At 39.3% G+C, this 72,089-nt stretch overlaps 3 protein-coding genes across 4 annotated transcripts in view; 1 reads left to right on the plus strand and 2 right to left on the minus strand.

The window, feature by feature from the left end:
• The first annotated feature begins 761 nt into the window (after positions 1-761).
• lig3 (ligase III, DNA, ATP-dependent) lies at positions 762-20,839 on the plus strand. The gene is made up of 21 exons (XM_031750278.2): positions 762-882; positions 2,544-3,124; positions 4,347-4,475; positions 5,182-5,400; positions 5,500-5,651; positions 5,778-5,944; positions 6,668-6,745; positions 7,575-7,743; positions 10,257-10,412; positions 11,396-11,527; positions 11,649-11,728; positions 14,195-14,282; positions 14,358-14,435; positions 14,567-14,690; positions 16,325-16,467; positions 16,578-16,652; positions 16,916-17,062; positions 17,536-17,686; positions 18,780-18,859; positions 18,985-19,068; positions 20,093-20,839. Exons 2-21 carry the CDS (start codon positions 2,572-2,574, stop codon positions 20,324-20,326), a joined length of 3,039 nt encoding a protein of 1,012 aa, XP_031606138.2. The 5' UTR covers positions 762-882; positions 2,544-2,571; the 3' UTR covers positions 20,327-20,839.
• rad51d (RAD51 paralog D) lies at positions 20,183-45,307 on the minus strand. Its single transcript, XM_031750279.2, has 11 exons — positions 44,885-45,307; positions 44,741-44,802; positions 38,833-38,951; positions 28,803-28,884; positions 28,486-28,620; positions 28,314-28,409; positions 28,099-28,189; positions 24,229-24,299; positions 23,570-23,737; positions 21,570-21,706; positions 20,183-20,319 (listed from the first exon to the last, which is right to left on the minus strand). The coding sequence occupies exons 1-10, from the start codon at positions 44,964-44,966 to the stop codon at positions 21,611-21,613; spliced, it is 1,002 nt and encodes a 333-aa protein (XP_031606139.1). The 5' UTR covers positions 44,967-45,307; the 3' UTR covers positions 20,183-20,319; positions 21,570-21,610.
• Positions 45,308-67,428: 22,121 nt separating this feature from the next.
• tmem132e (transmembrane protein 132E) overlaps positions 67,429-72,089 on the minus strand; it is a 431,641-nt gene continuing 426,980 nt past the window's right edge. For both annotated transcript variants that reach the window (XM_039618561.1, XM_039618560.1), the window contains exon 9: positions 67,429-72,089. This exon is cut by the window's right edge and continues 437 nt beyond it. In XM_039618561.1, coding sequence (XP_039474495.1) covers positions 71,456-72,089 — 634 coding nt within the window. In that variant the 3' untranslated portion in view covers positions 67,429-71,455.

Below are 72,089 nucleotides of genomic sequence, written 5' to 3' on the forward strand. Positions count from 1 at the left end.
GCCCATGCTTTATTATACAGCTGTTTTATTTTGTGAAAACACAGTGGATAAAAACATTTGTTTTCTGGGGAAGTTTCTGATAATTCTGGGAACGTTTCATGTACGTAAAATAAAATAAATTTTAAAAATGTTGGTATATTTTTAATTGATATCATTCTTTAATTTTCGCATAGATTTGAAAACTTAAACAGCGGCAACGACCCTAACAGTACTCGATATGTATAAAATTATTGACTAACGAAGGCAAATCGAATGCAGAAGAAACTCTGGTGCGAGCTCTATCACAATTTCCAAATATTATTATGTAATTTTTACATAATACATAATTTTTACCTCCCATTATTACGTTTCAACTGTTCCCTGGGACTGTATTTACCTCTTTTCGACTGTAAATCTGGTCATATACTGTCATTGTTATTGTTACGTTGCTGTTTATATTTGTTTAAATAAAGTTTCTGGAAAGAAAAAAAAGGCTGCAGCCCATGCTTCTTAGCCTACACACTAGCCCCTTTAGGATTGCTAGTTGTGTCAAGTTAATCGGGGTTAAGCAGAGAGTTTCCGGAAATGGCTGCTTGTCTTTTAAAATAAAGCGTCAAGTTTCCTTTTGGATACAAATTAGGGCACCTTTTACTATTTTTGTAAGGGGACAGTTTCATGCAATTAATACAAAGGAGTTACATACAAGTCGTAAATAGTCGGAACTGTTCTAAATCGAACTACTACAAATTTCATTACTTTTATTTTTGCGGAGCCAAACCGGAAGTGTTTTGCATATTTAAATTACAATGACGCTGACTTAACGTCGCTGGGCTGTTGGCTAACAACAATGAGGATTGCTAGCAGTTTAAAGCGTCCTATTACAGTTTACTTGGCTTCTCTAAGGTACAGTACATAAACATGTGTAGCACTGTTAGCAGCACGTTAAAGTATTTGTGATAACTGGTGTGCAGTCTATTAAGTAGACATGATAATTTCCTGTGAGCGTAGAACAAAGTGAGCATTGCTAATGCTAACGTTAGTGAGCATATCCACTTGCCTTCGTGTCATCAAACTTACACGTCGGATGTTTTGGAGGTGCGCTTAACGTTAACATTTAAAAATGCACGTTTGTGTAACTGAATAGGCATGCTGTTTGTTTTTTTTTTTATTTCAAATATGCGTAAATATTAAAATAAGTCAACGTGTACTTTGTGTGTCTTTTCCAAAATCGTTTATTAGCCTTGAACTGAAAACATTGTGTTGCATTAAAGTCACTACAGTAAAGAATAAACAAGATGGTAAAACTGTCCACTGACACTCTAGAGCACTTTGATCGATCTGTGTTCGTTAATCCTTTAAATTTTAGCTGTTTGCCATTATTCGAAAGCTCATATATGACATGTAATAGTCTTACTTTTTTTTTGTTCTGTCTAACAGGGTAATCCTTGTGCTCTTTTGTTTTCTGTAGATTTGTGTTAGAGAATTGTAAGGTCATGTTTTTTTTATGTATGGAGCATCCTGACCTTTTCCTTCTTTACTGCCTACTGCAGCAAGAGCAGTGAAATCTGTGTAATTTATCGTCGGAATGTAGGGCTTTTCCCCCCCTTTCTTTCTTTCTTTCTTTAAACTTAAAAACTCTGAATGGAGCAACAGAAGATATTGGAGACTTATAAGGAAAGCTACACAGCCCATTACTATAAGTCAGCCTATCAACGTTACTAATAGGTGGAGAAACAAAAATCTTTTCCCACATGCGACTACTCTGCTGTAGCCTATTTATGCTTATCTGGTACTGTTAGCATTTTCATTATGATAATGCTATTTGTATAGCATTTTTGTAAGTATTATTTTGTTTTTATCTATTTATTTTATTACCAACAAAAAATTTTTGAAATTCAAAAGTAGCCTGTTTTAACAATAAAACATATAGCAACACAGTATCTTTAGAAGTAGTAAAACAAACAAAAAACGACCAGTCTAAGTTTAATTTTGTGGGGCTGTTTGTTTGTTTGTTTGTTTGTTTGTTTGTTTTTTGGGTTCGTAGTCCATTTCTTCAGGGATTGCTAATTGTTTTGTCACAGCCACCTGGAGCCACGAGAGTGGGATCAAAGAGACTCATGTGGCTCCAGAGTTGCACTGATTTAGGTCAGCATTGCATGAAATAACTCAGTTGTGTCGTTAAAAACATTTTCACATGATTTTAAGTAAGTACTGAAATATTACAAATAATGTTTTGTCATACTGGTCATGCTAGCTTTACATTTATCGTCAATATTTTGGATTATACAACTATAAAATGTATTAAATTGCCTTAAAAAGGGATCCAAAGTAATGCATTTGCTGTTATGAACCCTGCAGAAGCCCTGTAAATGTGCAGTGGGAAGCAATGTTACTGCTTAACTGGAATCAGGAAATTTACACTTGCAATGAATGCATAAAATATTGCTGAGTCAGTAAACCTTTTATTAGAGCTGTTAGCATTAGTTTTTTTTTAGTATATTAAGGTACCTTGTATTTAAAACAAAGCTGTGTCATTAACCATTATGTCCTTTTGCTTTTTTTAGGTTCTGAACTGTTCATCATTGCAACTTAATGCAGAAAACTCTCATTTTATTGCTTCAGAAGACTATCCGCGTAGTCCTAAATCCCCCTGGAAAACTTGTTAGATGTCAGAAATACTTCAGGTTGTGTAGGGCCTTTTCTGTCTATTCATGTGCTGAGCGTCTACCTTTGTCTTTTCATGAGTTACATTTTACAAGGAAAATCTCTGCGTTTTCCTCAGTATCCCCAAAGCACAGTCTTCTCCCAAACTATCCTCCCTGGTTTTTCCTGCATCGAAGTTTCTCCAATCAGCCGGATATGGCAGATCAGAGGTTTCTCGTTGAATACGCCAAACGTGGCACAGCAGGATGTAAGAAATGCAAGGACAAAATCCAGAAGGGAATAGTGCGCATAGGCAAAATTGTGCCAAACCCTTTCAGTGAGTCTGCAGGGGAGATGAAAGAGTGGTACCATGTGAAGTGTATATTCGAAAAGCTGGAAAGAGCCAGAGCCACCACGAAGAAGATCGAGGACATCACCGACCTGGAGGGCTGGGAGGAATTACAGGACGACGACAAGGAGATTATAAATAAACACGTTTCAGGTACAAAAGACACTCAAAATGTAAATTTCGTATTTTTAAAATGCTTATTATACAGAAAAATTGTCTGTGAACATACATTTATTGTGTATTTAAACCCTTCTACTGCTCACAGGTAATATTTAAGCCTTGGCCAAAGGAAAATTTTATTTATTATTGGAATCAGATCAAGCTCCTGTGTTCATAAAGTCAGCAATCAGTGAATCTCGGCTGCAGTGCACTTTTGATGTGGCCTGATCTATTCTTGAAATTTCAATTCACAGTCCCGCAAATCAGTTGAAGTGCAGCAGCTGATTGATATACTAGTAGTATTGTGAATACATGTGGGATACTGATATGAACCCAGTGGCGCAAACACACGAGAACTCTTGCTGTTGTTGTTGCTAAAGTTGCCTGACTGCATGTTTGGTGTGGCTCACATCTTCCCGCCCAATGCCAACTTACCTGTTGGACCCGTACAAATAATTAGATGGCCTTTCAGTGAAGGCATGACAACATGTTTACTTAATGTTTGTCAAGTTAAAGCTGCAAAATGTGTCAAAAATATTTGTCAGTAATTGACTCGCCCATTTATTATATATTTATTTATAGTTAAACTATGTCATTAGGCAAAATGAGATTTAATTTGGATTTATGCATCTATGTTAAATCTATGCAGGAGCAAACCCGTTTGAAACTCTACGCTGTAACCTGATGTATGCCTCCCTGGAAATGTAACTGAACATTTTTGTAATTGTGAATTGTTTTGATTTTGTTTTTTTTTGTTTTTTTGTTTTTTTGTAATTGACTGGAAGACAGTGGATCAACTTGAAGCCAGAAACTCAGCAGCTAGCATTTTGGTTGCAGTGCAACAGAGACACAAGTATAAATGCTGTAAGCAGCGTTGGGTACTTGCATAGGTTGTGTATAGATTTAGGGCATACATGCAACTTGTGCTTTCTTTGCTTCTCTTGAGGAAAATGATTAATTTCCTGGTTTCCTTGTGTAAGCTGTTAAATGCAGGTTACAGAATAATGAACAAACAGCCATAAAGACTGTAGGCATGTCCTGGCTTATGTATTCATATAGCATTATACAGCAAACTCTTTGATATGTAGTCTTGTGACAGCTAGGTCCCATACACTTCACTTATGTGTGATCTCACTGGCATATTGTCAACATTAAATGAGTAAGTTAGGGCATTTCAGGTCTTCTTTCTTCTAAAGCCACTCGCCTTGTCTTGCAGACCTGATGGCCAAAGTTAATGCAAGTCCAAAAAAGAAGGTGCAGGCCAAGTTGAACACCACCGGTCAGCTGATGGCTCCTCCTGCTGACCCATCTGTCAATGCGCCAAGGAAGTTTTCAGGCTTCACTGGTGAGTTATGATGTCAAAATTCAAGTAACTCAGAAAAAAGAAAAAACAGTCTTTATTAATTATTAATTTACATGTGTTAACATACAAAGAATTCACAAGAAGGTCACCAGCAACTGTGTATCTAAACCCAATACATACATCACTTATATGCTTCTGGGTCTTTTGTATGCATAGAAGTAATGTCATCAACCTGCCAGGGACTGCAGGTGGAAATGAGCCTGTGTGGCTAAATCTGGCAGTTTTCCATAATGGACCTAAGTGCATACGTTAATTAAAATAAAATGAAAACACTTTAGAAAGGTAAACATAAACTTATGTGGGATCTTTAAAGCGGTTTTCTGTTAGTAGTTTCCCTTTGCAGCTCATAGCTCAATTACAGGTATCCACAAGTCAGCAAACTGAAGCAATAAACAGGTGGAAGCAAAACTGCTTTCATATTCCCAGCGGCGATGTAAGCCACCAGTAATAAACTGGATTGAATAGGCAGGGAAACTCTTGCACTACAGTCTGAGGGCCACGGCCAGAATAGGAATAAAAATAATATGAATATGGCGTGCTCTGAAAACAATGGTTTCAGCCAGTATCAGTGTTTGAGAGAATTTGGGCTTAAGTACAAAGGCTGACATTTTTCAGAATCCACTCTGGCCCCTTCATAGTGATCAATAAATCATGGTCTCTGCACTGTTCCCCTTCACTCTCCTCACAGCAACAAAGGCTGGCAGTTCCAGCAGCAGCCCTGGGCCATCCTCTTCCCCTGCCAAAGCCAGCCAAGGCAGCGCGCTGTCCACCCAGCTCTGTGACCCCCAGCACAAAGACTGCCTCTTCAGAGAGTTTCGCAAGCTCTGTGCCATGGTGGCCGAAAACAACAGCTACAATACAAAGACGCAGATTATTGAAAAGTTCCTCAGGAAGGGCACAAGTGGAGGTAGTTATTTTTTTCTACCTTTTTTTCTTTATACAGACAAAATCCAGCAGGTCATCTTCTTTGCATTTCTGTGAATTTTCTCCTTTGTCTTCCATCCAGATAAGTTCCACGGCGATCTTTACCTGACTGTGAAATTGCTCCTGCCGGGTGTTGTGAAAAGCGTCTACAACCTCAATGACAAGCAGATTGTAAAACTCTTCAGCCGCATATTCAGGAGCAACCAGGATGACATGGTGCGCGATCTGGAGCAGGTCTGTCGTCCATAAATCGTCACTCTTACAATATTCCGGTGCTCAAAGTGGACAGACCCTTAACACGAACGCAGAATTACAAGCTCTTGACATCGTGTCTGTTTTTGTTTTGTTTTTCATTTTAAGGGTGACGTGTCTGAGACGGTGAGGATGTTCTTTGAGGAGAGTAAATCATTTCCCCCGGCTGCCAAAAGTCTCCTTACCATCCAGGAAGTGGACGCATCCCTGACCCGACTTTCCCAGCTGACGAAGGAGGATGAGCAGCAGAACGAGCTGGAGGATATTGCCAAAAAGTAATAAAACACATAATCATTTTTTATATCAGTCAGGCTGAGTGTTAAAATGTTAAAAGATATGGTAATTCTTACAAATAACCCCAATAAGGCTGACCTTGGTGTTTGTAGCTGCACCTCTCCACGTGACGTCTTTGCTTTACTGCCTGTGAAAGTTCCGATAGCTCCGTAGAAGCAGGAAGACGTACTTAGAGATTTCATTTTCCAGTATTTATGGTACAATTATTTCCTTCCACTTATTATTTTTTTCTTATGGCTTTTTCTATTGCCTGCATTTGTGTACTTTTCCCTCCTTTCTAGATTGCCTGCCTCGGGCATGTCTAACACAAACGCGTACATTATCCCAACATCTTTATTTGACATTCTCCCCTCCGCTGCAGCAGACACCAGGCTATGTTTGTTTGTCATAAATTGCATCTTGCAAGCTGTAAACAGACATGGACATTATTTTTTTGCTGTACCAAATAAAGGGTTTGCTAGCGTAATATAACATTAATAGAACAAAGCAAGTAAAGTGAACTTGCAGTGCTCAAGTGTTCATCTTTCAGCTGCCTCTAATGAAGCAGGTTCTTTGTGCAGCTTCCATTAATCACTTTAAGGCATTTTAATCTGATCATTTTATATAATTTTCATTTTTATGCTTTTAGATTTCTTCTTCCTAAAATGTTGTAATGCTTCAGAATTTGCTTCACAGTAATAGTCTGAATTTTCCCTTCCCTACAGATGCACCAGTAATGACCTGAAATGCATCGTTCGCCTAATTAAGCACGATTTGAAGATGAACGCTGGTGCAAAACACGTGTAAGTATTTTTGGATTATTTAGTTGTTATCTTTGAACATGACAGAGGCAGGTTTATTGTACGCAAAGATGGGTAGTCTGAAAAGTGAGGCCATTGCTTTAAATCTGCATTCTCTCAAATGACCAGGAGAGGGCAGCTCCTCCGGTTTAAAAAAGTCAGACTGTGAAGAAGGTTATGGAAAAACTACCCTGTGACTCCCATCATCTGTGTTTATGTTCTTAATCTCTAATTTCAATTCTTTTTGATCACAATAACATCATTTTTGTAAATTATGGCCCTCATTAGAGAGAAAAAAAGGACAAAAAAAGTGCATACCAGGATTTTACTGGCCAATGGGCAACGTTATGGTGGCTATGACCATCTTGTGTGTGTAATTTATGATCTTTAACAACCTTTCATTCTTTGTGGTCATAAATTATACATTTCAGGTAAAGATATGTGGGCTTCTGTAGAAATAAACAGAATAAATCAAGGCTACAGATGCACTGAAAAAGCAAAATCCTTGATCCTACAATGAGGGCATCTGTTAGACGCTGTTATGCTGCGTGAAGGCATTTAGAGAGCAGGGGTGCGCAGTAATTTTCCCAAGGGGACCACATGACAAACTGGGACTGTTGTGAAGGACTTTACCAGTAATTTATAAAGAGACAAAATTAATATTGAGAAGAATTGAGTTCAGCTTATTGCTCGACCCTGCCCTAGAGAGAAAGGACACTACTGTGTTTTCTCAGTCAGATCCAGCCTGCCTGTGATAAGCAGGCTGACCATCATGTGATCTGTGATTTACATTTTTTAAATAGCAGCCTGTCATTATTGCCTCTTTATGCAGCTTGGATGCAGTGGATCCAAACGCTTACGATGCCTTCAAGGCCTCGCGTAATCTGGGGGACGTGATTGAAAGGGTGTTAAGGAATCAGCAGGAGGCGTCCAATGGTTCAGGACCAAAGAAACTCCTCACTATCGAGGCCTCACTTATGACCCCCGTCCAGCCCATGTTGGTAAGGATTCCTAATAAAAAGTGTCAAATTATACACATACACACAGTGTTTGTCTGCTTTTTATCTCTCTGAGTCTTCATGTGAATGCAAAGCTGAGGTGTTTGAACCACAGTGATGTAAAAAAAAAAAAAGTAGTCACATTTAAAAACTATGTGAGCTAATTCAACTTAATTAACTCAATTAGGGAATAGAGGGTGTCTGTCATCTGACCTTTCTGACCTCATAAATCACACGAGACACACATGCACAGTACAAAATTAAAATATTTACATAAGTATTGGGATGCTTTTCCCCAAGCAATGTCCTCATTTATTTTGGTGATTTATTACACATGTCAGGGGACGGGACGGATGTTACCTGTGAAAATAAACCAGGATATAAATTAGGGATACAGACACGGTAACAAATTAAAAGAAAAAGTTAACCTCTGACCCCGCTGTGTGTTAGAGGGAAGTGACGCTACAGATGAATATAAAGTTGTCTGGAGTGATCACCTTTAACCTGTGAGGAAGCAGCTCTAGCCTGATGGGAGTGGTCTATAAGAGCATTGGGTTAATCAGTGGTTTGATTAAAATGATGTGGATCCTATGCTGCAGCATTCACAGCCTTCAGATGTCAGCTTGCTGAACACCTGTGGGAGGAATTGTTGGTGCTCTTCGCCACCATCATCATCACAACAGATGTTTTTTGTTTTTTTTTAGCAATTTAAAATGAGCGAGTGGGGTCATTTATGGTTCTGTCAATGGAGGAGTCATATTTAAAGGTGTACCTATATTATTGTCTTTGTCTGTGACATATATTGTAAGATGCACGAATGTAATGGTGGTTTTCACATAAATTCTACAAACAAAATGATATTTATGAATACGATCAATGTCAATTGCTTCTGATAAAGCAGTAGAAAACATTTTGACACCAGAATATGGTCACTTTGTCGTACTTTGATCAAAGGCAGTGAAGTCGTCGTAGCACGGGTGTTTGTTCACCTTTCGGTACTTCCATGTTTCTTTTTAAAATAGTCTAGACAAACATCTTGTTTGTAGATTGAGCTTTGGGCATGCCTCAAGGCTTCTGCAGCAGTAAATCTTGCTACTCTTACTTTTGTTTGCCATGGTTCACTGCAAAAACATCACAATGTAGTGATTAGAGGTGTTAAATCTGATGTGTGCTCAAAGGCTTTTGCAATTCTGTATGCAAGGAAAAGATGTGGATTACAGAAAATCCTCAGTTTAGAAGGTCAGCTCTTCTGTCTGTCGTCATTCTTCCTGAGCAAAAGTACTTTTCTGTGCAGCGGTCGTTAAGATGGCCATACATCAAGTCCAAACAAAGCAGTCCCAGTTTTACACATTCACTGAGAGAATGACTGGCTATTCAGCTGAGTCACTCTGCCTGTTTGCAGCCTGCTTAAAGATTTAGCATGAGCCAAAGTTTACTTTATGTTAAGTTAAAATGTCTGAATATTTAGAGAATATAATGTTTTTTACCTGATGGTTTGTTACTCGACAGCCAGACACGCAGCAGCTGGATCCTACAGATAACTCTGCACTGCAGACACGTAACTGTCCCGAACCCGTCCTGAAATGCAAATATTAATTCAGCATGATTTAAAATGTGTTTTACAGACCATTAAATTGCACATTACACAGCGGCCCTTTAATTACACCAAATAAAAGAAAATGGGAATGCACTGCAGCTATCCCCGCATCGCATTTTAGGTTACAAATGATTAGCACAGGCCGTTCCCTAACGATCCACAGGCGAGCAACTTCGATGTTATTAGTTTTAACTTTGTTCTCCTAACATGAGCTCGCAGAAGATGAAGCGCTAGATCGTCTTTCAGTGGATACAAAAGAGTAATTTAGGTTGGTGTTGTGTAAATGAGTAGTCACTTTGAAGTCATGGCAATAATATCACAAATAAATAATCAATTGAATATTTTTAGGTTATAAACACACCCACCGGGGTGCTGATATTGATGTTGTCATGATTGTTGTTTCCTTTTGCTCAGTGAAACAGACGTGCAAAAAATTGTTCTTGATTTTATAGTTTTGGCCATCTTCTGTATGTCCACATCATGTAGTGGCCTGCAAAACTTCCTAATGATTAAAGAAATTCAAGGCTTTCTAATGAACCGGGTGTGCTTCTAAGGTTCTCAGCAACAGAAACCCTGAAAGATCCCTGGTTTGATCCCAGGAGGAGACATAAATGTCACCGTTTGCCCTCTTTTTGGCGTATACTGACATAAACTTAAACCCCCGAAGTTTTACAAAATTTCATCACCCTCGTGGTTTCAAACTTAGTGATTCTCACAAAAATAACTGCATGTTTTTATTAATGGTCTCATATTGTGAAGGAAATTGTTGAATCTACTGTTAATCCTACATGATTGATAACCTTTTTTTTCTTGTTTGTTTTCTTAAATTGGATCAACCTGAGGAAACCTTTCATGAAAAGTAAGTTCACATAAAGCAATTAGAACTTCAGAAATTATTGTTTCCTTGTTGTGATTTCAGGCGGAGGCGTGTAAATCCATCGAGTACGCCATGAAGAAATGCCCCAACGGGATGTACTCGGAGATCAAGTACGATGGCGAGCGCGTGCAGGTCCACAAGAACGGAGACAACTTCAGCTACTTCAGTCGCAGCCTCAAACCAGTGCTGCCTCACAAAGTCAGTCTTATCGCGCACATGCACAGACAGCACAGATGCAAATGTGCGGGCTCCCGGTCCGTGAAGCTATTTACTGATTAATATAACAATGCTCATCAGAATGCAGTGTGTTCAGGTTTGCCCCGGCAGGATTAGCAGCTTAAAGGTATTTTCCCAGCGTGAAATTCAGACATTTCCCACAGTGATTTTCCAGCATTTGCTTTCTCAGCATGATGCACAGAGACTTAAACGTGCAGGAATAAATAGCTCTGCGTCATGTTCATTAGCCCTTTGAAATGCTTCTGTGCACACAAAACACACTTCACAACAATCATAAAGTAGAGGATGGCACAAGTCGGAAAAAGCCATGTAGCTCTTGTGTGCGATGCATATACACCGTATTTTTCCAGGCTTCTCCTATGGAAGTGCAGCCTATGCTTTCTGAGGCATTTGAAAGCCTGGTACTTGTTTTTATGGTGTCTGCGGTCCACTTTTAGTCCTCTAGCCTGAAGGCTTCAGACATTTTGTCTTGAGTGACCGTCTTGTCATTGCAGCCCATCAGCCAAATGGCTAATTATGCAGCCTCAGCCGCTGTAATTAGGCAATTTATGTTAATGCTAGGTTAACATTCTGTGGGGGTGGGAATGGAGTCTAATTACAACAGTCCAAGGTACCTAATGTTCTTTATTCTGATGAATGATAACGGCGGAGAACTGTTTAGATCATCCCCCACAGTGTTATAAAAGAGGATGGTGGGTAGAAGCTTGAACCACGAGCATCAAATGTCTCATTTGATCTTTGCTTTTTAAAACATTTTTTTTTAATCAAGATCAGGTTGATAATAATGCACTTTATTAATGAAACCTAGTGTTTTTACAGGTTTGAGCTTGTTACAGCCAGGTGTGGTGCTGGTCTTCTAAATCTTGTTGTAATAGTTGTTTCACATGCTACTTGTTTCCACTCAGTAACTGAGCTCCCTGTGTGTGTCCGTGTTGATGTTTCAGGTGGCCCATTTCAAAGAATACATCCCTCAGGCTTTTCCTGGTGGCCACAGCATGATACTGGATGCTGAAGTCCTCCTAATTGACACAAAGACCAGTAAACCCCTGCCCTTCGGGACCTTGGGTGTACACAAGGTGAGAACACTGCAGCCACTTCATGCTCTTTGTTTTGTCACACAGCTTTTTGTTCTTTCTCCCTCTTGGACCAGGCTTTCTTTTACCCCACAAACCTTCCTCTCCTCTCCTCTCCCTTCAGAAAGCAGCCTTTCAAGACGCCAACGTGTGCCTTTTTGTTTTCGACTGTATCTACTTCAATGGTGTGAGTCTCATGGAGAGGTAATGCGCTTTCAATCCAGCCTTTGTCTCAGAAATGACTTTGCATTTCACTGTGCAGAGTAACCCCTTATGGGGATGATGCAAGCATGTCGTTTTTAACATTAATAGGCTGCTCTGTCCTTGTGGTTTGCTCACTCACTGTTATGTGGTTAATTCGTGGTTTTATGGAAAGATTTTTTTAAAGAAAATAATAATTTATTATCAGTACTGGAGCTTGTATGTCTGGAACAGGGGACTTTGAAATGATTAATGAAGGACACTGAGGACCAGTCTTCAGCATCTAGTGACCTTCAAATTCACATCCACTTGAGCAAGTGTAGTTCATGTAACAGGGTGTCTGAGGATCCTTAAAATCGAAATTAATTTATGCAAACCTCAGAACCAGAATCACATTTATTTCCAAGTTTTAACACAAACAAGTAATGTGACTTTGTGTAACAGTGGTGCAAAAGAAAAATTAGAATATATAATGGCTACTTTCAGCTGCTCCCTTATTATATCGAAGGTAGCTGTGTAGAGCAGGTCATCTACTAATCAGAAGGTTGGGGGATTGATCCCTGCTTCAGTCTGCATGCCTAAGTATCCTCGTACAAGATGCTGAGCCCCAGTTTGCTGTCCAGCATGTTCATCCAAGTATAAATGTGAGTGAATGTTTGATACAAAAGCACAAAATCATACTTGTGTGCTCAGGTAGAGTTTGATTTGGTACATACTTTTTTTTCATGCCACAAGCCCAAATGGATTTGTCTTCCTCGCAGGAACGAACCAGGGATCTGCAGTTTGTTGGCAAATACTTAAGCTGCTCTTCTATAGAGGGACTATGAGAATATATAAATATAAAATATAAATTTTCAAATGTATATGGAGGGCAGTGGAGTCCAATGTGCAAATGTTAATGGGCTGAATAAGCATAATGGTGTGTTAATGGAAAACACTTAATTATAAAGTGAGTTAGTGGAGGAGGCTTTGTTGATCCTGATGGGTTTGCAGCTTCCTGCCAGAGGGGAGTGACTCAAAAACTTTATGTCCAGGGTGAAGCCTAAACCATCCACTTCACTGGGCATGGAGCCATGGGCCCCTCTCTTCTGTGGAAACTTCAATTCTTTACTTTAATGATTAGGCTTCAAATGTTCCTTTTTGATAAAGCTTAGAGTTATGGCTTGATCAAGTGACCTTGAATCCTTCCTTAGTTATGCTCCTATGGGCACTGACTACTGGGGGACTTCCCAGAATGCACTGAGCACTTCTCCAATACTCCCTCCTGCCAGCGGGGATTGGCTCCAGAATCTATGATTGGCTGGTATAAAAGAGTCCATAAAAAAGGACCTTTTATAAGCCATAACTAGCTTTGACTAATCACCTCTCTCTCATGGTGATATGAGCCCCGTGAGTTTACCCACAATGCACTTTTTTAAAATGTCCTCCTGTGTACGATCAGACAACAGATTAAACATCCAGACTTCCAGTGCTTATTTCCTCTAACTGTATGTAATATAAGTTAAACGATGCAGTTTTCCTATTAAAACTGTGACATATCCAATGATATTTATGCTCAGAGTTGGTCATAGAAGTAGTGGTTCAGGACAAAACACCATTTTGCTTTTATTTTGTAATACATGGAGTATAAAGTTGATTTACACAGAGCTTAACTGTGTTTTCCAGTCCTGAAATAGTGCTGCACCCACCCTTAGATACTTCAAAGGCCTGTAACTGAGCGTTTTCGTAGTATAAAGGTAAAACTTTGAATGCCTTTATTAAATATACTAAAGTTAAAAGAAGAAGCTTCTTTCGGCCGCTCCCTTATTCACAATGGACCTCCACAGCATAGGTGGGCATATTTTGTTTTGGCCGATTTTACACCGGTATACTAAAAATTACTGTACCAAAACATTGGCTGATTCTGTGGGGCTCAGTTGGGAGGCACTAATTGATTCTTCGTGGAATAACCCAGCTCTTTGCACAGCAGATCAGGTGAGGACTATAAAGAGCAAAAATGTGGAGGTGAGGATGCAGCAGGTTGAGCAGAGGATTTTACCCGTGCGAGTGGAGTTTGAATCCCAGGCAAAGCCAGAAGTTTTCAAAACTTTTAGAGCACTGCGGAAAGAAACCTTCTGGATTTTTCTGTGGAAGAACTTTATCCTTTGGTGTTCTTTAGTTTGTTGTTTTAAACCTTGTAAAATGTAGTTAAACATTAACATTAGCGGCTAAGTAAAATAATCAAAATCTAGTGTGTGTGAGCAGCCAGGATGCAGTTCCTTACCCCGAAACATTTTGGAGTCACTGTTAGAGATGTTTCACTAGAAGATGTTTTAAATTAAACATCTTAAACCTTCACATTTCTGATATACAGACTAGCCTTTCTATTTTTAAATATGGAGTACCGTAAATATAGTTACATTCATGACTTTATATATAATAAAACACACGCTTGCTTTCACGTGTCCGCTGGCTTTCTGTCTTCTTCAGGCCTCTGTGTGAACGCAGGAAGTTCCTGCATGACAACATGGTTGAAGTCCCCAACAGGATCCTGTTCTCAGAGATGAAGCACGTCACTGTAAGTATAACTGTGAATGTGTCTTTGTGCCGTATGCGTACACGTGTTAAAAAAGTGTGCGTCTGTGTGTGTCAGAGAGCAGGGGATCTGGCTGATATGATAACTCGTGTCATCAGGGAGGGACTTGAAGGTCTGGTGCTAAAAGACGTAAAGGTGAGTTGGTTGGTTGATGACGACGTTTGTTAATCAGATTTATTTACTGTTCAATTTCTCAAGTTATGCTTAAACTGTAGGTGTAGCTGAAACATTGTGATGATGAGGCTTTATATCTGTGCCTGTCTCAGAGCACCTATGAGCCAGGGAAGCGCCACTGGCTGAAAGTAAAGAAGGACTATTTGAATGAAGGGGCGATGGCGGACACAGCTGACCTGGTGGTGCTGGGAGCCTTCTACGGGAAAGGCTCAAACGGTCTGTAAAGCCTTAACCATCTGCTTCATTAGGCATGGAGTCTTTTCCCATTCTTGATGCTTTATTTTATTCACCCTGACAATTCTGTTTCGCCATAAAATGAGGTGATTTAAGCCATTTTCACACATTTAATGGATCGCTGAACTATAGACATTACCCAACAAAAGCACATGTAGGAATGCAAAGACCTCATAGCACTATATTATCCAAACAGAGCACTTTTCTCTGGTTTATTTATGGTTTTTAGAGGTTTTAAAAGTAGAATGGAGGCAGAGCCTAAAGCTGTCAGGGCCTCTCTCTTCTGTGGAAGCTCCAGCTTGTGTTCAGGAGACAGATGCCATCTTTAATGATTAGGCTTCAAATGTTCCTTTTTGATAAAGCTTAGAGTTATGGCTGGATCAGGTGACCCTCAACTATTCCTTAGTTATAATCCTATGGACTCAGACTGCTTGGACATTTCCCATAATGCACCGAGCACTTCTCCAGTCACCTCTTTTCTCTCCTGGTGTGGTTAAATGCCACTACTGCATGCCGTTAACTTTTGAATACTTTCTCTTTATTTTGTGGTCTCTTTTTGTTTTACGCCCTCTTGTGGTAGATAGCTGTTCCTGCTTCCTGGTAAAAGGGATTTCTTTGTTCCTACTGTCACCAAGTACAAGTTTATACTGGGTTGTCTGATCGTTGGGCTATAGTCTTTATCTTCCAGTACAATAGCCCACTGAGACAACTGCTGTTGTGAATTGGAACTACAAAAATAGAATTGAACTGAATTGAAATGAAATGTCTGACACAGTCAGGACATTAAAGGCCTTTAACAAAGTGACATCTGATTGCGATGATCTGTGCAGTGCGAATGTCTGTAACAGTCCAGTTAATCCACACACGCTTCAGTCAGGCAGCAACTTTTCTTGAACAATTTTTTTTCCAGCAGTGAGAATTCGTCTGATGCGAAATCTCTCCTGCTGTGTGCTGCAGGGGAAAAAGGACAGCTTCAGATGATTTCCTGACTGTATTCTCCAGACATTTGTTGGAGTTCATGTATGAAAACAGCTTTGAACGGTTAAGACAGTTTTACTTTTGCCCCCAACTTTTAATGTTGCTGTGAAAGACGGGGTCAAGCCTTCTGCAGGTGTGACACTTCATGTTCAGCCACAAAGCGAAAATATAAATACAAGATTCTTGCATGTATTATATTGAGATAGGATGATGAAATTAACAAGACAGCTCCGTTACTCTGGGAAAACATAACCAAATTGGAGGATTTCATATGAAAAATGTGCAGATACAGGCTGTTACATAAGGAGAAGATGCCAATGGGTGAAATAGAGAAGCAGGTGAGATATGAAGCAGGGGGCATTGAGGAGGCTGGCTAATGAGTGTGCAACAACATAACAAACACAATGAGAAAGGTACAAGTTTTCAAAGCGTGCTTAATGAAACGACTCGTGTAGTTTGAAGACGAGCTAATAGAGCAGAAACAATAAATCAGATGAAACGCTTGTCGTAAGAGGCTGTAGGAAGCGAGTGGGAAGCAGAAAAAAGATAATTTGAAGAGGCAGGTTTTGAGAAGGTGGAGAGACTATACTGTGGGAAGCAGTTCTCCTAATGCTTGCGTGTCTTCTTCTACCCACCAGGGGGCATCATGTCCAGTTTTCTAATGGGCTGTTACGACCCAGACTCCAAGAAATGGTGCACAGTCACCAAGTGCTCCGGAGGCTACGATGACGCCATGTTGGCCAGGCTCCAGAAAGAGCTGGATGTGATCAAAATCAGCAAGGTCAGAGAGGATCCACTTAGAGGTTAACCAGGAATATTGAGCTGATATCATAAAAGTGAAAATGAATCTTTTGTGTGTGTGTGTGTGTGTGTTTGTGTGTCTTAATGTAGGACCCAAGCAAAATCCCTAGCTGGTTGAAAATCATCAAGAACTATTATCCAGATTTCATTATCCGCGATCCTGAGGTGAGATGTCACTACTCAGCACATTTGGATTTCCCAGCGGGCCTGTTCACGCAGAGCACAGTTGTATATCTGGATACTGCACACCCTTTGAATGAAATTAGAAGTTGAAAGCGTCTCTTGCGTGTATCCACGGGAATTCCTTTAAATGAATTACCCCCGAAACGCGCCGAGATAATGACGGGCTCTGAGATGGGAGGTGTTTTTAATGCATGCAGTGACCCTTTCTGGCTTTTATATATGATTATGTGTTTCCTGTGCTACAGAACGCACCTGTGTGGGAGATCACAGGCGCGGAGTTTTCCAAATCGGAAATGCACACCGCTGATGGCATCTCCATCCGCTTCCCCCGCATGACGCGAATCCGCGATGACAAGGACTGGAAGAGCGCCACCAACTTGCACCAGCTTAAAGTAGGATATCAGCGTTTTTGATTTGTAGTGCTTGAGAAACAATTAGCCGCTGCTCAGTGATGAAGTTTTATTGAGACGGCACAAAAGACATTTTAGAAATCAGCCATTCATTTAAAACTGAGGCATATCTTCTAGGGATGCTTGTTGCTAATTGCTTTCTATTGTAAAATGTGATGGGGGAAAAATGGGAGGATGTGTAGTAATACAGGTGACGGGAGGAATGAAATAATTAAGCCCACTGTTAAACAAAGCACCCAGGGGGACAGCATGAAGTATGATTGAAACAGCGGGGAGGAGGAGCAAATTTGCAGTCTTCCCGCGAGTATTGACGGATGAGTTGAAATATTGGCCGAGGCAGTAAAACATGCCTGGGCTTAATTATTTGAATCCGGCACGGGTCTTCAATCTCCACTGACACAGAACATTACATCTCTTGGCCGAAGTCCATGTTGTCATTTCATCACTCTGCACAGGAGCTGTACCGCATATCGAAGGAGAACAGCGACTTCAAAGTGACAGCGGGTCCGTCTACGTCCAACGATGACAAGGGCTCATCGGGGGGGGACAGCGGAGGAAGCTCGCCATCATCCTCCTCCAACAAAGGTGCTCCGCCCAAGAAGACGAGTAAGTTCACAAGTCACGTACATAAAGGGAAATTGCATTGTTGTTGTGTGTCCGGATTTACCTAAGATTAGATTTGAGTTAGACTTAATACTTTAAGAAGTGAAGAGTCAAATGACCACAATTTATTTGTGGTTAAAGACTCTTGTTTTTAATTTTTGGTAACTTCCCTTTAAAATGCCACCAATGATACTGATACAGCTTTGTTTACATAATCAGTAAATTCATGACCTTGTATTTGAGGCAGAATAGGTACTGTTAAAATATTTGAGGCCTCGTTGTTTCATTGTAACTGTGTTAAAGTTTAGCATCAATAAGTGAAACCCTCCAGTTATAATCGAGGTGATGCTTTTACTGTGTCTGCAACACAAATGTGCAGCATATGCACTGAGCTTGTTGACCGTCTGGCCTCAGACTGATGAGGGACCCTGAGATTTCAAATGAATCACTTTCAACTTGCAGGCGTCTCTGCCCTTCCTGGAAACACGCACATAAAGAAAAAGTCTCCATCATGCAGATGTTTATTTAAGAAAATTCCATAAATGCATATGTGAGATTTTAAGATTTATCTGCAGGTTAGTGGACATTTATTAGAGCATTACTTTTTTTTCCTGAAGATAAAATTTGTTTTCCACCAATGATAATAGAATTTTACACATAAACATGTATTGAACTCTTTACTTCATTAACACTTACATAAACCAAACACTCCTGCCTAGATTCTGCAGGTTTGCTTGCATCGTGCAAAACTTTGTTTATAAATATTTGCATGATGTTTTAACTAGTTTACGCAACTAAACACAAAATTTCAGAAACTTCTAACACAGGAAATAATATTTCTTATCATAACTAATCAACTGCAGTAATTTAATAGTGATATCTAATAGTAAAGCACCTCTGTTCACCTTTAATGTCTCTACTTAAAGAAGCAGGCTCACACAGATATGTTCATATACATGTCCTTTATTCTAGACATTGGTTCATAATTCAAGTTTGATAATAATACAGAAAGAAATTTGCGGACACTTTTTAAAGTGACCCCAGTGCTGCAAATGCTGCTTTGTTACATGTGTAATCAATAACATGCACTCTGCAGGCAGCAGCACTCCACCCAAAGCCAAGGCGGTGAAATCCCAGCCTCGCACTCCCAGCTCAGACGCACCCAGTGCTAAGAAGGTAATTTTCTTTTCTTTAATGTAGCACATGAGATGTAAAGTTTCATTGTTACAGAACACGAGAATTGCACAAGACACAAACCCAAAGCTGCAGTGATGACCTAACATGAGACTGTTTCTTATCAGGTAAAGAAGAGTGAGAGTGTTCACAGCAACGGACAAACTAAAGCAAAAGCTACCTCACAAAAACTGGAGCCAAGGAATGACAAGGTTAGTAACACAACGTGTGTTTAAATGTGTTCTGTGGACACAGTTAATGTGAAGAAACAAATGTTATTTCTTCAGGATTATTAAACAAAATCCATCTTTAAGTTTCTTTTAAGGTATGACAATCATAAAACAAAGTAACTGTTTGTTAAAAGCTGGAATCCTGTGTTAGTGTGTCAGTGCATTGCTTATGGCTTTGACAGGTTATAGATTACATTACTCAGAGGCCACCTGACTAATAAACATACAAATATTCCAAATTTGGCGGTTTAGTGGCTCTTTATATTTGGAACTCTGGTAACTGCTGTCAAAGGAAAGGAACAGGAACGGGCAGGGGAAAGTTTAACCGGCTTATGGACTGTTTTTGAAGCTAAAAAGATGCCAATAATTCCCAATTTCTGAAGAAAAGTTTACATGTACAATGTTGAGTATATGAGGTCATTAACTGAACCAGGTCAACAGGCCGGTTGGTGCTGAGTATTGGCCGAGCAGTCGCTGTGATTGTTAGGCCTAACCTGAATGTTTATTCACATCCAGGTCTGACCTTTACAGAGTTCGTCTTCACTCTGTGAAATGTGGCCACCTCACTAACACCATTCCACTATCTCAAGCAATCACAAGCTCTGCTGATCAGCTACTCAAAGCAGGTGAAAAGGAAACTGGCTGTTTATTGTTCCTTAATTACTGCTACAATAGTTTATATTTCAACAAGGCCTGGGTGTGCATCCTTTGCAAGTGCCCCCTACACCTGCATCTATGAGACTGCAGGTGTGACGACAACAAATTCAGTAAATGAATCTTCGGATGTGAAGAGATTCTGTTACGCAAAGGTTTACTGACTGTTAGAGTTGGACTGATATTAATCAAAGCCTAATCAAGTCTTTATATCAAATAGTCTTTTTCTTGGTGACTTGGTGATATTACACAGCCTGAACAGTGCTAAAAGCAGAGCACTTTGTTCCCAGGAATGTAGGGAAAGTATCGCTGCAGGGTGTCTGTTCTGCTGACCTCACTGTTTTCCCCGTAGACGCTGCTGGACATCTTCAGCGGCGTGAAGCTCTTCCTGCCCGACTCGGTGCAGGACTTTGACAAGCTGAGGCGATACTTCGTGGCGTACGACGGGGACCTCGTGCCAGATTACGACGCCGCCTCCGCCACGCACACTCTGGCCGAACCCGAAGAACAGAGCCAGGCTCAGAAAGTGACCCCCAGCTGGATCTGGGAATGTATCCGCAAGAGGCGTGTCGTAGCTCCCTGTTAATAAAAGAAGAGGAGGAAACTACATTTTTATACACTGCATTCACCCAGCCATGAACTGGGTCAGAGGGCAGCTCTAAGTTTGGGGATGTTACCGTGACACCAGGGACTGTCTATGTTTTCAAATGCCACTGCTCTCAGGTCATTTTAATTTATTCTTTTTGAACCTTTCTGCATTCTGCTCATGCGGACCAACAGATGCAACACACAGTACACATTTAGGTTGGAGGTAGAGTGCTAGATTAGTCTATGATTATATGAGGTGTAGAATATTTTGTAACAATGTAGAATATAGCCTCTAAATCATGAGTAACGTACAGTTTGACACGGATTTTACACACAAATCTAGAATATGAACCAGTTTTGTTTTTTTAGATAAGCATCAAGCAATACTTTCTACTGCCTGAAGAACACTCTGATATTAAAGCTCAGCTCCTGCACTGAACACAAACAAATCTGTCTGCCATTAGGAATAAACAAACCTGACAAAGACAATAAAAATGTCCCTGTAACATCATTCTAGCGTGTCTCATTTTCATCAGTTTGTGTTTGGAGCGTCGCACTGATTTGCATTGCAGCCACTTGCAATAAAAACTGTGGTGTCACAGAGATGTAGATGAATCTCAAATGGCATAAATGCTGGCCTCCAAAGCTACAAGTTATGAACATGCGGAAATCTCCGGAGAGCTCTGCATGTGCCAGATTTCCCCAAAAACATACGGAGAGAATTAGTTGCTTTAAAAAGGTGTTGCTCCAGCTAAACCAAATACATTTCCCTTTCTCAATTGTGAGACTCTTTGTATGATCCAGTGAAATGCTGAGAGGTTTTTTCCCTTCAGCCTGCTGCATCTGAATGGCTTTCAGGGATAATTCAGATTTGCCTTCTTCTTCCGTGGGATACTTCAGGCTATGAGGTGGCTTTAATTAAATGTTCGAACGTATTCACACTCTGAGAGAGTAGAATTCGCCCGAGCCTACCCTGCTATGCCTGAAAGAAACACGAGAAAAGCCTTTATATTTCTCCCGCTTTTCCAACAGGTAAGAATAAAATCTCAGGCCAGTATGCCAAAGCTGCAGCAGATGACTGACAGAGCATGACGCCGGCAGTATCTAAATGGGTCAATTTTGAAGCTAATAACTGTAGCGACCGTTTTTAATTGGAATAAAGTTTAGTTATCGCTTGAATGCTAGCAGAGTACTTCAAAAAGACATTTTCTCACAAATTCGACCCAGAAACATGCGTGTACCTTTGGTGTGACATTTATGCAGAGGATTACGGCTGCTCTCATCAGGAATCCGTCTCATCCAGTTTCCTCTTTCCCGAGGACCCTTTTTCTGAGCGACTCCACCACTGCAAGTCAAATTCCTCTTTGATGTGACAAGGCTAAGAAGCAGAGCACATGACAGCTGATTTAGACCTAGTTAAACACAACGCTGCCACAATATTAAATATTCACTGGCTCGGTTCATTCTGAAGCCGCTTTGTTTCTGCTGACGACCGTCTTTTATAACTCCAGAGCAGAAGATGCAGAGTGAATTTCCTCCCATTATTTTTAATAAAAATGTTGGTTTAAAAGATCTTTGGTGTCAAAGGAATATCAGTGATCGTTATTAAACCCGAGAGGATACATTCAAACTAAGATGCTATCAAAACAAATTCGGTTGTAAAATGAAAGTAATCCCCACTGAGACATGTTTTAGTGCAGTTTCAGAAATAATCTGCATTTACTAACAAACACAGGCCCGTGTCTGAAAATTACAGAGAAAATCCCACTGAAGAGGTGAACTAATATGGTGCTGGGAAAAAAAGGGATAAACTAAGGGAACATCCAAGAAGTCTGAAAAACAAGTTGACCTGTCATGGCTTCCATAACAGACCAACTCACTTCTCATGGTGGATGAACTTAAGAAATCATTGTTTAAATTACTTAAAGACAAGAATTGGGCACAAGACTGAATTTGTTTTGAATCTTTGCACGGTGGTGGTAGCATCATGCCCTGGGGCTGTTTTGCTGCCAGTGCTACTCGTACATTGCATAAAGTGGATGGAATAATGGAATAATGAAGGAAAACTACTTCCAAATTCTTCAACAGCACCTCAGATCAGCAGCTAGGCAGTTGAAACTTCATGTAGAATTGGGATCAACACAATGACCCCAAACAAACATCAAAACTGGTTTTTGGAATGGATAAAGCAACATTACGTTACTGGAATAGCCTCCCAAACACAGACTATGCTTAAAAGCTAATCAATTTAAGTAAACCCTGCGGCTAAATATCCAGCCAGAATTATGCTAATTGTTGCTAAGAGACATTAAACCAGGTATTTGTGGGGGTGTATGTATATATTTCAGCCTGTATGTAGACTTTTTACCCTGTGAGGATTAGACAAAATCAAACTTGTGCACCCAGTTTTAAAGGATATTAAAGATGTATGCTGTACAATCATTCCACCCTGGAAGAAGAACAGTTCAGTAAAATCATTAAGGCCCATATTACCATGACATTCATGTCTGAGTGTATGTAAACTTGTGACCTCAGCTGTAAGAGCCAGGATTTCTTAGCCAGATGGAACTATTACTCAAACTAATACAATTATAAGGCAGTCATGGGAATAGAAAACAGAGTGGGATGGAGGGTATAACGAAGAAAACATGGTGACATGCTTGAGGAGCATTATCCATCATCAGAGGATCTGAAGAAGCCATTACAGCATCAGAAAAGCTATGCGAGCCTGGCTGTTACAGCTTTGTTTTGTAATTTTTTTTGTGTGTGTGTGGCTGAGACGACTCAGTTAGGGGGCAGATGTGATTTCTGGCTCCACTGATTCCAAAAATCTCAGTTTCTGGCTGTCCATATTAAACCACAATCCTGGAGTTTTCAAACTTTAACTTTTTTAAAAGTTTAAATACTGGAGGAGTGTGAAAGTTAAGCATAAATGTAAGTGATCCTTATCCCCACTAATAGGTTTCTCCTTTGGCCATGCTCCTCTTCTCCAGAAACTTTAATCAAATCTGATCTGGTAGTGTTTTTAATCTCGATGACAAACAAACTGAAAACGTTCCTCGCCTTGGCTCATGTCTCGGCGGAGGAATAAAACATATCTTTATCAAACCAGACCGGTTTTTAAAAGGGCAAACACGACTTCAAAGTCTCCATTTTAACAAGATGTTTTGACAACAACGAAACCCCTCGACAGAATCAACACTGAGCTGGTTGCTCTGCAAGTTAATGCTGCTTCTTGTACCTGTCTGGAAGACTTGATCAGCTTTGCAGAGCGCAGACTGGGCCGGCTGACAGCCACCGCCTTCTCTACTCGCTCCAGCAGGATCCTGGTTCTCGGGATGTGACTCCACGAAACGCCGAGGCCGGGCTGCACTTCCCCGCTGCCACTTCTTGTTACATGGTTTGTTACCTGTGGGCCCAGACACCATTGTGTTAGTTTCTTCCCTCACTCTCAGGAGATTATCACACCATGCTTTGGTACAGCTTCCCACGCGTAATACAAGCTTTAGAAGAAGGAAAATATAAGTGGGACAAGCAGATCGTCCCACTTTTAATGAAATGGGACATCACACAAACTACCAAATTATCTTCATCTCTCTTCAAATAACTTGAGGTGATGACTTGAGATCAGTTTTCTTTGGTGCATGCTTTTTTAAATGTGCATACTCCTTTTTTTAAACATAATTAAAACCTGCAGTTCACTAAACAGGGTTGATTTTGCTTTAAAACTCTATTTGTTAGAATTATTATAATCATATTTATTAACCCAAAAAAGCAGTAAAATGTTTAGTTTTCTCAGAAAGAATAACAAGAGGAAGTAGTTTGTGTAGACTTTAGATTGACACTGGAAGTGCATCTTGCATTTAGAGCAGCACACATCAAAGACTGAGTCATCCGTACCAAAGCAGCAACGTTGAAGTCCTTTGCCATCGTCTTAAGAACTCCTGCCACTTGTATCATCAAGGACATGCCTGGAGGCAAAGGAAGTTGTAGAGAGGTTAGTTCATGTACAGAATACTCTCAGACTCTGTCACAGGAACTTTCAAAGCAATTCAACAGTAGCAGCTCAAGCTAAATTTATTACTGCGAAATTTGCATTCCTAAAAATCGCTGGGGTTGACTTTAAAAAGCTGTGGTTGCTTGTTGAAGCCTGTAGCGATGCCCATGACGGATCTGTCACTTTAGGTACAGACATTTGTATTTCACCAGTGCATCGAACTGTAAAAGCTTCTTGTTCTAAAGTTTCCTAATAAAAATCTGCAAAACTAGCAAGCTAACCTTTACATTTCGTGCTAAATACACATATTAGCAGGCCAACCGAGGGCTAAACAGATGATAAGACTTATTTATTAAAAGAAATTGTTATAATGAGGATCAGAAAATATCACCATGAAGCAAAACTAATCTGAAATCCAAATATATACAATTAGGTGAAATAAAAAACTGGGTCATAAAAAATATAAAAGTGTAACAAAGTAAAAAGATAAACAGTAAACATGATTAACTTTACCCTCTAACATAAAAATATACATTATGCTGTGCTGGGTCCCAGTTAATTTCTGCATATATACACACAGTATACATAATAAACACACATTACATCACCTCTGCACATGTGGTCTGTCATTTAAGGCAATAACAAAGAATCTCCTGTGATGGGAGGAGTCTTTACAACCATTACAGATGAAAATCATCCATTGTGTCTGAGCCAGAGGTTATGCACTAAGGCACTACAGTTTTAACACCTATACACAAATTATGTCATTTCTACTGTAATAGTTTCATATAATCTAAAATTATCCCGTTAGATTCTTTTATTTACAGGTAACGCAATCATGGGTCAAGCCAAGCACTTGCTACCTGTGGTTACAATAATAACAACATTGTGACAGCTGTTGTCTTGGTATAGCACTACCAAATAAGCTTGGTTGCAGGCTGACAAAATAAAACGACAAAAGCATGTGGTGGTAATCATGTGGCAGAAAGTAACTACAGATGGTCCACTCATTTTCAGTCATTTTAAGGCTGAAATGGTGAATGAAATATAAGGAACAATCTTTATTTGAAGCGAGTATAAAAGTCACACGGATCATATCAACATACGCTGAGATTTTCACCTTCATCTATTTTTTTTAAAATGCCTTCTTAAAATTTTTCAGTTGCTTCCTGACTGTTTTTTCTTTCAATTTATCATCTTATGATCTGTTGCATGTTTAATATCTTACCAAATTCATAACCATAACAATCCAAACATTACTCTGTGCTTTGAATATTCCTTAATTAAAACCTTGAAAATGTTACCTTTTTCTTCAGAAGTAATATGAAGTCTACTGTGTGCCTAAACCCAAATTACTGGATCCAAATTTTCCACTGTGCTGTTCATTACTGTAATTAGTTGAACACAGCAGCAGTGTGCCCGAGCTCACAAATTACATTTGGAATTATAATCCAGCAGTAAAGGGCTGACTTCTTTTCTTAGGAGTGCATAGGAAACATTAAATGAATTACACAGATGGTGGGCTGTAAAAACCAAAGACGTCCTTATTTACTGAACTGAACGCATTTGAAAACTGCAGGCTGTAGGTTTATTAACATTCCCAGCTAGGTTTTGTGCCACATGTAAACTATATGATCAAAAACATTTAACTTTTACCTTTTTATGGACATTTTAACCACATAACAGAGTTGTCAGTTACGGTTTTTAAGAAAGACCTTGTTTAAACAAACACATCCTACTGCCAGTAGTTCTTCTTGACTGAACAGAATCATGGTTATGGAACTTTTTCATTTTTATTTTTTATATGCATGCAAACTTAAAATCAATGATTTGTTTACTCTTTTAATCTATTAACACATCACTGAACTACATAAACTATAAGGATAAATTAACAATACCAGCTACACCTCATACCTACAGGACGTGCAGATGTAAGAAACAGACAGTGGCATCTTATTACCGTACTGTGCTCAAATTCAGTGAGCTCTTTCGAACAGCCCATCCTTTCGCAAATGTGTGTAAAGACAGACTGCATGTCTAAGTGCTTGATTTAATACACCTGTGACTGAAAACGCCTGAATTCAGAGGTAAGAGATTTGGCCAAATACTTCTGTACATGTAGTGCCTCCAGCTAAAGCTGAGTCTGATAACCCTGGTTTAAAGGAAGAGGAGCTAAATACATGTAAACGTACCATATTTTTCAGACTATAAGGCGCATTTAAAATCTAATTTTCTCAAAAATCAACAGTGCGCCTTATAATCCGGTGCTCTTATGTATGAATTTTGGTTGTACTTACTGACTTCGAACCGATTTTATGTGGTACACGGCGCTCAAAAATCTGTCAAAAATGTTTTAGACTCCGTCCGCTTCAGGTTCCAAAGTCAAACGAACACTGCGGCATCACTGAGAGTTAAACTGTCCAAATTCTTTCATCTTTAATAAAATGATCAGTGTTGCTGCTTTACCAGGTGTAACAATTAACTTTAACATTCAGGCATCCATGAAAACAGAATTTATTAAATTTAACGGAGTTAGAAGTTAACAGTAAGTTAGCTCGCTAGTTTCCACCTAAACATGATATAGCATGTTCTGACTGAGAGATTTCTGAAAAATTCAAACGTACAGCTCTGCTATCACTTCTAACATAAATGAAGACAGAAAACTAAACAGCAGTGACGTTTGTAGGGTTACTGAAGTTGGACTAGCTGGTATATAATGATGTACTACTTGATCGCTAGCAACACAGCTATGTTAGCATAGCATAAACAGTGAAGCTGGAGGATGAACGCTAACTTTTTTCCACTCGATAAAAGTTAACGTGAGGGTTCCCGATGGTTAGGGACAAATGCAATCACATGGCAGGATGCTGTAAACAGACCAAACTTCAGTCAGGAGAACAACTGAGATAATCCATCCACAATACGAGGTTAGTTATTAATATACTGCAACAACGTGGGAATAGAGCAGCTGCAAGAGAATTCAGCATTAATGAATCAATGCAAGAAGAATGAGTTGAGTAAAGTTTGACTTATCTGGCTGTTTTGTTTCGCTTAATGCGCCTTATAATCCAGTGCGCCTTATGTATGAAAAATACGGTACTACAGAGGATTCCAGGAATAAAAATGTGGAGTTGAAAATTAGGCCGAAAGGTTTCCAGTTAAGAGAAATGTTATTGTCTTCATGTGTTGCGATGTTATCCGATAGTTTGGTTTCATTTTTTGGATTTTCTTATTCTGGTTTTGGTTTTCTCTTTGAATCGAGTTATTCAGCAATCAGGAGCTGCACTACACAGACCAGCAGAGATTACAGAGTGCCAATAGCTTGCATTGTTATGTCTTTTCACAGGCAGGTTTATTTTAGATAAGAACCTTTGAATTTTGGTGCACTGACTGTCTGTTTAATTAGATGACAGTTTTGGAGCTTTCTACAAACATTACAAATTCAATGAAGTTCGCTTGGATTAAGAATTTCAATTATTTTGAGTCCCAAGAGGGCAGACTCGAGTTTAAGCAATTTCATATTTAATGAAAACAGCTCTATTTATAACGGACAGCAGAGGTTCAAGCTCGTGCTTAAACTGTAATGGTTTGTGGTTTAATGTGACAGCACAAATATTAGTGTGTTATTTTGCCACTTTCTTATGACTGGATGTCATGCTTCCACAGATGTGTTTAAACCCTGTTGTGACATTTATTTTCAGATTTATGGCTGAAGGTGTAAAAACAGCCTCAGGTATGATTGACTATGATGGACCAGCAGAGAGAGATATCACCTTCATTCTGTTTGCCTCCCAGTAGAGGCGAGATAACAGCTGACACAGAGTCCACAATCACCGCCTTGACAGAGCCGCCGCCAACAGACGCCTAATACAAAATGTGACAAAATTAGATTGCTGAAAATTTGATTCGTCTTTCTACAAAGGTTCCCCAGCTACAGAAGGATTGTTGGTGTATTTTAAGCAAAATAAAAAAGCAATCGTCAACAAACCTGCTGAAGCCCACCACTGCGAAGACTGTACAGACAGCCGAGCAGAGCGTAAACGTCAAATAAACGGAAGACGTGGATCCTCTGAAGAGCTTCCATCTGTAAAGCAGAAGTTGCTTGTTTTTATTTTCCTTCAAATAACCCAAAATTTTCAATGCAGCTTCAGGTAATTCACCTGCTCTTCTGTGTTGCTGGTTTCAGCCTGCAGCATCTGAAGCAAGCGGCTGGCAGCCAGCCCTCCTGTTGTATCGATATAGATCACACTCTGTTTCAGCTGGTAAGAAATGTGCACTGCAACACCGAAGCACACCTACAAGCGAAGGGAAGCATGTCGGGGATAGTTAAAGTTAACATGAACAATTTGTTTCGGTTAAACAGTGACTCTGGAAGGTGCATTTTCTTATTCTACAGGAGAACGGGGAATTCTAAAAAGGAGTGAATTTATGAGGCTGAAATTATCAGTGACGGAGAGGTAAGGTAGGAAATGTTCACCTGAGATTTGCCACTTCCCGGGCCTCCCGACAGCTCTGTTATCTCTCCCGTATACAAGCCCGAATCCAGCAGTTTATCTAAGCTGCAAGAAACAAAGTACAATTCATTACTCACAACTGCCATCCAATGTAATAAACCATTAAGTGCAGGCGTAGAGCTGGCAAAAACTGCAGCTGGGTAAACATAATACAAACTGAGCCGGACTCCAGACTACTCTTAAGATGCTCGGCCAATTCTTAATTCCAGCTGCCGTTTGATTACTTCTTGTCAAACTCAGGCACCAACTACAACTTTCAAATTCAATCAGAAATCGTTGGTTTTGCATTAACTGCTTTTTGAAGGATTTTGTATCTTTCTCAGTGCATAAGTGAGCCGTTGTTTTTCTACAGGTTACAAATCTACCGGGTACGTAAAGAAGATCTGCAGAGTCTGAGTTTTAGTGAATCACAAAACATCATTCGCTTTTTAATTAAAATAATTAGACTGTCTGATGTGGTTTAGATGTGCAGCAATGATCTGTACCTACAGCAAAAGGAACTGCAAGTCTAACAGTTTCTTTGTTTTACATATACCTAAAAAAAGGTTTGAGATACAATTTTCTAACTTTAAATCAGGTCCCAAGTAGAGTGTCAAGAAAAAGTCCATTTGTTTTCACCTTTTTATTCAAAATGAAAATTTCTGAAATATTTTATTTTCAGTACATGTAAAGTGAAATATCTCAAGTGTTTTCATGACGATGGCTCATGGAGTATTTTCTATGATCAATCAAAAATGAGTCCGACTTCTGTGAGGTTATATTACAGACCTAGCCCTTGGTTGGAACTGCTTTAGTTCTTACTGCACCAAAGCATCAATGTGGTTTGAAGGCGATCAGCTACACCTGCTGAGGCATTGAGGGTTTGCTTTGATAGCGGTCCGACAGATTATCTTTGGGTTTCAGGTCAGGTAAGCTGGGTGGTCAGTCACGGTCAGCAAACCATCTGGTAGTATTTTTGGCACTACAGGCAGGTTTTAAGTGCTGCTGGAAAAGGAAATCGGCATTTCCACAAAACTCCTCAGCAGTGCTGGGAAGTGATCCTGGTATCTGGCTTCATTGACTTTGACCAAATAAAGCTGCCCAGTCACCAAAAGCACCGGCAAATGAGCCACACCAAGTCATTACCAACTGCAGAAACTTCACACGAGACTTCAAACACCTTTCTGTTCCTTGCCATGTTTCCTCCAGAGACTACGGCTTTGATTTACAAATGAAATGCAAAATTTACTTTCATCTGCAAAAAGGACTTCGGACCACTGAGCAAGAGTTCAGCTCTTTTTCCGTTTAGCCCAGACAACACACTTCTGATGTTGCCTCTAGTTCAGGACTAGCTCGATATTAGGAATTAACATTAGCAATGTGACAGCTGTTGCTCCAGCCCTGATGTCGCCTGTGAGTGGTGGCTTGTGATGAAGTCACACCGGCCTCAGTGACACTTCCTCAAGTTCGAAATTGACTTCTTGCCAACTTTCCATAAATATGCTTTGGTAAGGAATGCTGCAAGCAGCCAGGCTTTTCAGCAATTAATATCTGTGTCTCACCCTCCTTTGGAGAGTGTTGATGATCTTCATTTGGACGACTGCAGAGTCAGCAGTCTTCCCCATGATTGTGTAGTTGTGTGCACTGAACAAAAACTTACTCAAACTTGAAATGGAATATTATAATAATTTGAGATAGTGGGTTTCCAGTATTTTTCTGGGTTTTTTCAAGAGCTTTAAGCTAAGTAATGAATGAATGAATGAATGAATGAATGAATGAATGCATGAATGAGTTCAATTCGATTTGATTTATATTGCTTCAAATCACAACATCTGTCACCTTAAAGCGCTTTATATTGTACATTGTAAACTAAAGACCGGATAATATTAGAGATGAAACCCCAACAATCAGGTGATTGACCACGTTCTTGTGACACGAGGAGGAAAAACTCTCAACCAAAAAGCAAACCGACATGGATAAGTGAATGAAGAATGTTGCAATCAATATAGAATATTTGAAAGTTAATTTTCATTTTGAAAAAAGCAAAGTTTTCACAATATTTTTTTGAGATGCATGAGTATAATTTAAATATATAACTGATGGTATAAAGTCTAATTTTGTGGCATGAACATCATAAAATCTCATGTGCAGCATGACCACAGATCATTCCAAACTGAAACTATAGTCTTTAAACGATGTGCAGAAATATTCTCAAGTGTAATTAAATACTTTAATGGTAAATCTTTCGTTCTCTGTGGAAACCATCCCAGTAACATATTATTGTGTGGCCTCGAGTTAGCGATGCATGAAGACGTGATAACAAAATTGATATCTGTCTGTTGGGGACACATCAGTATTCAGGGTGACTGATGTGAGCATAAAGGATGAAAGTCACTGACAGTGGGCACAGATATGATCTCTAAATGTTCAAAGATAGTTTCATGAAGAGTTGAGACACTTAAAACAGTTCCTTTTTTTAATTATTCATAAAGAATCTTTCCCTCTATGAATAAAAAACAAGGGGATAAATAAAAAGTCTGTTCCTAAAATCTGCTGTTTATTCAGCGCAGCAGCTCAGTTCTGTAGAGCTACTATCACATGAAGCAGACAAACAGGAAATGAGCTAATATCTCAAGATAACCACTTTTTTATTTATTCACACCAAACTTGGTGTTTGAACTCGACACCCTTTGGGCTGCAAACAGTTCTGAAATCGTTCCTCACTTATATATATTTCTATATTAAACTGTTTCCATCCCAAATAGATTCAAGTGCCGCAAACTCTTGCAGCAACAGTCAGAGATGCTACTTTCAACTATATTTAGTGATGAGAGTGCGCTTAGGATTTACAGACTTGTCAGTCTTGCTGTGGGTTTCATTGTTGCTGTGCAAGTAAATCTCCCCCGAGTTCCCCTCTTGCACGCCCTGGGTCGTTTATACGCAACCTCTTCGACCCCGGTGTATCCGCTCTCTTTATGTGTTCATGCCACAAGAAACTTAAGCGGTATATCACCAGAGCTCCATTAATTTCCTACTGAACTGAGTGAGCAGCGGGCTCGACTTATGTGATGCTACAGATGTGATTAAAAGGAAGGCCATGGTCGAAAGTTTCACAACCTGCTGTCAACATCTCGTATCATTCTGAGGCTGCTTTAACCTCATCCTTACAACCTGATTTCACATCAGAGTTCTGCCGAGCAGAAGCAAAACGGCTGTCAAGTTAGTTTACAGCCCTGTCCATAACTTAAAGCTTGAAATACTACAGAAATGCATGTTTCCACATCTGTGCTTGGAGCACCGATAAGCTCACACATGAGTCAGCTGATTTTGGTATCTTTCTTTTTAATTAATGCTCAGTGCTTACTTCATCAAACTTCACGACATAATGCAACAGTCAAGTTCTCATAAACAATGCTGAAAAAGCAAAAACAATCCAATAGAGCTGAAGATGCTATCAGAGCCTTTTCCCAAAGCAGAACACGTCAAGCAGTGTTTATCAACTCCTTTATAATATCTCTTAATCACCTCAAATGACCATTTGGGCTCATTACTGCTTAGATTTGTTATGTCTTATGCATCTACAATTATTCTGACAGGTAGGAGGAGTAATTCAAGATGCCAGGGGTTACAGGAGGTACAAATACCCTGCCACGTTCTGCACAGAAAATGATGCACGATTCTCCCAGCTGAGTCATCAGTACAAACGATGAACAACTCAACTCCATTAGCAGAAAAACATGTCTTTTAGATAAAAAGTCAAAAGGTACAAATCCATTTCCATAAAAATGTAAAAATAGCCAATAGCAACTCTCAGTGCATTACTTCATTAAGAAACATCAAATCATCGCTATGGTTTATGGAAACCTGATAAAAATCGCGAGCGGCTTCACCTCAATGTTTATTTTAAAATCCATAGTGCGCACCTTTGTTCCCAACTGCAACGACAAAGTATTTTATGCAGCTCTGATTTTTACTTAATTTAAGTGGAAAAGGTAACCGATTTGTATGAAATACAGAACAGGAAGAGCATTCACTCTCAAACTGAATTACTACAACCAATGGCCATAAAATTGCTAATTCTCCAATCATATAGACGACTCCTCACTGAGAAATATTAAGAAAACTGTCAGCGGAAAGTTGAGGAAACCAGAAGCTGCTGCAGGCGAGAAAAACAGAGTTTTTGGTGTGTTTTGGTCGATTTTTTGTATTTTGTGTCAACGCTGACTGCTGAGCCTAAATGCTTACTGAGTATTGACCCAAATATGTCGATAGTAGACAACACCAAAAACTGTCAGCTGGTTCAGAAACTGACAGCTGCTGGTAACAGAATACAAAGTCACATGTAGACTCCTCTTATTCTTCTTACATCACTTCTACTTTAATGACCAAAAAAAAAGAGTCATTTTATTCTGCAGTATCAGTTTATATATTAATCATACAGTCAGGTCTGTTGACAATGAGGCAATCTTTCTTCTCATTTTGTCCCTCTACATCACCCCCATGGATTTAAAATCAAACAATGAAAGTGATTGAAGCGCAAATTCCACCTTTATTTCAAAGGGTTTAGCAAAAGTATTGCATTAACTGTTCAGTAATTAAAGCCATTTTTATACAAAGTCCCTCATTTTCAGAGGCTCAGAAGTAATTGGAGAATTAACTGACAAGCAGCGTTATGGCTGGATGAGACTCGCTCTTTCCAAAAAACCTGAACTTGATTCCAAGTGTTGAACTTGCATTTAGTAGCTGTTCACTGTTCACAAAGACATGACGATGGAAGTGAAGGAGGGCATCATTAGATTGAAAAACCAACCAAGACATATAGAGAGATGGCAAACGGTCAGCTTCCCAAAACTGCAAATGCTCTGCTCAGATTAAGGCAACACTGCGAAACTGATGGGACGGAGCTTCACAGTGCAAACCGATAATGACCTAAAGCATACTGAAATAACATTTTTCAAAGCAATGGAAAGGGAAATTCTTCAAACACCTAGTCAGTCACCTCATGTCAACCCAACAGAGCATGCTTTCAGTTACTGAAGACAACACTGAAGGTAGAGAGACTCTCAAACAAGCAACGGCTTCAGGTGGCTGCAGTAAAGGCCTAGCAGAGCTTCTCTTTGGTGATGCCCATGGTGTCTAAGGGGCAGGCAGTCATTGACTGCTGAAGATTTTCAAGTATTAAAAATAATCCTTACATGTAAAATTATGCTACTATTGAGCATCTAAAAATCGGGCACTTGCTATGAAAATATATACAATTCCTCATCATTAATCAAATAGTTTGTTAAACCTTTTAAAGCTAGAAGTCTGCACTTCAGTCACATCTTTATTGTTTGATTTCAAATCTACTGTGGTGGCATAAAAGGTAGAATTACAAAAATAAATAAATAAATACCTGAAAATACTGTTTGGTTTAACCCTTTGCCAATGTGTCTTGATGCATCCACTGCAATGATCAGAATATCCTTTATAAATATTGGCTGGGTATTTCTTATCATCATCAGATTTTGCGCAGGAGGAATTGATGGTACTGAAGAGGCCGATCGCAATAGTTCTCGTCTGCGTCGACCTGACGTGTGGTTACATTTCTAGACAGGAGAACGTCAGGTTACGCCGTAGGTTATGGGATATGACAAGGGTGGGGAAGTCCAGGCTTGAAAGGCCAATGTCCTGCAGGTTTTAGATCTCACCCTGGGTCAACACACTGAATCACATAATTAGTTCTTACCAGGCCTCTGGAGAACTGCAAGACATGTTGAGGAGGTAATTTGGCCATTTGAATCAGCTGTGTTGGATCAAGGACAACTCTAAAACCTGCAGGACACCGGCCCTCGAGGCCTGGACTTCCCCATCCTTGGCATAGGGTTTGAGAGGCGTTTGCGGTAACGATGTAGCTACAGTATACATTTCATTCTGAAGCATAAATCTCCAGCTAGACCTCTAAAACCAAAGTGAAATGAACAAACCCACTCTGGAAAATAGCTGAAACTAAACTGGGCTCACAAAAGACATGACAAAGAAAGTAAAAGTCAAAAGTAATAAAAAATGATTATATAAATGATTATATTCTCATGACTTCTATCATAGGCAGTTTTCCAGACACGGTTGAAATCCAGTCCCAGAAGAAAAGAAAAATTCAATGAAGATCTCTACCAAAAAAACCCCCCAAAAAACAAGTTTATGGTCTCACAGCAGGCCTAATCCAAGTCAGGGAAACAGAACTATTCTCTTTCAGTATTTTGGCATTTTGATTTGTGTCTGTTGAAGCTCAGATCAGTGATCTGTGCAGTTTGTGGAATCTCATCTTTCTCGTGATGACGGATGTGACAGACATGCAGTTAAATTTACATAACCAAGGTCCTCCAGCTTGAAGGTTAAGCATCGCTGGAAGCCTGTGGCTGCTTGATAGCAGTTCTCACCACCCACGGCGTGACTCTGAAGAGAAGAATTGGTGGGTATGGATGTATTTGCATTATTCTTGCCTTCTGTGACAACAGTGCTGTGAGAGCTGCACTGTTGATCGTCAAGTTAGGTTCTTGTAAGGACTCAGAAGGATGAAAGTGATTGCCCTTGAAAAGTCACAGATTCAAAATCTCCCACGGGCTGCCCTCATCAGTGTGCTCAGAAGACTGTGCAGTCCTTGGACCCCAAGGAAAGGAAGCAATGAAGAGGCTCAGCCTTTGTTGCACTCTGCTTTTCTATAAAAGATGATTTTAAGATTCCCGTGGACAGATATTTTCTTCCGGCCATACCCCGTGCCAGAATGATTATTTAAACAAATAGTGGGAATTAGCAGGATCTTACTTAAGGGGGGCTGTGATACTTGTGTAATACTTGTGTTAAGCTTCATTAACTAACCATTGACATTGAGCTTCAAGGCTGAATTCCTCATGAGAAGGCTCAGACAGAAGAAAATCGCTGCCATTCTCAATGAGGTTTTAAGTGAGTCTTCTGATCTGGTGCTGAATTTCAGCACTTGATCACAGCCAAACATCTCTACAATGGTTCAGATACACGCTATTCTGCTATCACCGCACTATCGAGTGTTGGCACAATTACTTTGTGGGCTGCATGAGATAGCTCTGAATCACTATCAGTCATCATCACACATCCCGTTTGTGCAGCGGCCAGAAAATCTGATAAGGTTTGTTTAGCTTTCATTTTGCCTTACTTTGTACATATTGTTTGATATTCAGCAGCCACACAAGCAAATAATATTTATCATTCATTCACTATTAAACTACTTTTGAGTTTTATTGCTTGAGCTACGATTGAAGTCTATTAAATGCAAGTTTCAGGAGAATTTCTGTGCTGCTAAAGACCAAAAAGCAGCTCCCTTTTGATATTTAACGAGACAGGTACAGTAAGCGTTCAGCTATATCCAAGGAGCTCAAAACTTTTTGACAGTCCAAGGAAAGTTTTCCATACTTACAATGTTTTAGCAGGAAAGTTAACCTGATTTTTTATTTACATTAAATTTGTCTTGTTGAAATAAAACCAAAAAAGTTTCCTCTTCACTGGGTGTACATCAAAACAACTGGAAGAAGAAAAGAAAGTGTTTAAAGGCTTTTGCAGCCTTCAGGCACCAAAGGCATCTCCAGTGTTCATGGTTAAGAACATATATAAAAACTAAATATTTGGATTTTTCAATTCAAACTGGATTCTTCTCTAAAACTGAAATTAAACAGAAGAAGCACTAGATAGATATTTGTCATTAAAATTAATAATGTTTTTTCTACAATCAACATGCCTGTGGCAAGAAAACAGAACTAATTCACCACATGTTGGCGGGTTTCAGCACAGCAACACAACAATTCAGCATCGAAAGTTGGAACCACTCATGTCGGACACTATGGAAGGGAATAACTACAAAATTCCAGATGTTCCACAGAAGCAGCCAGCAGATTCAATCACCATTTCCTTTCAATAAAAAAGTATTAAAAATAATCCCAACATTAAAAATAATGCTGATTCTGAAAGGGAAAAGTGCCTTTGAACAAGTGAAAAAAGAAAAATAAATAAATACTACTGGGGAGTACAATTTTTTGTAGTTCTTTAGGAGCATAAACAGGGAAGTCTATGTAAATGAGTACATAATTAAATGGATATACCAAATATTGGGATATAACATCCGATAATTTGAAATATCGGGTTTTTAAATCACTAAATATCTGCATCTATCCTAAAAATGTTGTAATTCAAATTTTAAAGAGATTAAAATTACAAATTTAAAGGGGAAGCGGTGGGAACTGAGGACCTGTTAAATCTAAATCCATGGCTTATGATAGATATCCCATCATCCTATTATTCCTTTTTTTTAATCTTCAACAATTTTTATTTCATTTTGAACTTCAATAACAAAGCAGAAAACAAACAAGCAAAAAAGTTATCATATTCTTTCTTCTATTATTCCTTTTTTTAATGTTACGGATTGTCTCTCTACTGTATTGAGGCTTTAAGTTAATAACACACACGTACTGAAGGAAAAAAAAACTTGGCCTTATTTTTTTTTTAACCACACAGAAAACAAGATGTGTTTGTGATATTTACTCTAACTTTTTATTTATTTTAATTTAAACAGAAATTACTATTACTCAGACAGTTTTAGGCTTAAACCCACATTAAGCTGTAGTCTCTAATAAACGTAAAGCTAAGTAAGTGTGTGTTTCATTAGTCTGTCTGTACATGAAGCAAACAGCTTACTCACAGTACAAACTGACACGACGGACATCAAAACACATCATTCACCAGTTCACCTTTCCACCAGTAGAGCGCAGCCAAGACACACACAAATCCCACTACTGTGCTCACACGACTGATTCAGTTTCATATCACTAATCCAAGGCACTAACTAATTTATGAAAACCACTTTTCAAAAAAAGAACCATGGGGAGGCCAAAAAACACCTGTGGTCATTAATTATGCTACAACAGTGAGTTTAACTGTGGAAAAGGTAGCAGCTTATAAATTATGCCATGCTGCCCCAATTCAAAGACTCGTCCAGATAAGTCTGTGTCCTGGCTGAAGAGTACTTCCCATCCAAAAGTGGAATATTTATGTGGAAGGCTTTGTTCTTTGACTGCATACAGACGGCTGAATTTCGGATTCCAGCGCACACCTCTGTGCGAAACCTTTCATCAGATTCGGTGTCTCAGTTTTACAGGTTAATTGTAAGTACTGCTGTAATACAATGTTGTGCTGGTTGCAGAGGGAACTCGAGGTTTTGTCAAATCATGAAAATTTAATTTTTTGATGTACCACAAAAAATGTTCTGAAAGACTTGCCAGTGGTGTTTGTTTTTCAGAGGAAAGTAGTCAAGCTTGAGGCCAAGTTAATGCAGCTGATATATCAGAAACCACTTTAGGCTACGTTTACGAGCCAAATGGAACAACAAGCAAAAAGAAAAAAAGTCAGCTTTAGCTGCTAAAATGTTTCCTCAGCGCAGGAATGTGGCACGCAGGCCTTTTTCTAAAAGACTCTTTTGCTCAGATGTATTTTTAACAACAGCAGCAGCCATGTTCCAGATGGATAATCCGGCGTAGCTCAATGCAAACTGAATTTCAGCATTGATTGAGAATGAAGATTCTAGTTTGATAAAAATAGATCGATGTAAGATACAAAACATCTTTGCTAATGTATGATACTATTGACTTTACATGCTTTGCAATGCCCGTGTAGGTCTGCAAAGATGAACAGAAAAGCTGGCAAACATAATAAAACTTTTATCCCCCAACAAAGCTGCTTAAATTTATTTGGCAAAGTCTGAAAGTTTTGTTCATCAAAGATCATGGCATTAGACTTTCAAAGACTTTAATCTAGTGGAAAAGATAAAAAAAAAAAAAAAAAAAAAAAAATGAAGCCAGTGCATTTCAAACCCTAGGAATGTGTCCTCAGGAATGCATATTTGATTCTGGAGATGAACCTTCCTTGTGGCATCGAGCCTGTCGTTAAATCCCCTCCAGCCCCTGAAACACAAAGAAGCGTGCTCTGCTGTGTGAGCAGCATTGTCTTTACCTGGGGTTTCCAGTGGAGAGGATGGCTGTTGAGCTCAATAGCTCCTCATACAGATCAGCACCTGACACAGGAAATGCTGTGTGTTGGGCTAGCAGCACTCGGCGGATGGCAAACAGAGCCTGAAATAGAAAAATGACAGCATATGAGGCTCACACAAATGTTGCATGAATCAGCTGCAACACAAAAAAACTCAGTGTTGCCAGATTGGGGAGTTTTATTTCCAACTGGGCCATTTTAATTATAATCGAAATGCAAAAATTCAGCTTGTTTTCATGTGATTAGAAGGATATTTTTTTTAATAATGCCCTCATTCATCATTTGCTTCATAATTAAAGTAAATGCCAGATCTTGGTTTTGCTCCATGTCATATCACTTTAGATGGAAAAAAAACAAGTTGAGACAGTGATATCGTGGATTATTTTTTAAGCTTCATTTTGGGCATACTATCCAAATGGTTGGAGGGACTAGCAGTTAGTTTAATTAGCGAATCAGCTCAGTTTCTGCCAGTATTTCAGCTCAGCCGCTACAAATGAGTACAACTTAAAGGAAAGAGAGGAACCCTTGACCCCAGCTGTGAGGCGATCTCTTGACTCTATTAAGCTGTAGGGGACATTTTTCTTGCATGGTTTGGATCCACTTCTGTTGACATAAAGTCAAATCAGTACAAAGTTGTTCTGAGTGATCACCTTTAACCTACCATGAAACATTTCCATCCTGATAGGAGCGACCTTTTCAGGATGATAATGCCCGCCCATCCAAAGGGCACCAGCTGCCCCAGAATGCTTTGGTGTGTGTGAAAATGATGCAAATCACATCCTAACTTTGAAGTTAAAAACTCTCACCACAATTGATGACGTCCATGTTAGAAAATGCTCACCACCTCCACCACATCAATACCGTCTTAAGATAAGTCAGTCGTAACGTGGCATTCAAAGTCTGACCTTCTCATTACCACCAGCAATCAATTCGAATTGCAAAGTCACGACCAACATGTAGGAAACATGCATGTCACAGCCACTAGATAGAAAGGACGCAATAAGCTGGACACAACAATGAGCAGCTTATTGAGAGATTGCAATAACAAGAAATCCATCTGAACTAACCAAAGAGCCATCATGGGACAGTTGGTCTAACTTGGCTCCGATGTTGACTAAACAAGAAAAGCAGGTGAATCACCTCCACAAATGTCAACGATAGCACTGGGATGCCAGCCCCTTTGATGGATATTTCTGTTTAATTAAAAAGTGTCTTTCCTTTGGAAATCTTTTTTTTTCCATGAATCAGTTTCTGAGCTCATGTCAAAGCAATATTTATTTCCTACTCAATTGCTCCTTGTTTGTTAGCAAGTTATACTGTCTGGCAATTAGTGTTTAGTGCTTACTGTATTCAATTAGCCAATTTTCTTATGTTGGTTAAAACCCCCAGTATATAGTTGTTATAACTGCCACAAAGCAGCACGTGCTAACAGGCAAGTCATACTCACATGTGAATACAAGTGAATGCTAGGACAGGTGGTGGTAAAGTCTAGGCTTAGCTAGGTCGCCGCAACCAACCTGAAGTAAATTCAAAAGACTGTAAAATAAAGACCAGATTAGGACCACGCTTAATGAAGATGAATTGGTGGAACCGACCCCCAGTGACAGAATATAGTTTTGAAAGAAGATATTCAATTTCTCCAGTAGAATTAGAGACGATTTTAAAAGGCACACTGAAGCTGACCCGCTATAATATACCAGTCAGCATCATCTTAGTCTTTGTGTTGTTATTACGTTGAGATAGAGGCACCAGCCAAGCAACAGCTTCCTTACTTCTTTCTCTACTCTTAATTCCACCGGTGACACCAATAAGCTATCCTGACACAGTATTATTACGGTGTCACTAGTGCCGGGCGATATGAAGATATATATCATGTGGATGATAGAAAAGTGTCTATCGTGCCAATTGTCTTCTATCGTTTCTAACCCTAATTTTATAAATTATTACATAAAATATATCATTAACCCTTTACAACCGGTCGGAGCAGGCACACTCCGTTTTGCCTAACTATTTTTAAATCCCTGTAGAACTGGAACCACGTAAGGTAGCGCAATAATTTTTTTTTGCATATGAAACCGTAGGAGTTGTACTTACATCTTATTCCATTAGCTTGCCCTAGGTCACGGTTTCCTTCCACATATAGCTTTGCAAAAATTGCATAAAAAGCACTTCCAGCAACAAAAACATAATATTCCAGAAACACGCTTTGCCGATCCGATCAGCTGTTCATAACACTTCCTACATTGGAATATAAGTCAGCGCGAACTATCGCATGTCCGCCATTACCTGTCCGAAACCGGAAGTGACGTCATTTTCGCGGAAAATGTAGTTTTTTACCTTCAAAGCCTATGTTGGTGTTTGTAAAAGTCATATTTGACTTTATGCTTTTCTGTATCGTTTCTGGGATGCTTAGAAGTCAAATTACACTGTTGGAAATAGTTTATTTTGATGCACATGCAGGTTTTTTTGCAAATTTGCATTATAATATTTATTTTCATTTTTCCTGTAGTATATAAAAATTAGTGTATCTCAAACATAAAACTATGAAGATACTCAAAATAAATTTTTTTCTGGTTGGAAACTATTTTGTGCAACTTTTTTGTATTTACAGCTTTGAGGGATAAGCACCCGGATTTGCAACATGCTTTACGGTAACTCAAAACAAAGACTGCACCCTCTCCACTCGCTGTTTACAGACTGCATACTTTCCAGATGACCACAGGTCAGGTGGTATATTGTGATATATATCGTTATCGTGATATGAAATAATTCATATCGTGATAAATATTTTTTCCATATCGCCCAGCACTAGGTGTCACTGTATAAGAAGTGTTCTCACTGCCCAATACATTTATCAGGTAAAGTACCAGAAGTGAACCAGTCATGATTACAGCGGGGGTATCTTCCTTTAATAGTCGTGTCTGAATGAAGGCTCTCCTAAGACGTGCACAATTTTTACTCTGACCTTTACTTTCTGTGTGCAGATGTCGTTTGTGCCAACAGCAAATATCAACTTTGGGTAGTGGGATTGAACACGTAGCACCCAAGCCTTTACCTAATGCAGAGACTCCCTATCTGAGTTTTCTTCATTACTTTCATTGTTCTTGTAAATTCAAATGGACAATAATGTCTTAATAAAATTAAATTATACTACACAGATGTCTTACTTAACATAGAAAAATAGGTAACATCATACAAGTTACCACTGCTTAGCTGGCAAACAAGTCTCTATAGATTCATTACCCAGCGTTACATACAGTTAATTTCTCCCTTGCTTTCTTGCTCCAGATCTAATATTGTTAGAGACGTAGGTGTATGTAGAATAGAATACAGCTAACAAATCTATACGTCATTATTGCTCTCTCATGCCATCATCCCTCATGATCTTTGGGTTTCTGTTTTAAATAAAACATCCCTGCATGTGTGCACGGAGCTGTGTTTAGCTTCATGTTCTCTTTAAAACACCGACTGTATTCCACTGGCTCCTCCAGCATTACAGCTGCACAAGAACACTGCTCACTAACCAGGCTGATGTGTGATGCTTCATATGAAGCTCAACCGCAAAAATATCAAATGCTGGGCAGTCCAGCTTTCTCTAGAAAGAGCACTTAATGTTGTTAAGCAGAGTTACACTCTGATTAGTCTCTCCTTCTGGGCAGAGAGGATTTCCTGTTAGACTTCATGCCCAACAGCTGAAATTTATTTAGGGAAATCAGACAAATCTGTTGGGTCTCAATTAGTGGGAAGAAGGTTGGCACTCCAAATTTGGCTTGTAGGCTCATGAGACAGGTATGTTTTTACATGAAAACTTCGTCTTGTGTAGCTTTAATTGAACAGTATGAGGCCGCCTTAGTCAGATAAATGTATAGGTGACCTAGCATTGACCTCCTCTCCGTTGTGTGGGCAGGTTCAAATCAACAGCAGGAGTCTGATGGAGCACAGGGATGCCCGGTAATCAGCTCAGGGGATGCCTGCAGGCCGAGCAAGCTGGTTAGAAAGTCTAGCTCGGCCACTGGGATGAGCCTGAGCCTGCTGCAGGCAGTGATGGAAAAAAAAAACAATATTTGAAAAGCATAATGATCTCATGGGGAAAACGTCTTCAAAGTCCCTTTCCATTATAAAAATGCATTTTGGTCATTATTTCTCTTACATGGTTTACTGTACCGAAACTGGAAGATGTTTTTCAAATTAATCTGGTGAAGGTTTCCTCCATGAAAATTGGCTTTAAAAATGTAGAAAGTGAAATTACAGTGAGGCTATATGGAGAGATATGGTGCAAGTGTATAAGTATGGAGACAGCATAATTTATTTTGCACCTTTCTAAATGTTCTCTTGCAATTTCTTAGCTTTTTAATCCCCCTGTGGCTGCAAAATTTTCACCCTATACATGTTCAGTCTGCATGTCCAGACACAGAGACCACAGAGGATGGTTTACTGACGGAAATGCTCACTCATCTTTTTACCAAGAAAGTCTGGGTTGGCTTCAGTGCCCCATCCACCCACACAAGTACTCCCCGATACACTTTTATTTATAAAACCCTTCCGGGTACCCTTCATGATCATTTGTGTTCTTATATCTCTGAAAAGTTTGGTGGAAAACACTATTCATGGTCTAAAAAAATATAGTTTACCATTATCTGCCCAGAAGGTCAGTTCTGAGTTAGACAGGATTTCTTTCATGATCTCTGCTTTTTTTTCTGGTTCTCACTGTACAATGATTTAAAACTAAGAGAGCTGACCTATCCTTGCAGGTTCAGACTGATAATGAAGGACTTTGTGGGGGAACTCAGAAGGAGGTTTTTAGCTTCTTTTTTAGCTAGAAAGTTTTTCACCGTTTATCATTTTCTGTGGAAATATAGATATCGCTTTCATTTCTTTTTAGATACATTTTTCATGCTGATATTCTATTATATCAACACAAAGCATAAAACCAGTTTTAACTGCAGATCTGGACAAAAAAATATAGGAAAGGATAGGAAGCAAATGTGATGCTTAACCTTGATTTAACCCAGTAATAAAAAGCAGCCCTTCCTGGCTTGTTAACCAAATGAGCTTGTTTGCAGTGGGTATATATAATGCACCCAGTGGGAGGTCTGCTTCCATTATGGATGACTTTAAAAAAGAAGGTATCCCACATAATAATATAAACCACTTACACAATGGGAAACTTGTGCTGCATGTGGGAGTGTGTATCTAAGCTCAAGAAGATACTGGCCTACAGGGTTTATGCCAGCTATAACATGTGGGTGATCTCTGTGTTAATTTAAAGGGCATCTTTTAAACTAATTTCCAAATCTAGAATTTCAATTCTTGGACTTATGCTAGAATAGCTTTGCAGCACTCACACCTACAAAATAATGCTTATCTCCTATCTAACCTTTGTGCAGCTCCTTAGTTCATCCACTTTCTCAAACAAGCCCTTTTAGACAACTCTCTGCTGACTGGCTGGACCAAACAAACAGGTCTCATAAAAGCTGTGCACCTGAGATGACCATATTAAGAAGATTTATTCCCTTTGACATCACACCCAGCCAAGAGTAGAAAAAAAAAACTGTCTGAAACTGCAGGTTTAAAGCAGTTGCCTGAGCTTATGACTCATAGGGATTACTTGTACATACACGGACTTCATTATAAGCAAGTTTGGCCATGTTTAATATGGACTGTGGCAGAAAATGAGGAGCAGCATTACAAGCCCACTTTAAATTCCTTCCTAACACCACTAAATAAACTGCTGTGATAGGGATAATTTCGAGGCAGCACCTCGATTAAATGGGAGTAATATGTTGGGTAAGCTGGAAACTGACAGTGCACTCTGGTAAGGGTCACCATCTCGTGTTTTTAGGGATCTATGATTAGTTTAAGCTATACATACCTTATAGGATACCGAACATTTCTGAGCAAGGCCCTCAATGTCTGATGAAACCAGGTCCTCCACTGTGAAACCAAGAAATCAGATGTGTTATCGATAACTTGTCTGTGATTAAGCTAAAACAGACACATTCCCCCACAAACTCACCTGTTTTAATATCAGCAGCACGAAGGTCGCGTAATAAGTCTTCATCCAGTCCAGGACACATCCCCTCTCTTAGTACGACCATGGTCTTGCATATTTTAAGATTGATTCACATATGACGAAAGATATCAGGACACATGATGAAGCCTTCACTAAAAAAAGAGGTTACCTGACTAACATAACATATGCCGCTAGCTACAGTTGTTTTTAGCTTTCCCAGCCAGTTGTTTTAGCTTTGCGGCTAACTTTGGCAAACTCTTCCGCTGTTTGCGTTGTTAAAGTCGGTACAAATAAAGTTCCTAAAATTTAACACGTAACAACACTCGGTGAACTGACACAGGTACACTTCTGCAAAAACTTCTCCTTAACTTCGTTCATAGCGTACGCGGAGGCTTATTTCGAGGGAAAATGCGCGAAGGCTTGTTGCTTGCCGTAGGATAGTTTGCACCCAATCCCTTGTGGGTAATGTAGTATACTGTTGTTAAGGCGTACGTTAGCCTATTTTTTGCAGTGTATTTTAACACATCTGTAACTGTTGTGGACTTTAACGATTTGTCCTCATTCAGTCTTTGACTTAAACCAAAAACTGAAATAAAGTTGTAGAAAAAATACATTTTTTTTGTCTCTCTCCTCCCAGAGGTAGCCCTCTACCTCCCGGTCTAACATACCCCGGCTCTCCCTCCTTCAGACTCCCTCAAGGAAAACATCACTCATACATGCAGGGTCTTGCTGGAGGGTTGTAAGTGGCGTAGATCACAGTGGATAGAGCCATTCATGTGGCTCTGCTGGCTGTACTGCGGCGACCTGCCCCTCCTTTTTAATTACACTATAGTCATTATGGTTCACAACATCACCACAACCATAGAGCCTTGGGGGCAGGTGTGTTAAGTAGAGGGTAATGGGTGGGGCTGCTACCGTGGCCCCATTCAACCCTTCACTGCTATCTGCCCCTTAATTTTATCTGCAACTTAGACATTGAGGGTCTTGGGGATGGGTGGAGGCGGGGACTAGCACTACTGTTCAGCAGAGGGGTGCTTGTGACGCCCCCCGCCCCCAACTTTAACAGCACTCTAGTTTTCATACAGCAATACTCATCTTGTAAACTTTGTACACTCACACTCCACAGCACACCTGCACAACATAGCACCTTCAACACTGACTGGAGGGGCATCTTCCTAAACCCCTGTTCCACACACCCTGCCAGGTACGGGGGTCTACGGGTTGTTTGTTTGGTGCTCTGGTTGCATCTCCGTTAGATGTGTGTGCATGTCCCTGTATGTCTCTGTGTGTCATTAGTCGTTTGGTAGGTGGGTATGTGAGTTAGTGAGAGAATGGTAAGTGTGTGCATGGCTGGGCCTGTGTCTGGGGCTTGCTGAGCCTTGGCCCCTATGGAGCATGGTTATGGAGGAAGGGGTTCATCCTCCCCACTGCTCCCAGCTGGCCACTGCTACCCCCCACTGGGCTGCAAGCACATGTTGGTTCCAGGGCGCGTGGCTGGATGTTCTGGCGTGGTCATTGACCAACTCCCTTGGTGATCCAGAGTGGCTTGGACTTCTTGGGGACTCTGGATTTATCTCTGTCTGCCTCTGGCACCAAGGGGGCATTATTGCAGCTTCCCACCCTCATTTTCAGGTACATTTTCACCTTCTCACACACACACCACAAGAAGACTATTGAAGTGCTCCAGGTGTGTTGTATGTTTGTTTTATATTTTTTCATTTTTTTCCTGCCTGTCCTGTCTTAGACATTGCCATACTGTATACCACATGTAATGTAATAACTGAAATAAGACGAATAGAAATGAAGAAATAAGCAGATAAACCCTGAACAAGAGGAGTCCGTACAGAATTTATAGAGCTGATCTTGAAGAAGCAAACTGTGTTTGGCACAACAGCACATTGAGATCATAATTCTGATTGCAAAATCTGCCAGACGGGACAGGATTTAAAAGAAAATGCTACATTCTAGTGGATAACAGGGTGATTGGGATTTTGAAGGTATTGTTTCTGCAGCCCTTTCTTCTTTTTTTAATGTATTTGTTTTACTTAGATACTCAAATTTTCAACATAGTAAGTGGAAAACTTAGATTTTTGGCATTTTTTTTAAATTTTGTAACTCTAAATTTCAAAATAACTATGAAAAACTTTTGAGTTATTTTCTAAAAAGTTTTGAGCTATTAGCTTTTTTTTCAGTGACAAACTTCCACAGATTAAGTTTGGATAAAAATAATAACCGACAGTCTATACGGATGAAAGGTTTGGCATCAATCGCATGAAAAACACATTCTGGCAAAAAAGAAAAATATGTATTTATTTGAATGCAGTTTTCCAGCTTATAGTAAATGAAAGCAAATGTTTGTTTTTTATTGTCTCAAGGGATGGTTTTCCACACTCAAGTGTTCCCTTTTTTTCTGATGCATTAAAGCCTTTGTTATCTTGTATTTCATCTTCTGTTCTGAGTGGTAATTAACTTGGGGGTTTGCGTAAAGATGCATCCATACTGTAGATCAGTGCATATCTTTCTGAACCACATGTTTTTGGTGAGACTCTTGAATTCACTTTCATGAACAAAAGCAAGTCAAAATTTCAGTCCTTGGCTCAAAATGCTTTTTAATCCCAAAGTGATTCTGTTATAAAATAACACACATGATAAATGCAGGATAAGTAAATGTAAACAAACTAAAGAAAATGAAGAGAAACAACTGTTACAGCCGTGACATTAGAATATCTATATTCTTCTATTCTTTGCCTCAAGGAAATAAAGCCTCACACAAACTCCATTTTGGATTTTGTTTTTTTGGTCTATAGATTTGAAGGATTTTTTTTAGGTTTTACCTTGTCCCTTCTGCAAGAATCAGTTATCTCAAGTGCAGAAGTAGTACAGCACTTTGGGCACTGAGTGTCCTGAGTGCCCTGAGTGCACTTATCTTAAGAGTGACCTCTTACCGAACAATACAGCGATCATAAACTCTGTCACATGCTCATCATCACAAGCTCAAAAAGGAACTGCCTTATGCTCAGCTGGCCACTCTTTCAGCACATCTACCCGATTTCTATCAGTGAATGTGTGCTCTGCTCGGATGTGTTTCTGGAATGAAAGGGCAGCATCATTAGTACAGCTTTTTATGTCCATAAACAATATAATTTCTTCTGTAAGCAAATATTTCCCAGCCTGTATGAAACGAGGACACTATGCAGACTAGCTGTCATTTTTTATGCCTAAAAATCTTATTTTCTTTAGTTATTCAAAGTAATAATTTTCCTAATCTCCTACAGGGAGAAGGGTGTGCTCAGTTTAAAATTTCATTCGCTGTGTGCTATATAAATAAAATTGGATTTATTAGATCTGATATCCCATGGAAGGGATACAAGACAAAATATGATTATGTCAGAGCGCTATAAAGATTCCTCTAAAAACCTTTTACATTCCTAAATGAATTGCATTAAAGTTACGGATAAAGAGCAGATACTAGTTTAATCACTTGCTGAATGAATGATGAAGTTCAGGTTTGCAGTGGTTTAGTTTCTGCTGTTCACTCCATTACTGAAGACCTATTCTGAAAGGTTATTTTGTTTCCTGAACCAAAACACTTTGTACATACTGTGGGTGTAAATGAAGGAAACATACTGGTCCGTGAGGTGTACAGTATGTTCTAAGACCCCATTTCATTTAAGCACTTAACTTTACATCTGATGCATGGAAATATTTTCTCATTAGTTTTACTAATATGGCTTAAAGTTGATCTCATTGATACTGAAAGCAGGATAAGGGCCAGAGGTGTAGAAGAAAATGAGAATTTGTACGTGTGTGCGTTCTTGTAACTATAAACCTAAATTTAGTGAAAGAAAAATAGAAAGCTAATTAGAATGATGCAGCGCCGCAGTAAAGTAAGGCTTAACTTGTATTTGATTAAGCAGATGATCACGAGTGATTCATGCTGGATTCTGTGAACCGTGATTGGTTTTAAAGGACACGAGATGGCTTGAGCTGCAGGCAGGGTGCTAAAATATTCGTTAAAAGCAAGAAGAAACAACCAGGACTACAAAAAAACTCCCCAAAAAACTACAGTTTCTGGAGTGGCCACTTGAGGCTGACTCAAAAAGTGAGTCAATCCTCGTACCCTCTGACATTAAAATGACTAACTTTATAGCATTAAAAAGCATTTGGGGCATTTGAGAGTACAGGTGATATATCTATATCTACATCTATGTATATATATATATATATATATATATATATATATATATATATATATATATATATATATATATATATATATATATATATATATATACATGCATATATATATATATAGCTCACCTGTGTGGAATCTGTTAGGTTTCAAAGTTAGGAGTGTGGCTGAAGTGTGCTGACATAGGCATGACATGTAACCAAGCAGCAATTAGTAGATACGTGTCTGTGAGTGATGTCAGTAGAGTTTATGAGTGCAGCTTGCTGATCAGGCTTGCTTTAGCAGGTTAGTTATACACACTAATAGTAGGCTAGTTACATATGCACTAGGCTAGTTGTAAGCCTAGTGCATATAACTATGCACTCCACCCTCTCTTTCAACTATGGTGACCTCTGGCTCCAAAAAGCCAACATGATATCAACATAAGTGTCCAGAGTCTTCAGTATGTGGAGTTCAGACCCATGGGTGATGGCACGGTGTCTATAATGCATGGATATTTTACATTTTAAAAATATCTTGCTGTTTTTGATTTTTTTTTTACCAGGACTTCAGGTTCCTTTTTGCAACATGTAGGTATTATTGCGGTTTGGATCAGCTCTGCTCTTCTCTTTCTACTGTTCTACTCTGAAGCTCAATTCCTACAAATATATTTCAGCACTTTGAGGTATTTTCAGTTAGGCCTTGTAAAACGAATCCGGTGTGACGTCACAAAACCAATTCCTTAAACCAACTCAACCCAAACCATACATACAAATGCAGCTTGACTGGAACAGTGAAGCCTTCAGTGTTACTGTAGAAGAGCAGGATACTTGAAGGAACTGCAGCCAGTAGTTAAACATGAAAAGATGTGCTCAAACATTTCTCAACATCTGAATAAATGAATGAGTTCAAACAAGATCTGTCACCAGTGAGATGAAACAGGAGTTTTAAAAAAAGCATTCACCATCTTCTCAAGCTACAGAAATGAAATGTTGAGCGGTGGTGCTTTTAATTAGTTTGAGGCAAAAGCCAGTCACACAAAGTGACGCTGTTTGCTGGAAATCATATGGCAAAGAATATCTACTTTGATGGAAGATCATTTTATCAACACAGTCTCTAAAACAGTTGTAGGAGAAGGCAACTTAAATGCAGTCAAACTCGTAAAGTGTTAGGTATGGCCAGGAAAAAAGAAAATACTTAAGTTTGTAGATTGATCTTAAAAGAGCACATTCATAGACACTCTGAACTTTGGATCAATAGGATATTGAAAAAATGAAGAGGCCGCAGCACCACCTTTGCTCTAACTGCACCAACCCCAGTGAGCGGAAGTTAATAATGCATAGGACAGTATGGGGGGAAAAAAAACTTCAAATGGCTTCGATATCTGAAGTATGAATGCCTTAAAAAAAGAGAGACCCCCTTGTGATCTGTCAGCATATCAACCCAGCAGGGTAAATAATGGCTCAGTCCCATTTTTACCAAATGGAAACAATGTTGCCATTTCAGCCTCACTTATGCGTAGCTTGTTTTCACAACAAACACCACAGCCGTCCCAGTCATCACATTTCCACCCAATTTCACACATGCAGAGGAGCAGAGATTGGGGTCTGAGATGTTTCGGCTTCCATTTGCAGATCTTTTTTTTGTCAGGGAGTGGTGTCAAATCTCACTTGTAGAACACCAGACACTTATCTGTGCCAGGAGTCTGTGAAAGCCACATTACAGCATTTCATTTGGAAGAACCTATTTTCCTCCTTTTATGACATTAATTTACACCCCTCCACGGGGTTGATGCTTATATTAAACAAAATCAAAGTTTCAGATAGCGAGATCTGTCGATGTACAAGTACTAAATGGAAACTGGAAAACTGGATTAAGGATTTCCCCAAAAGGGAAATCTTAACATGTGGAGTTCAGACTCAGGCATATCGATTTTGCAGTCAGCACAGAAACTCCGCCCATCTGCTGTTCTTTGAGAGGGGCAGCCAATCAGAAGAAAGATGGCCTAAAGGGAGGGTGGCTTTAAAGGGGGCGGAGCTAAAAGAGTTTGTTTAGGCTGTGCCTTTACCTAGTATCAAACCAAAACTAATTATTTTGAACTTAAGTGCAAGAACATAAATTTTGAACTGAAAATGAACTAAATAGGTTCACTTTAATTAAATGAGGCCTACTTATCCTTTGACCTATGTTATGAGCAATATTATAACCTATGTTATAAGACGAAATCACACTTAACTCAGGTGTAGCAGTGTATCAAGAGGCCATGTTTTGCACTGTTAGCTCAGAAAAGCTGTTAATAAGCACCATTACTTGGGACCCTTTAAGGGAAAGTTTGTATGGTCTCAGTTCTCTTCATCTTACCTTTTAATAAATGCCTCCTTCATATTTTGGATTATTTTAAGGTTATTTTAAGATTTTTGGAACAAATGCCAGTATGTAAATACAGGCCAAAGTCATTCTCAACTCTATAAAACTGCCGTTATAAAATACTAAGTGAATTGGACAAATTAAAAGTTTGACCTAATTATGGAACAAAATGACAAGTTAAGAGACTGCAAAGGTCTAAAGTCATACCATAGAGGCATTTTACTCTGAAATACAAATGAGACCCTGCCTGAGGAAAAGCCAGGTAATCACCAAAGCCATTCTGATTCATTCTCCTGGGAACATTACTATCTGTACAAATATTTCTGCCTGTCAGTCTTATGTAAGTGGAAGTTTTGACCTGCTGGTCAGATGTGAATTGCTTCTTTGATCTTTCTCTGCTGGTTGATGACTTTGAACTTTTTCCAGAAGATGCTGGGAGCACTTTTAATAATAATAATAATAATAATAATAATAATAATAATAATAATAATAATGCATTGGATTTATATAGCGCTTTTGGTCAGTTGATGCTTTCATTTCAGGGTGAAATGATGCAAAAGAAAAGACTTTACTTGCTTTGTCATGCCCTTGGTTTTAATATAACCAGCTGTTTGCACTTGATTAGATGTATACACTTAACATAGTCACACATGAATCAGCACCATTTACTGTGTAAGATAAATGTGAAAAGCACTGAAAAGCTGGTAAGTGAACCTCTGAGCTTTTTCACACATACTTATTATGTCAAAATTTTCAAATGAGTGTTTTGTAAAGTGATGCCAGGAAATACAAAGCTCCTGTGACTGAGGTGGAGGGCTTTAATATGTTCTCTGTTTTTCTATCTATTTCACTTTCTGTGGATTTAGAATTTATTGGTGCACATCATCAAATTTGCTTCTTCACTCTCTCTCAGTTTGTGATTTTCCTCTCGGTACCGTTTTTTACACTATCTGCAATCTGTCAAGTGGTTATTGTTATATTGTTCATTGTTTTATTGTCTTTGGCTGTTTTCACACATGAAGCCAACACGCTGAAACAGTCATGTCAAGACATCGTCAGACGTTGCCCTTTCTCGCTCCTGATAATACCGTCGTATGGTCTGGCTGAGGGTGCCGCCTGGGTATACTGTAGCTTCCAGGAGTCAGGGCACATGACGCCTACTCACTTACTGTGAATTTATTGCTATTCTCACGTGGACAGAGAGTTTGTTGCTGTTTGCTGGCAGGTTAGTCTACATAACGTCTGAGCCGTTGGACATTTTTGTCGAGAAAAGTTCAAGCCTGCAGCTCATGTGTGACGCATCCAGCAGATGGAACCTCAAGCCTGGTCTCTTCAGGCACATTTTTCCTGCTAAAAGTACAAATTGCATATAAAAGATGGCAGCAGTGTCAATGACATCACCTACTGGTTTTGGACTCCACAGTTTAAAGCCTCACCAAAGGGAGGAGTTATAAAAAACAGCATAAAACTCACTGCACATGTTATGAAGGAGGTCTTTGCTGTTGAGGGCAGAGAGGTCAAAAATGAGATGCTTCTGAAAGCTCAATGCAAAATACTGCACAGCTTTGAGGATAGAATATGGGGGGATGTTTTGAAGGTGAGCCTCATGCTGCTAAAGGCTCCAGAACCCTAAATAATTTTAAATTTTCTGTTAACATAGCAGACTATAAGATTTACCACTGGCCCTGGCTGGATAGGGAAGTTGCTGCAAGAAAAACAAAAATAATAATGATTGTCTGCCAGTGTGGGAACTCTAATTAGGCTATATCAAGGGAGCTCAGTGGAAACTGATAATCATAACAATCCAGTGTTTGTACCAATGCTACTATAAATCTTGTACGTCGTTCAGGTGAAACCACAAAAGGAGGAAAGATAAATTACAGAAGGGAAATTTAAAGGGAGGAAGATTTCTCCATCTATCACACAACTCTTCTGAGGATCCCATCTCATCAACTGAGTTCTCAACTAACTTTTGTTTTTATTGATGGCTCCATTTTAAACAGTATACATCACACCGGTTACTTAACTGCACATCAATCCCAGCAGGTTACATTCAGTCTATCAGGCCTAAATGTGTAAAGAGCCTCAACAATCGCTGCACCCCGTGGCCATTTTAGAATAACCACCTTTATTGCAACAATTCAATCTCCAAACCTGATTACCTGTCTTATTCGAAACAAATGAGACAAATAATAAAAAGAACTCTACTGTGGGGTAGTATTGACTTAACAGATAGCAAAGGCGGTGCCGTTTGGAGAGCGGCATAGCCAGTTCTGTAAATGATTTATTATATCCAGCGTAGAATGAATGTTTATAGTGTTTCCAGGCCATTTGCCCGCTAAAGATGGCCTGTTTAACTAGCAGGTAGTGTGCATTGTTTGCTATTAGATATCAATAATAAATGAAAATTACTACAACATATTAAGAGTGTTGAAATTATTCATGGGATTCCAAGGAATGATTGATGTAGTAGAAAGCACCCGTAGTTCTTCATCGGCGCAGGAGGCCGACTCTTTTACAGCCTCGCTATGAAGACACAGGGCTGTCGCAAGGAAAGCACATCCACTTGGTCACCGGTTTATTTTTATATCTCCAACTTAATGCTCTCTGTAGGAGAAATTATGTTAATTTGTAAAGGTTTAATCTATTTATTAGATGAATTTGTTTAAGATCAGAGCATGTTTGTTGATCCATTACTTTAATAAGGCTCCACTGTGTTTAAAGAAGATTCATTTGCTATTTTAGCCAAAGAAATGAATTCTTTAAACCTTCCAGTTAATCTAAAACAGTGCGTCTCAAATGAGGTACTAAAACCCCTGGGTTTACTTTCAAGAACCACGAGGGGGTACTTTAGTTTGTTCTGATGTTGATTTAAAAAAATATCAGTCATGCACAACTCTTCAGCTATTTTTAGTTCAATTAAAGACTCACAAATTGTCATGTGCCATACAACCTCACAGAAGGTGATAGCAACAGAAGCAATCGGGTTCACCATCAGCGGGAAGCCATTTTGGATTCATGGTTGAAAAAATTGGGGGGAAAAAATAAAAGTAGACAGAAGTTATCCACATATCTGTGTGAAGCTTCCTTATCTGCAAGGACTCTGATCAGACAAAGAAACAGACTGTGCTTTGAAAATAGTCTGATCACAGCTGCCTTGCATGAGCCTGTTATTCTTACAAAATTTTAATTGCAACTTATCAGTGATACTAAATACAGTGCAATGACAATGTTATCTCATTGTCATTGCATGATGATAGAAATATGCTTTGGAGTTATTTTAAGCAACTCAAATGTGGGATTTTCAGCTACAGCTTTTGTTTTTTCAGTTATCAGTTGCTAATGTGGTGGTTGGGTTGTACTAAAGATAATACAGTTCCAATCAAAAGTTTAAGACCACTTGAAAAAAACAGCCTGTTTCCGTTTAAGCATTGCTTTCAATAAATGCTCAAAAAATGTTTTTTTCTCACTTCCATTTCTTCTTGTTGTATGTTGAAGCTCTACTTGAAACCTTGTTAAGATCCAACCATGCAAAATATGTTTTTTTGCCATTTTTCAAGTGGTCTTAAACTTTTGTTCGGGACTGACTGTGTTAAAAAATGTACAATTTTTATTTTAAAAAAAGCTAAGACAACAACTATCAGGCAATCTGGAAGGAAGCAATCACAATCTAAAACAATGGAAAAAAAATAACTGAAGCTCATTTCAGGAGTGGATTACAAAGCGAAACAAAACAAAACAATCATGGCTGAAGGCAGATGTCAACCATGAAGATGTTACATTATCCTGTAGTTCTCTTTTTAAAAAAAGGCAAGTTTTTGAGCCTTTTTTTGGATTTAATGACTTGCAAGACAAAGGTGAAGGATTCTGAGAGTACTTCATACCCGATCACCTGCTGAGTAGCGTTAGCAGAGCAGCGCTGAGTCTGTCAAACTTAATCAAAGTCACGATCATACATAGTCTGTTTCATATTGAGCTTTGGAAAACAGTGGGATTAGCACTGCAAAAGATAACATGGATACATAATAATAACATAAGAAAATATAGCTTATATAATACTATCCAAAAAGGAAAGTATTCATATTAGCTGTGAAATTGATATACTGGCATATATATGCTGTGCTATGGTACACTACAGTACTTCTGTTACTTCTGTGAAGGTTCTTTGACAACCTCTCGCCTCTGCGTTTTCTTCTTATATGCTTTCACACTTATGATCATGAGTATCTTTTGCCATTGCAACAAATTCCCTCCTCCCACAGGAACAGACAAAAAATAATAACAATAATATTAATGATAAAGTTTTATTTATAGTTGCCTTTCGAAACACCCAAGGACACTGTACAATAAATGAACCAAAAAAACAAGTTCAAATTAGACAGTGCAAATGCAACCTCAGGGAAAATGCTGTGTTAAGCAGAGCTTGGATTTGAAAAGCAGTAATTAATCAGTATTTATGATATCAGAAGGTAAAGAAGTCAAGAGCAACTAAAAGCTCTGCATGAAATTCAGTCTTTGCCACAAATTCTCTTTGTGAACCGCTTTGTCTTTGCATTTCATAACCCAGAACAAATTCACAGCACAGTCTCAACCCTACAGAGCTGAAGCATTACATTTTGCAGCTACTTGGTAGGAGAAAAAATTTTATAATGTAAACTTGTTAATAAAATCTGCATTTTTCAAAGCATCTTAACCAGTGCGACAGTTTTCTTTTCAGCGGGAGCCTGACTGGACTTTTTTTTATAGGTAGGGATGAATCATGTATGAAGCATGAATTATGTAAAGCATGTCTTCGGCAGTCTTGTAACACGATGGACTCCCTTAATATACAAGCAGAGCAGGGCATGGTGGCATGCAGTGGTTATTTGACCCTTCACCTTCTAATGTAATGTCAGTAATCCCATCTAGCGAAGACGTTAGATGTGGCATCCTTCCTCTGAAGTTAAAATGCTTCAAACATAGCACACATACCTTACAGTCAGTCAGTCACACTGGGTAAGAAATATATATTCCTTAATAAACTAAATTAAGTCACTCAACAATGCCTGCTGTTGACATTTACAGGTGGACAAAAAAATAAAATCATATCGCTACAGAAAAAATTATTATTGATTTTTTCCCCTCCCAGTCTTCTCTTCTTTATTTACACATTAATTAATCTGTAAAGAACACTTTCTCCAATAAACCTTTGAGTGAAAATATTCTGGATAATGTACGTGAGTAGGGTTTTTTTTTTTCATGGAGCTTTGATTTACAATTTTGACCATATATACCTATCCCTGTGTGCAACTTCTTGTTGCTTTTTAGGGACAGGTGCTTTGGTGCAATAATTACATATGATGATCTGAGCTCATTAGTGGAAACACAGAACAAAGCAGTTTTCTTTTGCTGAAAAGAGTTTCCAATATTTATTTGCACATTTCAAAAAGATTTTTTTGTTAGTGTTTACAATGAGGAATGCAACAAAACAAGTCAAATCAGGAGATTAGTGAAATTATGTTTGTGGAGCATTTTTTTTTTTAAACTTTTGATTTCTTTATTCTTTCTTTTCACTTTTTTGTGTTTACTTTTAGTGCACCCAGTATACGTGAATCTATCTCATCAAACTGTCATGTGGATTACATAAACACGGGGTCGGTTTGTTGCGGTTGAGGGTTTATTTGCTTTCGTTGCATTTCCTCTTCTTACTCATGATTAAGTTGGACATGCTGGCTGGGAAACAGGCTCAGGGTTATCACCTTCTTGCAGAGGGCTTGCTGCCGATGGACCCTGACAAGACGCTGACTCCCACGGAGGCTGTAAACCCTCTCTTTCTCAGCCATTTAATAGAGGCTGCCAACAGTTCCTATTAAGTCTGTGTGTGCTTGTCCGCCACCATGTTTGTGGGCAATGGTCATGACTGAAAATGTTAAAACTGTTAGTGTTGTGTCTACATTTTAGGCAGTTTAGTTTGTATTCTTTTGTTCTGCTTAGGTTCCTAACATCACTGCCGCTGTGACATTAAATCCCTTAAAATCAACTGTAACTACAATAGAAAATATGTTGCACAAATAAATGTAATTTCACTTAAGTAATCAAAACAGATCACTTTTTTCTTCTGCTCAAAAATCAGCATTCAGTGTTACGTTTGCCTGTGATACCACGTTCTGCAATTCATGACACTAAGTAGGTGACGTTGGAGCCTCTGCAGACTTGACATGAACTCATCAGGAGCCCAGCTCAGACTTCAAAGCAGACTGAGCCTCCCAGACCTGCTGTGAAGGTGGCAATGGACTAAAAACACATTTCCACTGTCTGAGAGGTGCATTTGCATGTCATTACACGGAGATTGCTGCAAAACCCAATGGCAACAGACAAGAAATAATTTTTAAAAAGCGGGCTTTACCTGTCATCCTTCATAAAGTAGAGCAACAGGCAGCAGCAAACCACAAAAGCAGTGCTGCACAGAGTTTAACTGGTGTTTTTACTGGTACAGGAACTGAAGAATGTCACCTCATACAGCAAATGTGGCATAGCATTATTTTAGCAGACCATGTCCATAAACCTGTCAAATCAGCTATTCTATACATCCAATTGGCAAATATCATACACATGCAGACCTTACTAGTTAAGCCTGCCCTCAACTGCTGCTCAGCTGCATGCCACTTTGCAAGCCACTTCTACCCTATCTCTGTCTTTCATGCTGGTTTTTACTTACAGTGAGAGAAGCAATTATCTGATGCCCTGTTGAATTTGTAAGTTTGCTTACTTTGAAAGACGTTTCAGTTCAATGAGTGAGACAATATCAACCAAACATCCAGAAAAAACAGGAAAACAGCACAACAAAGTTATTCCACTTGATGATGTGGAAATAAATGAATAAGTATTTTATCCTTAAACAAAACATGACTTAATATCAGGAGAAACCCTTTTTAGCAAGCACAGTGGTAGTTGGTCACACAGTTTGCACACATTTTGGATCTGGTACACTGCTCTTTAAAGACACTATGTAAATCCTCTAGGTTTGCTTGGAAACTAAAAGTTTCAGCTCCCTCCACATATTTTCTACAGGACTAAGGTCTGAAGATTAGCTAGGCCACTCATTAGCCTTAATGTACTTCTTATTTAGATGCTTTTTTGTTGCCCTGGCAGTAGGTTGTGGGTCATTGTCAGGCTGGAAGACTCATCCCTGACCCATCCTCAGTAGTGTTCTGGCTGAGGGAAGGAGTTTTTTATCCAAGATTTGACCCCATCCACAGGTTGTGAAATCTCTCCATACTCTTAGCAGGAAAACAGCCCCAAAACATGTTTCTACCTCCATGCTTAACTGTGGGGATGATGTTCTTTGGGTCATATTCAACATCTCTCTTGCTCCAAACATGACGGGTTGAGTTGATGCCAAAAGCTTGATTCTCTGAATCATTTAGGTCTTCACTGACAAACTTAAAATGGTTCTGTACATGTGCCTTCTTGGGCCGAGGGACCTTTATGCGTAGTGTGTTACCAATGGTGCTTTTGCTGACTGTGATTCCAACTTTCTTCAGACCATTAACAAGATCTTTCCATGTGGTTTCAGCACATGAGGTCCAGACGGCGGGCAATTGATGGTCATTTAATTTTTCTTTCATTTCTTGATAAACAGCATCAGGGAATGGCACCGTTTCACCAAGCTTCTCGCTGATGGTCTTGTGCAGGTTGACAGTCCTGTCCCTGACGTCCTTTGAGAGCTCTTCGGTCTTTTCCGTGGTGGTGGAGAGGTTAGAACGATGAAATTGATTCTGTGGACAGGGAATATGTGTAATTTATTGATTTTATTGATTGACTGCAGCATGGGCACACGGCCATCTGTGGGAACCAGAATTACTTATTTCATTCAATGACATCCAAATCAATTTATAACTTTAATATAATGTGTTTTTTCTGGATTTTTGATTGATTCTGTCTCTCGCCATTAAAATGAAACTTCCATAAAAATTAGAAATTGTTCATTTCTTTGGAAGTCAGCTTATAAATTCAGCAGGGGCTCAAATAATTATTTCCCCTACTGTTATTAAATGTCACATATGTCAGATATATAAATGTCTAAATACGATTCTCATTTTCCAGCAGAATATGTCAGCCCTTTTGCAGCTGGAAAAGAGCATCGTCCCTGAGGTTAGGTCACCTCAGGGACGATGCCTAGTAGGTGTTTTGGGGTGGCATTTGCTCAGATTGTCTGCTAACATAGCGGTGAGCTAGTCTAAATACACAAGTGCAGATTATATCAGGTATCAGTGAGATCTTATTGCGCACTGACTGTTGTTTTCTAAAAATGCATGAGGAGCCCAACAGACTTCCTCACACATACGCTTGAACAATCAGTGTGCGCTAGTGGTCGCTGTGAAATGCCCTGAAACTGAGTGACTCAGGGTGTATGTCAGGATGTGATGGTATGAGCTGTCAACACTATTATTGTTGTGCAAGCTCCAGCAAATAATAACTGAACCTTGTCATCTAAGTTATGATTCCAGACATTATAGGACAGGAAAAAAAATGACAATTTGTGTTTGTGAAAGAAGAATTAAATCTTTGGTATTTCATAAAATAAATAAAATATATATGATTGTTTTGTGTGCCGTATAGTTGAGGTCTCCAAGCCTGCTTTGCAATTTCAGTAAAAGTAATAAAGTCGCTTGAATGAAAACCAGATCTATAATAGCTGTAGTGTTTGTCTTTATGATTTTTAAATCTTTAAGAGCATATATGACTCCACACACAAGAAAGCCTTGAAACTCTTCCCATAGGTGAGGTTGCGATCCTCAATTTACTAAGCTTTTAATGGCCAAGGCCGAAGACATGACATGCTTACAAAGCCATATCGTGAGCTCAATAAAACTTTTAAAAGCCGTCTTGCCCAGCGTGATGAAAAATGGTTTTGTTGTCCTTGGTAGCAAAAACTATCTGCCCTTATGAAACAAATAAAACCCCAAAAGACAGAAACAAAAGGAGAAAAAAAAAAAAGACAGAGGAATTTAAAAAACCCCCAAAAAGACACCAGGAAGCTGGAAGGTGCGCTCGGTCTGCAGAGCCAATCGCTCAGATTAAGAAAAAAAAGGTAATGCATGCTGGAGTTATGCAAGTTAAGTAGTGGGAGGACACACTTGCTCCACAGCAGCTAATGATTTCACAGTATTTAAAGCTGTGAATTATGTCTGTTCCCTAAAGTGCAATATGTCTGTGTCAAAGCTGCACGAACTATCTAATTGTGGTTTTAAGTACACAGGGACGGATGGAAGAGTGCAGAATTTGATTCGATCAATTTCAAGGTCTTCAGTAAATATGCAGCAAATATGGAAAATATGGGAAGGACGTGGAAATCATTAGTGCTTCCAGAATGGTGGGCCCTGTTATAGTTCTCTAAAATCCACATTTTTTGAAAGCTCAACATGTCACATTGGTTTATTGGAGCCAGAAGTGACTACATTTGGATCAGAGCATAAAAGGCTGAGTTGTCACCAGAGATGGGGAGTAACGCGTTACTGTAACAGCGAAAAAAAACCCCTAAACTTCTGAGCAAGCAGTTTAGCACACTGCCACGGGAATGTGAAATTCACAGAGAAACCCCGGATCCCCCCACTGACATGCCCACTGCTGCACCGGGCAAACCTCCACCTGCTCCACTCCTGCTAAACAGGTGAAAATAGATTTAAGAGCGACAGGACTTAGTGCTGCTGAGTTTTTGATTTTATTTATTTTCTGCTGTTTTACTTGCATCTATTTGAAAGAGTGAGTGTAAACACACTCTAATTATTTTATTTTATATGATCGAATATGCAGAAAATAGGTTTAAATGTTAAACAAATTTCTTTAAGTCAAAGACAGTTGCGTGTAATTCAATTTTTGCTTGGTGCAATGTGCATAAAGTTAAAAGATTAAAACTAATAAAACAAGTTTTAAAGAGAGACCTTTTCATTCGATTCAGTTTTATATGATGGATTATGCAGAAAAAATAGAATTGGACTGAAAGCTCTATTGCTTTTTTTTTTTAAAGTAATGGGATTACTTTTTTGGAGAAGTAATCAGTTACTAATTACTTTTTTCAAGTAATTTGACCAACACTGGTTATCACTATACTTTAGAATGCTTGGCTAGCAAGCTGCATCTATTTAATGGTTGTGGCTATTGATGAAGTATAATAATGTATGTACATTATTACACTTCATCAATAGCCACAACCATCCACTAGACAGGTCTATACTCTAAATCATGTCTTGTAATAATGAAAATGGGAATAACAAAAATGTGTCCTGTTTTATTTTGCTAGTCTCTCCTGTGCGTTGTGTATAGTTGTGTATCCGTTTGTATCATTAGTTAGATTCTGTTCACCTGTGTGTTGATGTCACAGGTTGTTTCCCTGCTTCCTTACTGCCTCATTTGTGTACTTTAGCCCTCAGTTTTCCCCAGTTTTTTGTCATGTCCTCCCTCGTGCTATATGCTCCCTTGTTGTGTGGTTTCCCTTTGTCTCTAAGTTTTTCCTTTTCTGGCTCCAGCTCTGCCTGGTTTTGTATATTGTGTTACTTTGAAAGAGACTTCCAGATTAAAGCTGCTCTTTTGAGTTTAAATTCTGTCTCCCGAGTCCTGCATTTGGGCCCAACTCTGCTTGCCACACACCCACACCTGTTCTGTGACAAGAACGATGATTCAAAACACACTGCCAGAGCAGTCAAAGCATACTTGGATAGAAAAACACACAATGCAACCCTGTCAGTCATGGAGTAGCCTCCCCAGAGCCTGGACCTCAGCAACATTGAAGTAGTTTGGGATAATCTTGACAGAGATTGGAACAAAAGGCAGCAAAGATCCACAGATAAGCTTTGAAGGGCCGTCGAGAAGACTACTTAAAGAAATTAAAAGAAAGCTTTCTTAACATAATTCACAGTGTGTTTAAGAATAAACGTAGCTTCTTAAAATCGTACAGCAAAATAGCAAAACACAAAGAAACAAGGTGTCGCTCGAGACATTTGCACAGTACTCTACACATGCAAATTAATCCTCGTGAACTTTTTTATCATTAATGTTATGATCACAGTTTATCGATATAAACTAAAATATTTTAGCATTTTGACGGTGCAGACATTTGGGAAATGTCAGGAAAGGAAACAGGAAATCACGTATCCATTAGTTCTTCTGCATTCTCAGATTTCTCTTTTACTGTTGTGGGTTAAGTGTACCAATGTGGTTTGAACTGTCTTATACCACTTCATGAGAACTGGCTACCAAACACAATCTACTAATAAGAAAACAGTTGTGTTGTTTTTTCAAAAGGTGCTAGTTGACAGTAGCGGAAACATTAAAAAGCACCAGACACACAACTTCCATTAACTTGCATTGTATATTGCACAAAAGGAGTTATAATTGAAGAAGGGAATAAAAATGTTCTCTCGGGTCCATTTCAGGTTGTGATGTTTTACTGTCATCCCTCCAGAGGAGATGAGGAACAGCAAAGCCACATCAATAGTTTCACCAGTTACATAACGAGTTGTGGCGCTCACCTATTATGTAAAATGCAACATGTCTTGTCTCAGCATTGTATTTCTAGTCTATAGAGACAGCTGTCAGTGTGAAGTTATTATCTCCGCCTCTCCTGTGATGGATTTCTCCCTGTATGGTTGCTGAACCTCTTTGAAAATTGTCTAGAAAGAAGCCCGTGTCTTTGATTCGGAAGGACTGACACCAGAATCTGACATTTGCCGTTGATGTTTTATATAGTTAAAGATATTTCTGCTGTCAGGCTTCATTCTAGCCACTCTGGAAATATCTTGACATGAGATCATAGTGTCTATGACTGGCCTGTTATCCACAGGAAGAAAATAACAAAGCCATTACAAAACACAAAAATTGGGCTGCAAATATAGCTGCAACACCAGCTACAGAAATTCATATTTTCCCCCTTTTCCTCCCATCAATCTATCTGTAAAATGTAAAGAAAATAACTGTAATTAAACCAAAGTCAAAGTATTTAAGTGATGCATTAGTCCACTGCGGATATCATACATTTTTCTTCGGCAGTGGGATTCCTCCTCAGAGGTCTGGTGTGAATTCTGGTACTCTGGCACCCCCGGTGCAGAACTGAACCTTTATTACAGGTTAGATAAGGCATAAATGGCTGGTATAGTCACAGAGGGGCTGCAGATTGATTTCACTTTGAGTCAACTCTGCACTCCACGCTGAACCAAATTACCACTGAGCTGAATTTACTCGACTGCTGAAACGCCAGTCATGCCACATCAGAAAAATAATAAGTTAGAGAAAGAAGTCTTGTTATTGCCAGAGGTGCACTTGTACTCTTTGTCTGTGCATCAAGTGCGTAATTTTGCTAAATTAGATTTCCAGCAGAGAATCGGATGACAAAATGGCATAAATGTGCGCTGTACATTTTTCCATATATTAGCATTATATCATACCATAGCCTGTAAGTATGGCCGGACCATTTGAAAGCTGCATTCAGACTGTTAATGCAGGAAGTGAAACTGTAGACATCCTCACTATGGAGATTGTTTATTAGTCTAAAGTGCACGTCGTTAAAATCATTACTTAAATCTGAAATCTGAAAATGTATGTGCAAAGATATTTTGAGAGACTGTGCTGGCATATTTCTATTCATTGTCTGTAAATCCAGCAAAAAAAAAAAAAAAAAGAAAGCAAAAACACGCAATAAATTAATATCATTTCCTGCTTACCACAGCTCTCAGAGAGTCACAAAATATGTAGTTTTATTTTTCCTAGAGGTAATGATGACAGTTTTATGTCCAATTTTACTCAAAAACAGCAAATAGTGTCCTAACTTGGCATTAAGTACTTATGTGTGACTGAGTCAGTAATAAATAAATAAATAGAGGGGATGTGTTATTTAACCCCAAGAATATGATTCACTGATGTTTAATACTGCAACAATCCATCTCCATCATGGTGGAAAATAGGAAATAATGCTTACGATCACTTCATGTGTTGTATAATCCAATTTGCTGGCAGTGAAAAAGAAGAAGAACATTACAAAACTGTTGCAGTTTGTTAAAAAAAAGGCCGAGGAGTTAGTTCATCATCAACAATATGATGCTATTTAAAGTGGACGTGCTCTGTTCATTTCCAGCTCGTATTTGTATTCTTGGACTTGGACTAAAGTAGCTTTTCATGATTCGTGCTTCAAAATAATTCTTATTTATTTCATCTTGAGCCTTCCTGCAGCCCCTTATTTCATCCTCGGTCTGATTTAACCTTCTCCCTTTCACCCAGCTTTCTTCTGAGTGCAGGCAAAAGATTTGAGCAACCAATCGGTGGAGCTTGTGTGCTCACAGCCAGAGCTGTGTGCCCAACATGACCATGTTGGAGAAATTGGCTCTCGGTGAAATGATACAAATCCAAAACTGAGCATCTGAAACTGAGCAGCCGGAAGGCCTCACAGGGATTATTTGTACATACACTGATGATTTGAAACTTTGGCAATGATTGATTTGAGCATCATTGCTATATACAGTCATGTGAACAAGAGAGTTTTCACAGGACTCTGTACAAGCCTGCAAAAAAAGTACACCCTTCATGCTTCCATGGGAAATAAGAGCGTAAATAGAACCACTAATCAAATGCACTTGATCAGGTGATCATGAGTAAGCGCGAGCGCCTCTATAAAATAAAAATGTTGGCAGGTTGCTGCTCTGGAGCATTCAGGTGTGTGTTAACAAGATGCCACAATCTTTTCAGCAGTTCTAACAAATTCACCCCAAGGTCAGACCATGCAGAGCTACACCTCAGCCTTCAGTTAGCATGTTAAATGTTAAAGTTCACGACAGTCTGTTAGAAAAAGACTGAATAAGTGTGGCTTGTATGAAGAAAGCCTCTTCTTTCTAAAAAGAACATGGCAGCATGGCTTAAGATTTGCAAAACTGCAAGAATAATGCACTTGTACCAACTGTGAAGCATGGTGGTGGTGTGGTGATGATTTGGGCTGGTTCCTCAGCCATGGGACCTGGACAGCTTGCAGTCATTGAATTGACCATGAACTCCTCTGTATACCAAAGTATCCTAGAGTCAGATGTGAGGCCATCTGTCTGACAGTTAAAGCTTGGCCGAAATGGGATCATCCAATTTGGACAATGATCTCAAGCACAGCAGCAAATCTATAACAAAGTGGCTAAAAAAGAAAAGAATCAACGTGTTGCAGTCGCCCAGTTAAACTCCAGACCTCAACTCAGTTGAAAGCCTGTGGAGGGTTATATATAAATGCATGAGCTGCAGTAACATTATAAAGCAGAGTGGGTCAAAATTCATCCACAACATCATTAGAGACTGATAAAGTCATACAAAAAACAATTACTCGACGTTATTGCTACTAAGTGTGGTTCTAGAAGGTACTGAATCATGGGTATACTCATTTTTCCACAGGACTCTCGGGTAAAGCTTTCCAGTTATTTAAGTGAAAAGCAGATTTATTTTCTTGCACTGTCACATTTTCCATGTTTGGGGTGCGTCAGATGTGTATTACTAGTACTTCATGCTATTCTTATCATAAACACATAATAGATTTCAATCATCAAAAGATGAGATACAGCAAGATGGAGCAAGTTAACACATATTGTCCCGCACTGTATGGCGGACGATTATAGAAGCTGCTGACAGCTGCAGAGAGGCCACTGCTCACCAGAGCCCAGACGCCTCGGGCGCTCAGCCTCATAGACGCAAATGGATTCAGTGTGGCAGCACCTCTGAGAGTGGGCTGCATTTTCTCCTTAAAAATGTATTTATGCTTTGTAAAAGGCTCGTTTGAATCTGTTATGAGAATCTGGAGAAGGTGAAAGTGAGATGACGATAAACACGACCTATCGTTTCATTATTGTGGCATCACTGATGTGACAGATGTTTGTGCTGTGTGCGTCAGATCAATGTAAACACAGTTTATTCATGATAAAAGTCCTTCCAAGATGTTAAAGTTGATCCTAAAATGAAAAGCATATGAGGAAAATTTTAGCTTTGGATGCATAAGAGCTCATAAAACCCAGCTAATGAACCATTTGAATCGTCATACTTTGATACACATTTTTCTCTCCATATATTTTTTTTATACATTTTTCACACCTACTTAAAAAGAAAACCCAGAAGCAGACACAACTGACTCATATTTGATCAGCAGTAGCAGCTGAAAATATTTGGTACTGACTCAGATATGTAAAGATCCATTTAGTGTGCAGCGTATTCCGCTGTATCATGCATTTGTTTGCTTCCAACGATCCGAAGTCAGCATCCGTATCCCAAGTTCCAAAACCCCACTTACTGCTCTCTAACGACCTGCGTGTCTCACCTGAGTTCAAAGGGCTTTGATCTCAGCTGCCCAAGTGAAGTGAACTAAAGGAGTAAACACTCCAGACTTTGAGTAAACACCTCCAAGTATGGATTTTAATGGATGGGAGCCGCTGGATGAGACGAAACACACTACAGTAGGTTTCTATACCTACCTCTGCAGAAGCTTCTTGCTGCTGCGGGAGATGCACACAGCTGAGGGCAGGGTGAAAAGCACTGATATATAGCCTTCATATATTAGTTGGACTCTCCATCAGGGACACACGGGCAGAAGGCATTAGACGTGCACTAGTAGAGGATGCATCATTAAAATACAAAAACCGCAAAGAAAAGAGCAGTCGCTTTAAATTAACCTCGTCTTTTGTCTCCACATCCTTGCCCTTGAATGCATCTGTTACCCGTAAGATAAAAAGAGGTTTGAATTTTAAATCGGCATAAACAAATAATAACTTCCAAAAAGTGCGTAACACCATTACTTTCACATGCTGTATAAATCAGGTCCCCTTGTGAGATATTAGGCACCCAATGAGCCAAAATCCTTCAAGGTCAGAGCGTCCCTTCATATATGAAGCTACTGAGGCTGAATTCCTGACATAACTCACGCTGACACGGAGCACACATCGTGCCAAAAACATGTAAGATGATGAAAAAATTCCCACTCGTGTTAACAATGGAAAGCAAAGTAAAGACGACACTGCCATTTGTGTATTGCATTTTCTTTAGTACTTTACATATAACGGGAAAATACAAGGGTTTGCTTTCAAGAGAATACAGGAAATTTAACAGTGCTCTGTACATTACAATATTATAGTCAGTGTGGTGGTTACTTGGCACAGCCAACCGAGCCGTGCACGTTGTGCACATTTCACCATGGGCGGGGGTGAGGGTGGGGATACAATTCAAAATCTTCATTTACATGTTATAAGCAGTCTAAGTTTCTATTAGCAGCTTGAAGAAGTTACAAAATGAGAAATATCTACACTTTGCCAAAGCAGGAAGGGACTGGAAGATGTAAAAATCATAATAAAAATAACGCGTATTAAATACCGCGTGAGTACATCAGCGAGGGGAGGGGAAAAAAGAAACACGTGAAAACCGAAGCTGCTATTAGACACTTAATCTGTAAAGTCACCAGATCAGACTAACCAGGTTAACACTAATCACAAAAGAACCAGGCTTAGTTAGGAATTCTACATTCATCCTGAGAGACCGTCATTTGAAGTCAAAACTCAAAACACACTGATTTTTCTCTCTAGTTCATAGGAAAACATGTCGATGTCGTAGCTGAAGGAGGTCGGGCTTGGACCGTCATGAACGTCGTCTCGTTTGTAGCCGATAACACAGATTTAAAAATTATTAAAAACCAGAGTTGGTCATTATTCTTTTCAACCACATGGAACACAGAGAGGGCATGCAGCAAATCAAACCCTTAAAGTCCCAATCCAGGATTTATGTAGATCGACTGTGGGTCTATATACAAGTAATATATGGAAAAGTACAGTTTAGTGATGAGAAATAATCTCACGCCTACTTTCAGACAAGAATTAAAAGGGACAGTTCACCCTAAAATAAACTTGACATATTTTTTCCTCTGGGTTGGAGTGCTACTTAACCATGTCATTTTCCAGTTTTATAGAAAAAAAAAAAGCTCTCATCACATAGATCATGACCTGATTACACAAAACGATCCACAAACCTTGTGGTGCGCACTTTCATGTACAGCAGGAACTATTTTCTCTCCACCCAACTACACCCTCCAACCATATCACTGTGCAGAAGACAGCATCAATCTACCCATGACAAGAGGCACACCCTAGTGACAGAGTGACATGATGTAAACAACATAAATAGCGTCAAGCCTTCATTAACAGCTGAGCTGCAATGTTAACTAGCTGCACGCTTCTTTTTAAGTGTTTGCAGACAATAGAAAGAAAATAGTTTAAAGAAGAAATCACTCCAAGCAAAGTTTGTAGAGGTTTTTTCGAGGAACTGGTTCATGATTTCTGAAACAGACATTGCTGTTGAGGTTTTAACAACCTTGAGCGCCTCAAGACAAGTGCCATCTGGTTTCATTATATTCAAGAGAAGGAGAACAATACTCCTGCTGAGATCTCTATAACTGGAAATACCACATACCATATATTTTAAAATATGTTTTTGTATTTATTTTGTGGTGAACCGGCCCTTGAAAGCATTAATCCAGTTGCTGATAGGTAGTCACATTGAGTGTTGAAACATGTGGTTTAGAAGCCAGCTTTTGTATTTACAGTGTTGCTACGAGCGACCGTGTCGTCAGATTGTCAATCAGTGGAAAAAAAAGCAAAAGTTAAAGAAAAGTCAAAGTCTTTACTTCTATATTTTCATCTGATGAAGCTGGTATTTGCATAACAGCTTCCACAGTGAGAGGAATTCTGGATTGGGTCTTTACCCAGACCCTTCCCAGGGTCTTAAAGGCAGGTAAAATGGCAACAAAATACATTTTGAGTGACAAATAGAGCCACAAAAAGAAGCATGTCACATTTGTTTGCTTATTTGCAGGATCCAAATTAGACAGTTAACACAAAAGAAAACTCCAAGCCCTTAGATGCACACTACAGAAGTTAAGCAGAGTTACATGGAAAGCCATTTTTTAAATCTCGTGCTTGTCTCATTAGTCCTGAAAAGAACTTATTTTATGCGAGATCAGAGCTGGAATAACATCAACCTTTAAAGTCGTCTCTAGTTATTCTCTCTAAGTACTAAAAAGCAGACAAGCTAACAGGGCAAGTGTAATTAAAAATACTATCAGCCCTGCTCCCAGTTACTATGCATCTGTCTGCCTGGTGATGTTTTCAGTCTTCAGATATTTTACGCTCCCTCTAAACCCTCCAGAGCTTTCATTTTTTTTCTACTTGAGCTTACCTGAAAGCCACGTCAGTAAACATTTAAAAGACAGCAATTAACACTTCTGCACAACAACACTTAGGCTGTGTTGATTTCAACCGCTTTGATTTGTCAGTAAAGCCTGAGGTACATTTACATGATCTCACACCCGCACCCATATCACCCTCACAGCTGGAGTAACAGAAGCACATTTAGTATTTTCCCCGCAAAAGCTACTACGCTCTGGCACTGTTCATATTTGAAGTAAATTTGTGACCTCTACACACAAGTTCACCGGACTAGAGAGTCGAAACAGGGCCCACATAAAGGTGTGTTTGAAAACAGTGTGACAGCATGGGATGGTCATGATTTAAATGATGGAAGAAAATCAATGATTTATTCCGTAACCACCTTTAAGGATGGATGGCGTTTCCTGTAGAGTTTAGAGGATCTTGTGCTCAGTGAGAATGTTTCCATTAGAAGTTCTTCTTTTTATTTTTCCAAAAGGCTGGAGGGCCAGCCAAACTTGGGGAAGGGAAGTAAATCATCAAAAGATTAGAATCTATTACAAGTCTGATGCATAGCAAATCCCCTCGTTCAACAGTCAGATGTGATACCATTTATTAAAAATCTACAGTTCTGTTGTGACATTACCGAGGGGAACCATCAGCCCACCACAAGACTATAAAATATTCAAGACTTCAACCAGCTTCCACTCTTCTACCTTGGAGTAAGCAGCTTGTCGAATGTTCGAGCTGAAACTGGCTCCAGCTCGATGCAATATATACATATACTAGAGAGGAATGTCTGCATGTATGTTAGCCTGGCCTGGCCTGGCCTGGAATGACATGGCATGCGTGTAATGCATGATAACATATTCAGTTTAGTTATGTGTATGAATGATTATATAATTACAATATAAACATTTACAAATTTGGAAAAAAAAGTTGCTGATTGTGCCTCAAGATCCCCTTCCATGCAAAGACTGTTAGAGATCCTCGCAATGCACAAGCTCTTTGTATTTATACCTCATGCTCGAGAGCAGTCGTAGTATTTTACATAGTAGCTCTTACTACACTGTCTCTAGCCGTCGTGAGAAAACAGGGTGTCCGCGCTGATATACGAAGTGAACTGTGACCATTTTTTTTATTATAAGGCATTAAGATTTGTTCAGGACCATGAGGACTAGTAGTAGTAGGGCACTGCTTTTGACTACCTATGAAATGTAGAAAAATGTAAGGAATGAACATGAGTACAAATCATGAGTGTGCCGCACCAAGAACAACCATGAAGAACGTTTTGCCATTAAAAGAACGCTTTTCCTACTTTGGCAAAAAACAAAGAAAATAAAGAAAAAGAAAAAATATGATTTTTTTTTTTAAACATAGCTTTCATGAGAGTCTTTGACAGTTATTTGCTCATCAAAGGCCTCTTTGTTTGGAATAGGTACAGTACTGCAGAGTCCCACCGAGCCCCCGAAGCACGACCGGTACCATACCACGACCGTACACCTGTCCGTATCAGGCTTTCATTGAAATCAGATCCTGAAAATAAGAGAGCCGCAGCAGCTCTCTCGTCAGCCCTCGGCTCGGCTTCCCAGTGAAACAGGTTTGCTATAGCCAAGATTTACAGATTTCTCTAGCAATTGAGATCCTCTGGTCAGGTCTTTGGCTTCCTCGCGTCCTCCTCTGTGTGAGCGTGTATGAGATTACAGCACTGTGCAAACTAAAAGAAACTAACCAAAACAACAGTTGACCTTTTAGTCTGTGAAAAAATTATCTTTCACTTAGGTGTAAAAGAGAAAAATAGAAAGGAACGTTCTTCTTAGAAAGCCGAGAGTGGGGCTCGACGCTGCACCTCTTATCTCAGGCTATTTCTTTTATTCTGCGCATGTAATCGTGCAGTTCCTCTGGGTCTTGAAAGCCCATATCCTGGCAAACCCACTGAATGTCCTCTTCATCTGCTATCGGGATGGAGTTATAGGGCAGCTCCTCTGTGGGAAGGGTGGTAAAAGTGGTGAACTTGACTCGCTTGCGCTTCGAGGTGGGTGAACTGGCATCCTCGCCGTTCTCCTTCGTAGAGCCCCCAGAGCTGCCGTCACCCCTTCCGTGTACCTGGCTTTGAACGCTAGTCTGGGAACTGCCACTGCTGTGGTGGTCCCCGTGGCAACAAGTCTGTACGCCCTCCAGAGGGTTAGTGGGACTTTCCACTTGCTGTGGTGACAGATCACACTGGGCCCTCAGTGGCTGGCCGTTTCCCAGGAACACCCAGTGGTGGGAGTGATCCATGTTGGCCTGACCCTCAGGTGGGATCCGCTTATGGCGGTATTTAAGCACAAAGACAATGCAGTTGATGAGAAAGACTAAAATGGCCAGGCAGAAGACTCCCAGTAAAGCGTACATGCCAATCTCAAGGTCAGTCATGTTGCGAGGCGAATGCACAAAGTCTTCCTCCTCCTCTTCTTCACCCTCAGTTGGTTGCTCTTGGATACTCATAGTA

Source organism: Oreochromis aureus, linkage group 10, assembly GCF_013358895.1.
Source record: "Oreochromis aureus strain Israel breed Guangdong linkage group 10, ZZ_aureus, whole genome shotgun sequence".
Lineage (NCBI taxonomy): Eukaryota > Metazoa > Chordata > Actinopteri > Cichliformes > Cichlidae > Oreochromis > Oreochromis aureus.

Bases quoted from the DNA above. Each gene is read 5' to 3' on its own strand.
- lig3 (XM_031750278.2), top strand. From the start codon at position 2,572: ATGCAGAAAACTCTCATTTTATTGCTTCAGAAGACTATCCGCGTAGTC. The intron at 14,436-14,566 runs GTGAGTTGGTTG...TGCCTGTCTCAG, and splicing joins TGGTGCTAAAAGACGTAAAG to AGCACCTATGAGCCAGGGAA. The intron at 17,063-17,535 runs GTAGGATATCAG...CACTCTGCACAG, and splicing joins CCAACTTGCACCAGCTTAAA to GAGCTGTACCGCATATCGAA.
- rad51d (XM_031750279.2), bottom strand. From the start codon at position 44,966: ATGGTCGTACTAAGAGAGGGGATGTGTCCTGGACTGGATGAAGACTTA. The intron at 44,803-44,884 runs GTGAGTTTGTGG...TTGGTTTCACAG, and splicing joins TGCTGCTGATATTAAAACAG to TGGAGGACCTGGTTTCATCA. The intron at 24,300-28,098 runs GTGATATCTCTC...CTTTGCCTCCAG, and splicing joins GGGAGGCAAACAGAATGAAG to GCATGTCCTTGATGATACAA.